This window comes from Psittacula echo (assembly GCF_963264785.1).
Source record: "Psittacula echo genome assembly, chromosome: 5".
NCBI lineage: Eukaryota > Metazoa > Chordata > Aves > Psittaciformes > Psittacidae > Psittacula > Psittacula echo.
Genome location: NC_137739.1, coordinates 18,631,641 through 18,702,275, shown reverse-complemented (window position 1 = coordinate 18,702,275; position 70,635 = coordinate 18,631,641). Strand labels below are relative to the sequence as shown.

The following is a 70,635-nucleotide window of genomic DNA, read 5'->3' as shown; positions in this document are numbered from 1 at the left end:
CTGGGTTGGGGTTGTCTCTGCTCCTGGCTATTTCGGAGTGAGGATCAGGCACATCACCTCCAGGGCAACGCAGGGGTGAAGTGTGGCCGTATTGCAACTGCAGTTGCTGAAGTTTCCAGCCACTGTAGAAAACACAAACCCATGAGTCAGAGGGCTGGAAAACCAGAAGGTGAAGAAACAGATGGGTGTTTATGGAAAGTTTTTGCAATCTGACAGATTTTAAACCCATCCACCAGTCTGCGGGCTTTCCGACAGAGTTGTGGTAGAAAGGTGCAGGCACAGCTTGTCCCAGTGTGCCCGTGGGGACTTAGTAATAGCTTAGCAGGTGTTGGACCAACCTCCCATCCTGCAGATTCCATGGCAAGCAGCTACTACCTCAGACCAGGTCCTCTTTGAGTTATGGTGGGAGCTCGCTCGCTTCAGTCTGGATCCTTTTTGAGCAGCCATGAATCCCAGCAGCAGACAAATTCCTGGAGAAGTGGCTGAGCTGCTCCTCATGGCAAGTGGTACCACCCCACCATGCTCAAGTCTTTGCTTCCCTCCTGCCCGGAGTGCTGGTGTGAGCTCCAGTTATGGAGCCATTAATGGGATGGATGCTGCGATTCATGGAGACGTTTCCCCACATCTGCAAATGTTCAGCACAGGGTGAAATGTGCTGTGGTTCTCTCAGACCCAGAGAGCTCTCGTTCCTGTTGGAGCAGGAAGCAGCCACTGCCATCTTTCATGCTCCAGGCACAGGGTTGGCCTCCAGCCCTCCACAGTGGTGGCAGGGGTGGTGATGAGGAGGGGGTCTTTTCTCTCAGCAGACTCCCACTTCTAAGCCCATCTTCCTAACTTGGGCTGGCTTTGAAGGAGAGCTCCCAAGTATGCATTTCATTAAGATTTAATAAAGCAGCTGCCTACTCCTGAAGCACAACATGATTAGTAGACCCTTTATTGAGGATTAATAGCTATGTAATCAGCACGTATCTAGTTCCTACAGGCATCTATTACACAGCTTCTAAACCTCAGTGAATATGTTTCTAATTGGCCTTTAAGAACATGCTGTTGCATTATTAAACCCTAATTAAATGCATATTGGGTGAAGTCCATTCACAAGTGGTTATTGCAAGCTACTTGTCATTACCTGATACGTGCAACCTAATGGGCGTTCAGCTCACTTGTTCTGTTAATTATTAGATTTTGGAGCCTTTGGGCTTTGTTTTTGTAATTTGGATCACATACGTTGTTTTCTTCCCTATTCAAAGTCTTCCAAAGAAAAAAGCAAAGAGGGCTGGGAGAGGCTCTTCCCAGTCTACATGTCTTTTTAGGGATGCTCCTGCTTGCAGTGAGCTCCAGCTGTGGCATCTAGGCCCTGGTGGGAAGCATGGATTCAGGATGGGCAGGGGGTTCAGGCTGGACCATCCTGGAGGGCCTGAGGCCACACTGGGACCTGGGGGCAAATCCTTGACCAGGATCAGATGCAGCTTTCAATGGACCCAAGAAACCCTCGAGTCATGTTTCTAGTCATTTCCATTGAGGTGTGATGGTGGTGCTGGGGCAGCCAGGTCAACCGTGATCTGCCTTCATCCTTGACTTGGCTTGCTGTCTGCAAAACAAAGATGCTGTTGGCAGAGGCTCTGAACTCTGTCAAGCATCTCTTACACATATGTAAGCCTGTTTCTCAACACCTTGTGAGCACAAAGCATAAGACACCCAATATAATAATTAGGGCATGTAGAGAAGGTTGGAGTATGGACTCTGGCTAAGCAGCAGAATAAGAGATGCTGATGTGGTGTTCCAGCAGAAAAGAAGTGCAGACGATCAGTGAGATGCTGATGGGAGCCTGTGGTGCGGAGCAAGACAGTGCAGATGAACTCTGGGAAGCTGCACAGATTTCAGTTTGGAACCTATTTCGCTCTTTCTTTTTTCTTTTTTTTTTTTTTGTTCTGGCAGTGTCAGCACATCTCCGTTCAGTGGCTTCAGGACAGGCCATTCTCAGTGCAGGTTCAGGGGAAAAACAACACTTTAATTTGCTGTTGCATCATGTTGTCTAAGGCAACATGGAAAAGTCAAAATCAAGGGAAGTCAAAAGTGGAGCAAAAATGCTTCAGTTTGCCCAAAGTGAGTTTGGGTTGTTGGGTTTTTTTTTGGTTTGTTTTTTTTTTTGAGACAGAGGGAGTGATTTTCCATTGTTGAAAAATTTCAAAATTCCTGAGCCACTTGAAGGTGGACAGTGCTAGCGGTGAGAACCATCCTTCACACTGCTCTGCTGCCCTGCTATAGTGAGTCTGAGCACCATGGCTGGGGCCCAGGTGCCTCCACTGACTTGGCTGGGCAATGCTACAAGGTTGTGTGGGTGCATCAGCCACATGGTGTGTCCTGGGTTCAGCAGTAGCAGTCAGTTTTTCTCCTTCTTAGTAGCTGTTGCAGCACTGTGTTTTTGACTTTTGGCTTGGGAACAAAAAACTGATAACACTGATGTTTAGACTGACCAAGGATTTTGTGAGTCTCATGCTCTGCCAGGGAGGAGGAGGGGCCGGGAGGAAACGGGGACAGAACACCTGACCCAGACTGGCCAAGGAGGTGTTCCATGCCACAGCACGTCATGCCAGGGGATGGAACTGGGAGCTACCCGGAAGGGCAGGTCCCTTTTTTGGCCGGGCTGTCTTTTCCAGCGGGCGGTATCGTATTCTCTTCCCTTGTTATTTCCTTTATCATTACTACTATTAGTGGTAGCAGTAGTGATTTGTGTTATACCTTAGTTATTAAACTGTTCTTATCTCAACCCGTGGGAGCTGCATTCTTTTGATTCTCCTCCCCGTCCCTCCAGAAGCGGAGGGAAGAAAGGTGTGTGTGTGGGGGGAGGCAGTAGACTGCGTGGTTCTGATTTACAGCTTGGGCTTAAACCACGACATGGTGCCACATCTCAGTGAGCAGGTCGGGTTCCACGGTGGGTGGAAGCACGTTGTTAGGGATTCAGAGGGAAACCAGGGCATCCTGGGACCTTCTCCAGAGCATCCTAGGACAACCTCCATGTCATCCTGGGACTACCTCCAGCTGCTGAACTGGAGAGATGGCACTCTTGGTGGGGGTGCCTGAGCGACTTGCCCACACCAGGGTGTCTCTCATGTGCTGCCTGGGCTGTCACTCCCCATCTATGCTCCAATGTCGTGCTATGCTCAGCTCCCAGTCCCAGGCTGTCCTGGTTGGAGAGCGCATGCAGCCCTGGCTCTGGTATGAGTCCCTTTCCCTTGACAGCTGCCTCCTGATCCCCAGCTTCCTGCAGCTCCATCATGTGATCGTTAGGATAAATACAAAATGCTGTGATTCATGGAGAATGAGCACCTTGCCTGAACTTTCACCTCCAACTTGAACCACCCGCAAGTGAAACTTGCTAATGCTTGAAACCTTTGGTTAGCTCTCCCCTCCCCCCTTTTTCAGGTTTTTCAGCCTTCGTACTTTCTGCATCCCTGTTGGAAACAAAGGTGCCAAAAACTGTCATGAAAGACTGTTCTTGCGGTGTTTCCCAGACCTTCCCATACTAGGAAGTGCCGGAAACCATGGAGGCAAGCCTGCTCGCTGGAGAGCCTTGGCACAGGTTTTGCAAACCCTGGAGATCTGAGAAGCTTGAACATCCCCAGGCATGGACCTCTCTCCAAAGCCAACAGAAACTCGGGAACTTTGGAGCCTCTTTGGTTTTGCTCCTGTCTAGATCCTGAGTCTTTAAACTCAACCTTTGTTTTATATTTGTATGTTGTGTGAATATGCCCTTATTTTTCTAATTAGGGTTGCAAATTCCTTGTTAAAGCTGCCTGTAGGCCAGGATTTGTCTAGCTTGACTTTAGGCCAAATCACCGAGGTATCCTGGTTTGGAGCATACAGCTCCTCACCCTCCTTCAGAGCCAGCTGAGAAAGGAATCCAGACCTCAGGGATGCTCTCCTGGAAAAAGGGTTCTGCTTCTCCATGCCAAAAGGTGGAAACCAGGTGGCTGTGGGAAGGAGCCATAAAGGCTCATTAAGTGGTGTCACCAAGACGAGCCAGAAAGGACCTCCTCTTCTTCTGCCTGATTTTCATTGGGGTTGGAGATCCCCATCCTCTGCAGAGCCAGTTTGGTTTGAAATTTAAGAGCAGCAAAGCATTGTTTGATCATTTAAAATTTCCCAATGACTTTGCTGCTGAATAATTTATTTCAATGGGCTTCCCCTCTAGCTTTATCTTGAGTTTATTCTTCCTAGAAAATGCAAGGGAAAGAGGAGACAAGGAGATTTCCATTCCCCTGGAAATGGCACTTAGCTGCTTACCTGAAGGAATCGGGGAGATAGAAGAATTCATGGGAAAGCTAAAAATGAGGATTTTTCACTTTGAAATTTCTTTTAAAATAAAAAAGTAACACTTTTGGCAAACCTTTTTGTCCACTATTTCCTTTTGTCCCATTTCCAGGCAAGGAGAGAGTTCTTGGGGCAGGGATTCCTGCTGACTGGAGCACCATCGTGGCACTGTGGGGCCAAGCCCTGACTCAGGTGACCTCCAGCCTGTGATGGAGCTTGGGCATGGGCTGGTGACTCTGAGCAACCTGCTGCTGTCCTGGGATCCCCCCTGAATACCGTGGAGCTCTGATGAGGGTTGGATATGGTCTGCTGCAAGTTGGGCCTCCCAGTCTCTAGAGGAGTGGCAGGGCAGCTGCCAGGGTGCATCCTCAGCTGCACTAGCAAGGCCATAGAATCCCAGAATCCCAGACCGGTTTGAGTTGGAAGAGACCTTAAAGCTCATCCAGTTCCAACCCCCTCCAACAGGCAGGGACACCTTCCACTAGATCAGGTTGCTCCAAGCCCCATCCAACCTGGCCTTGAACACTGCCAGGGATGGGGCAGCCACAGCTTCTCTGGGCAACCTGTGCCAGTGCCTCAGCACCCTCACAGGGAAGAACTTCTGCCTAAGAGCTCATCTCAGTCTCCCCTCTGTCAGGTTAAAGCCATTCCCCCTTTTCCTGTCCCTACAGGCCCTTGTCCAAAGCCCCTCTCCAGGTTTCTTGTAGCCCCTTTAGGCACTGGAGCTGCTCTAAGGTCTCCCCTTAAGGAGCCTTCTCTTCTCCAGGCTGAACAAGCCCAGCTCTCTCAGCCTGGCTCCAGAGCAGAGCTGCTTCAGTCCTCTCAGCATCTCTGTGTCCTGCTCTGGACTTGCTCCAACAGCTCCATGTCCCTCTTGTGCTGTTGCCCCAGAGCTGGATCAGGACTGCAGGGGGGGTCTCCCCAGAGCACATCAGAGGGGGAGAATCCCCTCCCTTGACCTGCTGTTCATGCTCTGGGGATGCAGCCCAGCACACGGTGGCAAAGGTCTGCCTGAGCATCACTGTGGGCAGAGGAGTGAGGCACTAGCCTGGGCCTTCTCATCACTGATGGCTCACAGGATGCTCTCTGACAGCTTGATCCTTCCCAACTTTTCTTGCTGTCTGAGCAGACGTCCAGGCAGAGATCAACAGTGTCAGGAGATGTACAGCCACGGGCACCTGGGGCTGGGCAGTGGAGCTGCAAGGAGTGGAGTGGTGGCACAAACAAAATGTGACTTCTAGCTCACCAGCTTTCCTTCTGCAGCCTGTCCCATCCAGTGCATGTGGTCTGCAGCACCAGTGCTGCATCCCTCTGATGCCCACGTCCCCCTGGGGACCCTGCAGGTTGACTGGGTTAGGGCAGATGTTGCTGTGGGTGCCACACCTTGGAAGAAAGCTGGATCCCTACATTTTCCCTCATCCCTTGATGTTCCCCTTGGCCATGGATCAGCTGGCGGCACCCAGCAAGTCTTGCAGCAAAGATGAGTGAAAAGAATGTCTTTATGCCTGTAAAAGGAAGAAGAAGAGCATGGCAGAGACCAGCCGGCTGATACAGCTCTGCTTTCTGCTGCGGAGGCGGGAAGCCCTTTGGACAGGATTTATTTTGTATAGTCTTTCATACAAACTGAATCCCCCTCCCCTTCTGGCCCTGCCTGGCCTTAAATCATATCCTTTGTAATGACAGTCCATGCTTGTGTGGCGCCTTGCTTCTGAGCATCCCCAAGTACTCTGTAAATAATGGATGTCTCTGAGCCTGCCAGGAGGACACAGAACCATCCCCTCTGCACCGCTGCCACCCAGGGAAGGTGATAAACCCTTTCCATGGTCTCACCTGGATGTCTGACTGTGCTGGGATTAGCACAGGAGCCTCCTCTGCATTGTCCCATCCCGCCATGGACATCCCTGACCTGGCTGGATTCCTGGGGTGAGGTGCTCAGGGAGAAGCAGCACTGGTCTGTAGCTGGCAGGATGCTCCCCTGCGCATGATGTGCAGTCTAACCTCTTCCCAGGGGGACCCCAGAAAGCCCCTGTTAGGGCGCTGGCACAGCCATCCCCCGCCATGGCTGCAGGACCAGCAGGAAAGCTCTTTCTGCCCAGATCCCACTTTTCTCTTGGCCAGGGCTGGAGTTGTCTGACACACTGGGTCTTGGCACTGGAGCAGGGCTGGTGTTAACTGCATGGAAGTCTTGCTTGTTAATAAGTCTAAATAACACAGTGTCTCGGATTCCCTCTTCCCTGTCCAAGCCTTTTGCTGTCATCAGGTCCTTCTTAGTCTTGTCCTGAGGTTTGTTTGCAGCTGTAGTGTCCCAGAAGATGCAGTGGTTGGTTTTCATTGGACTCTGCTCTGGCTTGGCCTGGCAGCAGGAGCAGCCTCCCTTTCCTGATCTGCTCTGGGTCCTCCAGCTGCCTGGCTTCCTCTGCTGGACATACTGGGCTATGGGCAGGGAAGAGCTGTCGGCCATAGGGACCATCTGCAGGCTGTTGATGAAATACCTGCATTCGAGCAGAATTTTTGGCTCTGCTGGATGGTTCTGGATGCTGCCTCCAGCTGCCTACTGATTTTGTATGAAAATTGCCCCAATGAGAATAAGCCTTTTAACTTCTCTCACAGCTGGAAAGCCACAGCCCAAGGCCCAGCTGGAGGCAGTGACGCCTTCTCTCTGGGAACCACCAGTCAATAGCCTCTTGGGCGACCCTTGCAGTCTACACAATGGTGGCTGCAAAGGGTCTTCACCAGAGAAGAGAGCATCCTGCTTACCTGCAGCCTGATCCGTACCAGATGGGTAGAGGAATGGGCAAAGGAAAGACTGATCCTGGCTGTAAGTGATGCCTTCTTCCATCTCCATCTGGTCACCATTGCAGGAAGTCAATGCAGAAAGTGCCACAGGCACGTTGATTGGTTCCAGAAGCTGATGGTGTGGCCACATCCTGCAGGTCTGGTGGATGGGGTTCAGGTCTGATGGGCCACTGCAGCTGCTTCTATGCAGAGCAGACCTGGTGGCCTGCCCCAAACCTACAGGGGCTCTGCTGTGGGTCTCCAGTGCACTCTGCAAGCACCAGCCTGCCTTGGGCTGCTTCTTCCTGTGCAGAATGTCAGTTTCCTTTTTCTAAGCCATTTTGAAGAAAAATATTGAAATTTGAGGGAAGGTTTGTGGTGAAATGGGTAAAAGCAAGTGCGCTTCTCTGGTCTGGTCTGGTCTGGTCTGGTCTCGTCTCGTCTCGTCTCGTCTCATCTCATCTCATCTCATCTCATCTCATCATCTTGACTTTTATCCCATCCCACCCCATCCCATCACCCATTGCATTCCACTCATCCCATCCCACCCCGCATCCTATCCTTCCCATCCCATCCTATCCCATCTGATCCCATTTCATCCCATCCCACTCCATTCTCATGTCCTCTGGGCATCCATGCCAGCCTTCCCCAGATGGAGTTCCTCTTGCCAGTGGAGCAGGCCCATTGGTGGAGGCCAGTTTTGGAGGACTTTCTTATCCAGGATGTATGTCAGTGAAAACAGAAACCCAATGAGCAAGATAAGGAGATGATTTATAACAGAGTTTGTGAACTTTTGGAAAGAGCTTTACAGCCAGATTTTGCAGACCACACAGGGAGAGGTTTATACTCTCCAAAACCTTGGAGATTTCTTAAAAAATATTTTTATATTAAAAAAAAAAGAGTTTCCAAGAATTAAATAACACGAAAGTGTATGAAATATGATGTAGGGAATGTTCCCATTGCTCTCACATCTGAAGTTAATTTGGGAGACGCTCTGAATAGCTTTTTAAAGAGTGGATAAACATTGGCATCAAAAGTGTAAATAAAGTTACCAGACAAAGCGGCTGTTCAAAGAGAACTGTCTCTGGATACTGGCCGGGCAGCTTTAATGGCTGCGTGCAGGAACAGTTGAAGATAAAAACAGGGTCTGGTTGATTAGCATGGGGTGAGGTTCTCTGCTTGGTCCCCCTCTCGTGATGTCAAGACAAGCAGCGTTGGCAGATGGTTTCCCACCTGCTGGCGAGAGGTTCCATATCCACAGGACCCCGGCTGCCCCTTGCATCACTGCTGCCCAAAGTGTTGGTCACACACTTCCAAGCAGGAGCTACTGAATATGCAGCCTTTAATTCAATCAGCACTAGTCCCTTGGGAGGTCTGGTTTTGTCAGAGGTGATGAGCTGGTCCAGAGCACCTCTGATAAACCACCTCATGTTATCACACCTTGCCTCACATCTGCTGCTTCACTCAAGATGGTCCTCTCTGTCCCCAGAAATGTTTTGATTGACAGGCGCTTGGTTGATCACAAATATTCTGAAATATGATAAGACCTTCAGCATTACTGGGTTTAGAGTTATAGCTGGTTGGAAGACCATGGAGGGCTCAACTGACCTCTCCTCTGGAGCACATCTTTCCACCACTGTAAGGGTTCCCTGCGCCAGTCTGTCACGGTCTGTGGAGGGAAGGCAGAGACAGTGAAAGGAGACCTGACATCTCTTTTTAATCTTTCCAAGAGGAAGAACAATGAATGCTTTTGCACCAGTGTTTTGGTTTGCATCTTTTGGTATGAATTTGAAGGGGAACCTTTAGGGGTTGCCTTTGATAGAGCTGTTTGTGAGGGTTGGAGTGTATCTCAGCCTTGGCAGCCAGATGCTCATTGTGAGATGCAGCTTCTCCCTGTCCTATCTACCACAGAGGATTTTCCTGGGAGCTATTGGACAAGTAGGAATGGGAATAGATGACAATACTTGCTCTCCTGCATCCAGAAATTCTCACCTCCACAATGCTGAGGGCAATCTATGTCTAATGCTGAGGGCAGCTATTGACAAATGATGAGGGCAGCTGTTGCACTTGAATGTATGGAGCTACGTCAGTTCCTTCTTCATCTGAGACCTTGGTCATGGCCCTGAACCACTTGGCCTGTGAAGCTAGGATGGTAATAACAGTGGCAACAAAAAAAGACATGGCATAAATCCACCTCTGGGTTGTTCAAGAACAGATCACCTATTTCATGGTTAACTATACTGCAGTAATAGTATAAGAAGTATACTTCATGGATGGAAGGTGATGAACTGCTCTTGGTTCTGGCATGGCCCTGGTGACCCAAGAGTGCTGTGTCTTGACAAACCCAGCCTGGGGAGTCCAGAGGGTCCACCATGGACCTGATTTGGCTCTCACTGCAATGGCTCATGTATTGACTGAGCACTGTCATCCTGAGTGAGGTGTCAGCTCCTGAGGCTGAGGAGCAAGCATGCAGAGTATCATCATTGGCAACTGCAAGTCTCCAAGGCCCTGGGACCTTCTCCAGTGGCAGCAAGTCCTGGTGTCTCCTGACTTGTCATGGAGACCTCCTTTCTGTTCCTCCTGGTGCTCCACTGCCAGAGAAAACCTCTCTTGTGTCCAGCTCTCAAGCTTGGGCATCAGAAGAAACAAGGTGATTTGAAGCATGACCTATATTGGGTAGGAGTTACAAGGTTCTTTTTCAACTTTTCACCTGCATGGGTGTTTTTAAGATGGATAAGCCCAGGAGGACTCGTTTACTCTGCCCTTTGCCTGGCTATAGTAGAGGTTAACAATGGCCATTACTCATCTGATCTTTTCCTTTTTTTCAGTCTTGACTCCACAGTTTCTTTCCCGAGTGACAAAGAACAAACCTCGCATTGTCAGGGCTGGGAAGATGCAGGTCCCACAGCCTTGGTATTAACCACAAACATCAGTAGCTCCTCTCTTCACCCTTGGGTGAGACCCAGAAAGATGGGGACACCGCTTGACCCAGGCACCAGCTGGAAGGTCTGTGGTCACCCCAGAGACCACGGCAAGGCTTTTATTGCAAACAACTGAATAATTACACATGAACTCTTCCTTCACCCAAGACTTGTCAGCACACAGCGGCTGATTCGTGCACAAGGGCTCATGAGTGCCTTTGGGATGAAAGAGCTCGGCGCCAAGGAGGTGACCCTTGGTGGAGGATGCCCGGCATGATCATAGCAGGTTCAGGGTTAGGTTGACGGCCCTGCACATCAGGAGACAGCGGCCTTCATACCACTTGTGTAAACTATTACAGCAAAGGGCAGAGGTTAAATGCAGCACACGTGTGGCATCAGTTAACAGGATTTCAAGGTCTCTAGCACAGTTTCTGCTCAAATCTCTTGTGGCAGGTTGGTTTTCTTAACCCCTCAGATGCCATGTGGTTGGCAGCCTTGGCTCTGCCATGTTCTTAGAGGGGAACAGGGTTGTGCTGACTCTGGGGGCTCCTCAAGGACTGTGCTGGGAGGGGACTCTCCCAGTTTGGGCCTGAGGAGACAGGGATACCATGCACCCCACACCAGCAGTCTATGGCGCAAGTGGGAGAAACTGTGCTGCTCTCTGCAGGAAAAGTCCAGGGGAAATCTGAGTGGAGAAATTGTACTTCTAAATCTTCTCCAGTCTGCAGCATCATGCAGTCCCCATGTTCAGAGCTGCTCCTGGACAATATACCCATCAACACTGCATCTCCTCTTGGGTTTATCAGTGATACTGGGAATACTGGAAGAAGTGATTTAAAGGATGGTGGCATGGCTCAGGTCTTGGTGCATCCCACATCTCCTCCAATTGATCCATCAGAGAGCTGGATGCCACGACTTTGCATTGTGGCTCTGTCAAATTGTCAATCCTGAGTCCCAGATGTCCCTCCTGAGGGCCAAGTTATTGGAGTCACAGTGCTTGGGGGGTTGAGGGGGGACTTCCATTTTGCTTGGTTGAGGGATTTGGCAAGGAAAAGGAGGGCTTGAGCTACCACCACCATGGAGAAAACCTGAAAATGACCGGAAGACTCAGAAACTTCAAGATACCTTAACAGAAAATTAAATGCCCCAGACTGATTTCTTGTGCAGCTTTTTCTTCCTGCATAGACAGCTAGTTTCCCATGAAGAGGTTCTGCTGAAGGAGATCCTGCCTCTGGGGTTTCGGTTCCTGGGGTTCCCAGTCCTGTCTGAAGGCTGGAGACCAGTGTAATGGATGGGTCAGGTATGGAAGCTTGGTGAGAACATCAATTCCAACACTGCAGATGCAGACCTCATCCCAGGGGACTGCCCAGGGCTGTGACCTGGCTGTCTGGAGGAACAGGACACACACGTGCCCTTCTGCACCTGCATGCTCCTAACATCATGTTGCTATGTGCTACTGTTTCGTATGGAAATGGATAATGGGAAATTTTGATCCCCCAAATTAAAAAGAAAAAAATCAACAAAACCAAACCCCATTCCAAAGTGCTAGAAAACTGCATTTTGTCCAGCTTTTGAGGAGAGATTTCAATGTGTTTTTCAGTCCTGCACCCTGTTTAGATGAACAAAAGGCATGGCTGAAAAAAAAGAGATGCTCAGCTCCCCCAGCTCCCACTGTCAGAGCCGTGGGGAGACTTCTGGATGAAAGATGGATCTGGCCCAGACAACTCCACACAAATACCTCACTGTATGTTACCAAACCTGTAAAAATCTTGGTAATCCCCTTGATCTGAAACAAATGGGCTCTGCTGTCTGGTGCTGATTTTGTTATCAGACACTGCTTAGTTTCGTCACATGGCTTGGACTCATGCCTAAGGCTCAACATCTAGTGAATCATGTACTGGCAGGCAAAGATCTCCTCTTTGCTCCAGAGGCATGCTGTGGTGTGCAGTGCCCTGGATCCTGTGCTGACCGAGCACTGAGTGCTGTGGTTTTCCTGGGACCTCCAGGACCCCCCAGGACTGCTCCAAAGCTGTCTCCAGCCAGGATGGGAGCAGTGTAGTATAGTTGGCAGGGTGACAGCTGCCCAACTACCCCTTGGAGATAGGACCTAAGATGAGCCTTGAGCATCCGCAGGCTGATCTGAGGGACTCTTGGGCATCTTGATGTTTTTGAGGCCAAGCAGATTCCTGTCTGCCTGCAAGATGAGTGCACCAACCGAGGCCCCCGACAGCAGCAACCCCAGCCTCACTCTCCCTCCATGCCACCCGCAGCAGCCAAACACAAGATTCAAGCACCCTGGAGGCCCACCATCAACCATGCGAGCCTGAGACAGTTTTGTTTTGATTATACATTTGTTTCCTCCTTCCTGGGAGTGTCTGACACATCTTTTACCTCTCAGCACATCAGTGCTTGACTCCCCCCTGCCACCCCCTTCCCCTCCCATCAGCTCTGCTTGGATTAGCCCTGACCCCTGCTGAACCTCGCTGCCAGCAGAAGTGTCAACCTCTTTCACTTTCCAAGAGCTTACCAGCCCTAAGTCCTGCATAGGGAAGGAGTGTCCTCCAATGGAAAACCTCACAAGTCACTTTTTCTGACTCCCTGCTCTTGCTGGAGGGCAGGCGCTGGTCCCTGTGTTTGGCCATGCTCCAGCTGGCGACCTGCAGCAGCTCATCTCTGGCTTTCCACAGGTCTAAACAGGGAAAAAGGGATTTTAAAGAGAATTTGTTTAGTGGAGGAAATGCAGTGAGGGAAAAGAGAGGAACAGGTTAGCTATGGGCACAACATAGCATGGCATGGCACAGTGTGTGGGGCAAAGGAGAGGTGCCTTAGTGCAAGTGCTGTGCTCTGGGGGCCCTCCCCTGCAGTCCTGCATCCTGCTCTGGGCAACACCACAAGAGGGATGTGGAGCTGTTGGAGTGAGCTCAGAGGAGGCCACAGAGATGCTGTGAGGACTGGAGCAGCTCTGCTCTGGAGCCAGGCTGAGAGAGCTGGGCTTGTTCAGCCTGGAGAAGAGAAGGCTCCTTAAGGGGAGTCCAGTGCCTAAAGGGAAGGGAATGGCTTTAACCTGACAGAGAGGAGATTGAGATGAGCTCTTAGGCAGAAGTTCTTCCAGTGCTGAGGCGCTGGCACAGGTTGCCCAGAGAAGCTGTGGCTGCCCCGTCCCTGGCAGTGTTCAAGGCCAGGTTGGACGGGGCTTGGAGCAACCTGGTCTAGTGGAAGGTGTCCCTGCCCATGGCAGGGGGTTAGAACTGGATGAGCTTTAAGGTCCCTTCCAGCCCAAACCAGTCTGGGATTCTATGCTAAGTATGCAGGGATATGTCTAGCCTGCATGGGATGGGTGGAAGCAATCCTCCCAGCAAGATGGGAGGAAGAACAGACTGCTGCAAGCAGAAGTACAGAAGACAGGCAGAAGGTCCTCTGACTGTTTCCACAAGGTTTTGATGGAAGTTTTGCTTCTCCATGCTGAGGAGCAGCAGCAGCTTAAACATTCTGCAATAGCTCCCAAATCTGTGGAAAACCAGCTCACCATACAAAAGGGATGGCACCGTGTGAGGAAAAGGCAGGCGCAGATGCTGGTGTGGCTGCAGGTCCTCTAACGCCTACAGAGCTGGAAGGCAGCACATCCAGGCCAGATGCTGGCTGGTGGATGTGAGGCCGCAGGGGGGAGTGAGAAGGTTAACTCCAGCAACACCAGGGGAATAAGGAAAGGGAATGCTGTGTACTAAGGAGCTGCAGATGTTTGGACTTTGGCAGGGATCTGGGTGGAGCTGCTGGTACACAGTGTAGTTTGCAGAAGGATGAAGGGTGGGAAGTGCCAGGGAAAAACCTGCCCCTTCTCTAAAGCTCATGGGTGCTGTGCAGTGGAGGTGTCCTGGGTGAGTGCGTGACTGGGATTGTCTCTCCTCCTGAAGCTCAAAGGGACACAGGCTTGTGTTAGTCTCCCTGGGTCACCAGACGACTTTGTGCTTCATAGCTGTTGTCCCAGAGCTGAAGTAGTGTGCACACTCTGCCAAAATGAGGAGCAGCATCTCTGTATTGGAGAAGGCACTTTCAGAGGTCTGTGTGTTTGGTCCTGGGTTCAGGCACTCTTCAGGAGCCTTCTGCTTTCCTCCATTAACTGCAGAGATTTTAAGCAGGAGAACTCCAGCTGAAGCGCACATTTAGGGCTGTGCTGAACTCAACCTTTAATGATTTTGCCATATGCCTGGCACAGGGGTGGGCAGGGACCTGCCTGTGCTGCTGGAGCTTCCTTCTGCTGGGGGCAATGAGGAACAAGCCCTTTGCTGCCCAAAGGAGGTGTTGGAGTGATAAGGACATGGGACCTGAGCGGTCTTGGAGGCCATGAGCTTCAGCTCTGGTGTGTGAATATGGGCAGGTCCTGCTCCTTCCTGGGGTTCCAGCTCTTCAGGACAGGCTTGAGTCCCCTTGCTGCCTGGCAAATAGCTCCTAGAGGATCTCTTTGGGACAGGATTTGTGCAGGTCTTGGTGAAAGTCTGAGATCCCAGAACACTTTGCACCTGCAGCCCCAGATGGTCTCAGGAGCATCCCCTCCTCCTGAAGCCCTCGTGATGCCCCCTGGTCATGGCACCTCTTCAGCCCTGACGGCTCACTCCCGTTCCCTAGGTCTTTGTCAATGGCACGTTTGATAGCTCTGCAGCCACCCTGCTTTCTGACATGTTTTCTTTTCCCCTGTGATTCTGAGAAATTTGTTTCTTTGTTGAGGAGGGAGAGGGAAAGGTCATCCCTCGCTAGCAACTCATTAAAGTGAAACAAACAAAGGAACAGCAAACAGGCTCTGGGACCATCTTCTTCAGGCGTGTGTGACGCTGCCTTTTGTCAGTGCAGGAGCAGGACAGCCGTTGAGGTAGTGGCATTACAGGGGGGCCTTCCCACAAACCATTTGAAAACATTGCTGGAGGACCTCAGTGTGTGTTAGGGCTTTGTTTGTTTGTTTGGGGGGGGGTGTGTGTGTGTGCAATGCGCATTTTAGCCCTGCTGACAGCAAAAAACTCTGTTTTATGAAAATCTTCTCCTTCCCCCCTCCCAAGCTTCCCGGCTCTGACCAGTTCTGCTTCCTCCATGTGGGAGGCAGCTGCATTTGTCCCAACAATTGTGTTTCCCTGTTGCTATGTACCGCTGAGGCCTTGGTGACACAATGAAGATGTGAAGTTTTCCTCTTTCCCAGGCCTGGCTTCAAGGGGATGTTTTAGACTCCCTTGTGTTCAAGATGCCCGTATGCGGTATGCCAGAGTCCATCTGGCATCTGAAGGGAGAGACATTGCTTAGAGCTGATGGAGCATCAATAATTGATAGAGCATTGCTCCACCATCATTCAGAAGTGATGGGGATAAGGAAGCACTGCTCCATGCCTGTGGTACATCTAAAAATTGCTTGCTCAAGTCCATTGTCTGTCCCAACAGGAAAGTGGGGATGGTCACCCGTGTCCATGGAGGATGGCCTGTCTCCATCCACAAGGATGCCCAGCACCCATGCTGTAAAGTTCTGCTGGGCTTGTTGGCCTCCATCCCCAGACAACCACTTAAGGCCTGCCCTAAACTCTTTCCTACCAGCTGCTGGCTGGGCTGCTTTCACACAGCCGTGGTGTGCCATGTGGAGCTGACTGCAAGAGCTGCACCGCAGGCAGAGGCTGCTGCAGGCAGCTGCACCCATGGGGTGCATTGCCCATGCCCGATCTCCTCTGCCCTGTCCTTTGTGGGGACCTGCCACTCACTGCTGCACCCATCAGTCCTCGGAGGTGGGATGTACAGCCAGTGTATCCTGCCCAAGGCAAGGGGCTGGGTGGTGCAGAGATTTTCCCAGTTTGAGGTTGGACACTTCATTGCACTAGGAAGAAGGGCTGGGCATAGGGGTCTAGGGCATGTTGCCAGAGCAGGCCTGGGAGTGAGAGAAAGCAAGTGGGACACGTGAGGAGCAGGGGCATGTTTCACAGGGAAACCTTGCTGGAGCCCGTCAGGCAATGTCACTGATTCGGGGTGGTCTGGAAGTGAGGGGCAGGAGAGACCTTTGAAAGCAGGAGGGTTTGGAGAGCATTTTAGCTGCTGATGGGCAATTTGCCTCGCTGGCAGCGAGAGTGGGGTGGGAAAAGCTGAGAGCCCTGACACCACTCCATTTTGGGCACCCCTCTGGAGACACTTTCAATCAAAACCATTCCATGACTCTTTGAAACAACAAAGCAGAGAGTCGGGTATTTCTTGACCTTATTCATTTATAAAGAGCCGACAGCAGAGGCTGCACTCTCCGGAAGGCTGCATCTGCCCTGCAGCGCCCTTCCCGGCCACGGGCACACCCGTGGGGCTGCGGGAGCGGGGCCGGGGCCGCGCTGTGCTTCCCCGCAGCGCGGGGAGGTGGCAGCAGAGGCCTGGGACCGACCGAGCAAGTCCCAGCGCGGTGCCAGCAGCGGGACCCGCGGGGTAAAGTCAACTCCATCCCTACATCACATCAGAGGATGGTCCACACACCTAGTCGATCCTCCCTAGTCATCTTTCGCTAGAAGAGGTCGCTCAAAGCCCTGTCCAGTCTTTAGAATCATAGAATCATGGAATGGTTTGGTTTGAGTTGGAAGGGACCTTAAAGCTCATCCAGTTCCAACCCCCTCCCATGGGCAGGGACACCTTCCACTAGACCAGGATGCTCCAAATCCCATCCAATCTGGCCTTGAACACTGCCAGGGATGGGGCAGCCACAGCTTCTCTGGGCAACCTGTGCCAGTGCCTCAGCACCCTCACAGGGAAGAACTTCTGCCTAAGAGCTCATCTCAGTCTCCCCTCTGTCAGGTTAAAGCCATTCCTTCTCCCTTGTCCTGTCTGACCCTGAGCACTTCCAATGGTGGGGCATCCGCAGGAGCAGCCACAACAGGTTCAGCGGATCCAAACTTGCTTTTAATATCAGATGAGCCTTAGCATTTTTGTCCCCTGTTCAGTCCAGGGCTGCTCCTCTGTATGCACTGACAGTCCAGGGTGATGTGAATCCCATGAGAACAGCTTGTGAGACTTCAGGACTTGTCAGAGCTGAAGGTGAACCCTGATCCCAGCCTGGCTGGGTGCCCACAGCCCAGCCAGACCTAATCTGGGGCTATACAGTGCCTGTGTTTAATGAGGTATTGTGTACGGATATGTCTGGCTGTGTGTATGCACATGTCGTGGGCTCTGGGTGTCTCCTTCAATGTTTGCATCTGTCTGTTAGTGAGTTTGAGCATCTGGGGTTGTTACCCTAGCCTTATTAAATATCCCCCTGGGAGCATGTTTGTGTATCCATGGATCTTATTGCATGTGTCTGTGTCTGCACAAAGAGGTGTTCACAGCTCTGCATGCACACAGTATTTGCGCCAGTGCCAGTGGGTCACACTGAGCTGTTGAAGATGCTTCTTCCACTGTCAGGATGTGCTCAGTGATGTGGGACGGGTGGGTGGCCGGCCTGAATCCAAGGCCTGGATGGAACAGTGCAGATTGATGTGGGTTTCCCCACGAGTGGTGGGCACCAGTGCTGCTCGGGGGCCATTCCATCTCTCCCCGAGGGCAGGTAGAGCCTGCAGGATGGTGTCCTGCACTCCGCAGACATGGAGCAGGGCACAAGGCATCCTGGAGGGCTGGATGCAGTGTCAGATATGATCCCCTGCTTGCAGTGAGGTGCCCCTGTGAGGGACTGCTGGCAGCTGCTGTGGCCCTGGGCAGAGCAGTGTCCTAAGCCTGGCTATGGCTCCTTTATCCCAAGTGGCTCCAGGGTTCAAGATGTCCTTCCTTGCCCAATGGTTCATCATGACAGGTAAGGCTGTTTCTGTGTCTCTGTTCCCATCTTTCCTCCCTGCTGCCCTCCCTGCTCCTCTCAGCTCGTTTCTATCCTGAGGAGCATTGCTCCTGCCGGGGCACTGCCCTTCCTTACCACAGCTCCTCCCTGCACGAGGCATGGTGCTGGCAGGAAGGGAGGGCTGGCAACCACGGGCTGCAGGAGTATCATAGCCTCCTGCAAATGTGCTGTCCACCCTGTCATCATGCCCGTGAAGCAAAGCTGATGCTGGCTGGGGATGTGTCCCCCCGGCTCTCTCCCTTTGTCATGAAGAGCCAAGCGTGCATGCCGGAAAAATCACCCTGTGGCAGAAACTATCCTGGCTGGAGCACGGCACTCCCTGCTCCGCTCTGTGGTCGCAGGGTCTTTGGCTGCAGATATTTACCAAGCAATTTGCATTCAATTACAGAAGCCGGAAGGACTGGGAGGATTTTCCTTCTGGTTTTCTCTCAACAGAAGCCAACTTGTCCAAATTACAACCTAGGAAGCATCTCATTAGTGGGAAGTGAGGTCTCCAAAACCTTCGCCGGCGGTGTAGGGATGCAGGCTGGTGGCATGAAAGTGGGTGAGCAGCTTATCTGGTCACCATCTTCTCTTGCCCATGGTAATCTTCCCCAAGCATGCCCTCTGCCATGGCACCTGAGCAGAGAGGAGATAGGGTTTTGGAAGCTGCCAACTCGTCACATCACCTCCACCATCCATCACACACCATCTGAGATTTGACTCAGGAGGTATTTGATTTTGCAGGGTTGAGGCATAGGCTGGTTTTTCCATCAATTTATTTCCCACCACCTCCTCCTGCCTTTCTTTCTGGGAAGTGTGGTGTCACCCAAACCAGGGGAAGGTGAAGCTCTAGTGGCAGAATCCTGGGGATGGTGGTTACAAGCATTTAATAGCCTCGCTGAAACCAGAATCCTCCGCAGCACCACTGAGCTAGTCCATCTCAACTGTTGTCCCAAGAGGCTGGTGGCCAGGGGACATCCCTCACCTGGCCTTCTGGAGATCTGCTCCCCAACATGGCTTTCCTACAGGGATCTGTGTGCGATCCCAAAACATGCTGCAGACCCTGGTTCAGGTGGAATACAAACTCACACAGGGGTCTGGGCATTCGAAGGGGCAAGGCAGGAGCCGTCCAGCACAGGGGCAGAGGGAGAAGGGACCTGGGCACTGCCGGCTGTGACTAGAGAGGCTTCTGCCAAGGTTTGGGAACAGAAGCAATCAGGGAAGTGTAGCTGGCAGCTGTTCTTGGGCTTACATGGCTATGAGGTGACGTTTATGCCAATAACCTAATGCCCTTCCAAATATACTTTCCTGGATAGAGCTTGCAAGCAAACTGCTGAGCTGCTTCTTACAGTGACCAAGGTGCAGGCATGGCTCCAACAGCTTCTAGTGACCACTGCAAGTGGGATGCATATGTGGCAATGTGACTCTCACTGCATCAGGAGTGAGGACACTCTTGTTCTGTGGGGGAAGCTGGGGCACAGGGACCCTGCTCACCTGGCTGTCCCCTGTCCCAGCAGAGCCGGTGGGTTTTGGTGGGGAGCTGCACCATCGCTCGGGCTCCTGGCCTGCATGGGAGTTGCATGCGCTCCACTGCCCACGGCACCATCTGCTCCCTGAGCTGCCGGCCAGCATGGCTTTTCCTGGCTGCTCTCCCTGCCCAGTGCTTCCAACCCTCTTCAAGTGCGCAGTGCCCAGGCAGGAGCATCCCAGCATCTGTCATGTAGGTGGTTGCCTGGCAGCCCTGGTCCCCTCCCTGTATCGTGTCACGTCTGCCAGTATCTGGGTGACAGTGTGTGCTTGGGGAGGTGGCTCTTGTGGCTGCACCACAGGGAGCCACCTCTTTCCTTTGCTCCTCTTGTTGGCAGCTGCAAGGCTGTAGCTTTTATATCAAGGTTAAGTTTGATGAGCTTCAGCTTCCAGCTGGGTAATATTGTAATGACTTTGAATGCGCATCGCTCCTGCATCCAGTGGGCATTCCCTGGGTGAGGGTCGGGATGGAAGCTGGCTCACTTCAGCACAAGGTGAAAGAAAGGCTGGTATGGACAGCCAAGCTGCCTGCATCAGCTCAACCACCCTGTTCGCACACCTCCACCAGCCCCATAGCCAGGAGAGCTGCTGGGTGTCTCTGCTGCCCACAGAGCCAGGGGGCCCATAGGACACAGCAAATTCTGTTTCCCGTGGATTCCCCTGTTCTCAGGACACCCCAGCAGTTTGCTTCTGTGCTGTGAAGTGTCAGAGCCCCTTGTCATGACCAAGGTTGGTTTTGATGTAGAGCTCCTCCTCGCTCCCCATGACGACTGTGTCTCACCAAGGGAGGATGAAGTAGAGTTTTCACCAGAGGAAGCTGCTCCTCTCCAGCAAGAGAGGCAGGAGAGCAATAGCCTGGCCCAGCTGACATGAGAAGCAATTCTCCTGCTTCCCATGCAGGCTTCCACTGCAGACTGCCCACCCTGTCCCCAGTGAGCCTCCTGCCCTTCTGTGTGGTTCAATCAGGTCCTCCTTCTCCTGAAACAGCCCTGTCTGCCCTTCCCTGCTGCCCATGGAGGGGTCGGTTGCTGCTCCCAGAGCTCAGTGAGCCCTGTCCCGTGCTGCTGCTCCCGGTGGCATGCCATGCTCTGTGTCCTGTCCTGGCTTTGCTGCCACTGGCACCCTGGGGACACCCACTCTTTGCTCTCCTGGCCTCTAGCAGCACCCAATCCCCTCACCACTCAGCTTTGCCCCTCCAGACCTGTCTCTGTTCCCCTCACCCTGCCACCTCTGGGCTGTCATAGGTCTTTGGGGAGCCCTGCCTGCAGTCCCCTGTGAGGGGCAGCGACACCCCCCATGTGGCATGTGGCTGAGATGAGGAGCAGGAAGGGGGTCAGGAGACAGGGCAGCCCACCGCCTGGCTTGGCCCGCCAGCTCCCCTCCCCGGCCCCACCATCCCATTTATTACCCCTCCACCATTCATCGGGCCAGACAGATGCCCCCAAATAAATACCCCCAGACAATAGGGTGGGAGGGGCCAGCGAGGCACCTAATGAATAAACATGAGGGTCTTTGGACACAGCTTCCTCTCTTTGCAAAATGGAACCGATTGTGCAGCAGGCGTTTAAAATTCAGCCGTGGTAGGGCTGTCTTCCAGTGCCCTCGAACCACCGAGGTGCTTCATTTATTTCATAATTTCCCCTCCTCCTCTCTCGGCAGAGAGCTGGCTCTTTTCATGCCTTCTCCTCCCTCTTTCTCCCCTTCTTGCTCCCCTTCTCTCCCTATTCTTTTGTTTTTTATCTTCCTTCCTTTTCCTACTCCTTGTTTCTTTCTCTCCCTGGCTTTTGTGCTGAGGGCCGTGACGAATGGCTCAGAAAAGAGGGTGCTGTGAGAAACTGGAGGTGCCACTGGCAGAGTGGGTGGTGAGGACTTGGTGCTCAGGATCTGGGAGGGTCCTGCCCACCAGCACCCAGCTGGGGGCTCCCACGCGGTGCAGGCATGGGGAGGTGGTGGGTGATCAGGGCTCCTCAACTGCCTGGGTGCTTGGAAAGCCAAGGGTTGGGTCCCCCTGCCTGTGTCCTGCTTGTCCCCCTGACTGTGGGAAGCCATATCCCAGTGCTCCCAGCCTCTGGCTGTATTTGGCCATGGGAAAAGGTCTACCCTGTTGTTTCACCCATTGTGGTGACAAGCAGCCCTGGGAGGGGATATCAGAACTTCTAAAAACTGGGAGATGCACAAGGAATAAGGAGATGCCTGGCTATGCCACGCAGCCCAGTTTTTGGTGGGGGGAGTCCTTGCCTGGGGTTTAATCACATGCTGGGATGCACACCAGCAAAGCTGGTCTTTAGATCCTGTAGAAGTGGCGTGTTGGGATGTTGGACAACTGCATCCCCAGAGGGCTCCCAAGGCTGCCGTGCCCACATGTGCCACATGCACTGTGGGTGCCTGAGAACCTGGGGATAGCTCCCTCAGCAGATGCAGGGGTGTCCCCCAGGGCTCGGGGTGATGCTGTGAGATATGGGTGCACGTAAAAAGGGCTGCTGAGCACTGCCCACTACCACCTCGGCTCAGAGCCCGCTGCCCGGCTGTGCCATGGCCAGCGAGAGGATGGGGCTGGCAGGCTTCAGCAGCAGGAGGGCTCCTGCATTACAATCCAGTACAATCTGTCCCCCTTCCCACTGCCCAGCAGTAGGGGAGATGGTTACTGTTTAATCCCATTTGACAGCTCTTTCATCATCTGCCTGCCTCCCTCCAGCTTCCCCATGGTTCCTCCAAGGCTCCTTTGTGGCTGTAATCAAAGCCTGATGAGTGATGGCTGTTCAGGGGGAGGGAGGCAAGGGACAGCCGAGCAAGTGTGGCTTGCCTGCCAAGGGTTGCAAGGGAGCCTTGCCACAGCCCTGGAAATCTGCTCAGATAGGGATGGTGGGATCACAGCTGTGGTGCAGCTCCTGCAGGTATGGCTGTGGGTGGTAGCACCATGAGCTGGAATGCATGGAGCATCTCCAATGCTGGAAGCCATCCTGGGCTGGGCATCCCCAGTGCTCATACCTGCACTTGAGTGTGCTGAGAGGCTCCCCATGACCCAGCTTTAGTGAGCGCTTGAGTCCCTCCGTGTCCTGGGCTGTATCCCCAGAGCGTGAGCAGCAGGTCGAGGGAGGAGAGTGTGCTCCTCTGCTGTGCTCCAGGAAGACCTCCCCTGCAGTCCTGATGCAGCTCTGAGGCAACAGCACAAGAGGGACGTGGAGCTGTTGGAGAGAGTCCAGAGGAGGGCACGGAAATGCTGCGAGGGCTGGAGCAGCTCTGCTCTGGAGCCAGGCTGAGAGAGCTGGGCTTGTTCAGCCTGGAGAAGAGAAGGCTCCTTAAGGGGTGACCTTAGAGAAGCTTCCAGCGCCTGAAGGGGCTACAAGAAACCTGGAGAGGGGCTTTGGGCAAGGGCCTGTAGGGACAGGACGAGGGGGAATGGCTTTAACCTGATAGAGGGGAGACTGAAATGAGACATTAAGAAGAAGCTCTTCCCTGGGAAACCTGGCTGCAGCCTTTGTCCGGAGGCTGTGCATAGATGACAGGCCCTCTTTGGAGACTTTTGGATGGAGGAGAAAAGCCTATCAGTGACCCATCTGCAGGGTCACCCATGGCTTTCCCCTGCTCAGTTCTGTCAAGACTGACCCTCAGTCCCTGGTGCCTTGGCTTCCCCAGTCACAGATCTGTTGCTCCACCATTGTCACACCAGTGATGGAGCCATATGGTTCTGCAGGGACTGGAGGGAAATACCCCACTGCTTGTGTTCATGCTCTGGGCAGGGATTCAGCACCCATCGGTGCTGCTGGGGAATCCTCATCAGCACCAGCCTGGCCTTACATGTCCTAAACTCACTGCAAGCTTTTTGAGGTTTCAATAAGTGTTAATCTTTCTGCTTAATTGCAAAGCCTCCGAAGTGCTGGATCTCTCTCTGGGAGGAGCTGGTGGTGCTCTGCACTACAACATTTCCTTGCTCAGCAGCAAAGGAGCAGGGAAGCAGGGGAACATCCCTGCACCAAACACACCGCTGTGGTCCCAGGCAGCTGCCTCTGAGCCCCTGCTGCTGAGGGATGCCCCAGTTCTTCAGGGAGGGAGTGTGCACATCCCGGGGTTATCACACACATTGCACTGGTTGATGGTGTTTCCCAAGAACATATGTTCCTTCCTAAACCCAGGCTCTACTTATCTCAAAGGGCACATCCGACAATTAGCTTATCTGCTGTGAAAGTGAGGAACGGCTTTGGTTATCTGGCTGGCTTCAGCAGCCTTGGGAAGAAGAAAAAAAAGGGAAAGAGTCCCTGAAAGACAGAGGCACATCCTATAAATAAAGTGACTGCACTCTGAGCTTGCCACAGACAGGCTCCATGTGCTTAGGTGGGGAGCTGGAGGTGCTCCCTACTTTTAAGGATGCTTGGGGCTTCCTTCTGTAAAATCCTGCCTGCAGTTGCTCCTGGCTTTGCTGAACCATCCCAGGCTGGGTGGCAGTTCTTTTTTGTTTTGCAGGGCGGGTTGCAGCCTCCAGTTAAATTTGGGGGGGGGGGGGGAGGGGAATTTCAGCTGAAGAGCTTGGCTCTTTCCAAGAAAGAGGATAAGGAAAATAAAGCATTTGTCCTTATTTTGTTTTAAGATTCTGCCTTTGAAGCAATTTGGCAAGTAGGGAGGGAAGAGAGGCTGAGATTTGTCTTGTGCCCTTGGAATATGCTCAAATTTGACCAAGCTGGAACACTTTATTTGGGAAAAACATGTGGTTAGCACAAGTTTGGTGCTAAACGCTTCCATGGAAGCAGTTCCTGTCCCAGGGCACAGGTGTGCCACCTCCCATTCCCTGGGCAAATGGCTGCCAAAGCGAAGGGCCACCCATGTCCCTGCGCTGGTAACTGACAGCATTTCTCTGCCGTCCCATCGCAATCCTGCATGAAGAGCAAAGTGTGCATGTTTGGCCAGCCCTGTGCAGTGTGGTTAAGTTGTCCTCTGTGCACTGCCCTTCAACTCCAAGTTTGTCTCTCCTCCCTGCATGGCCCAGGACATGGCATCCCTCACTTGGAGCAAAAGTGAAGAATTGGTTAATTTGCTGCAGATTGTTTTTTGAGGTGCTGATAACCAAAAAAGCTGGTGGAGAGCCCAACTTCCTCTCTCCTGGAGACTCCTGGAGACTTATTGGAGGACTTTCTGGAGCTCCCTCCTCCTGGAGACTTTCTGGAGGGTGACTGGTGAGCCATATTTTACTTAAGGAAGGCATGGGGTGCCTTTGGAGGGAGCTTTATCTGGCTCCCCCTGTTTCCCTTCCTGCCTTCTGCTCTCCCCCAAATCCTTATGAAGAAACATGTATCTTGTTTGCAAGCTAAAAACTAGAAATGATTTATATGTTTATAAGCCCGTCTCTGGCTCCATTTATTTTGGCAAAGAAATTGTTTGCATCTTTGCAGAATTCCTTCATCCATACCACTCATTAGATATGAATTTCAAAACAGCCAGAGGGAGCAAGTGACTCAGGGGAATTAGCAAATGGCTTCCCAAAGCCTTTCACGTCAAGGCCAGCAGCTTAATTCCAGATCTTGATGCCAGTGGCGCAGAAGATATTGTCATCTAACGCAGGGTCAGTGAACGTGAGGCAACGAGTGCATTTGAGGACCTTGATCTTTGACTTCTAGCTGGCAGGTGTCTTTACCATGGAAACCTCAGCCAAAGGAGAAGCCTTTGTGGAAGAGAATGATTCAATCAATGAGCTTTCAATGGACATGACAACATTAGCTATAGGAACTGACCAAGAAGTGGATACCCACCAAAGCCTTTTCATCCCAGCATGGAGATCTGGGGACTTCTGTAAAAGACATTTGAGGAGAGTCAGACTTGAAGTCTGGATATGGGGAGAATCTGTGACAGCTGGTGCCTCTGCTCTGGGTTTAAAGATCACCTAAAGATCACTTGATTTTCACCTGGAAGCTATGAAGAAAATTGTGCATGGAGATACCAGCTTTTGCTTTTCTCTGGCATACAACAACCCACAAAGCAGTCAATGCCTGTGACCATGCTCTATCACCTTGTCCTGGCAGGTCAGGACTTGGGCTGGCACTGGGAATGAGGGCAACCTCTGAGGCTGCTTTGGCTGAGGAGATGCGTGCGTGAGGGGCATTGTTCTTCTGATGGAACAGTGTGGCCTCTGGACACTTTCAGTGCCCCCAGAAATGTGTGTTTGGGGGGCAAGGGGACAGGCATGCCTTTTGTGGGAGAAGGTCTGTGAGGAACGGGAGATCAGCCAGGATCCCTCGGTAGGAGGAAAGCCTTTCACCCTTGATCAGGCAGCCTGAACTGCTGGAGATGTCCCACCCTCTGAACCTCCATGAGTACTTGGTGATGGTGTTCCCAACTTCCACATCACCCATTTTCCCTGGAGGCACAGCCCAGGTCCATCAGGCAGCATGTCCTACAGTGGCAGCGTGAGAAGCCTGCGTCTGCACCGCTGGTCCATACCCATGTGTGTCTGGAAGCTCATGGTGCCACCAAGCTCCTGGTCTCTATCCCCACTCTGCCCCAACCTGTCCAGAGCCCCAGCTTCAGTGTGCAGGCTCACTCCAAGCCAACCTTGGCTCGTTGTCTCACAAGTAGAGATGAAAATAAACTCCAGTGAAGGGTCCTTTAACTTTCTCTACTTGAGTGAAAATAAATGTGATTTCCCCACCACCCAGCCTTGTAAATTCCCTGCATGTGGAATATCTTCCAGATATAGTAAAGAGACGGCTTTCGGCGATTCTTTTTAAACATCTTTAACTGCTGTATATATTTCCAGGGAAACGTAATATGCACTACAGCTAATTTATCTGCGTGTACTGTAAATATTTTCAGGAGATAGCAGAAAGGATTTCAAACACATGGCTGGAAGGATTGGCACACAGCATATGCTGGGTGGGAAGAAAACCTTTAACCCTTTGCGTGCTGTATGTCTTCCGCTTTCTTCCCTTCTGTGTGTCCCCTCCACAACATCTTCTTGCCAAGCCATGGCTGTCCTTCCAGTCTGATGTCCAGGCAGAAGGTGCTTGGTTTGAATGGGGCATCTTCCACATGACCACAAGGTTCTTGCTTAAGGGGGCACTGGGAGTACAGCTCTGCTGCAACTCCTCATTCTGGCCAGCTGCATACAGCTATGCCTGGACCTTGCACATCCTCCATCCCCTTGCACAACTACCAAGACAAACTTGGGGCATCTAAGCCCATCTTCCAGCCCCAACAGCCTCTGGGTTTCAGCAAAGGCTGGAGTCCCATTGGGAGAAACCTGTTTGCCCAGTTGCTGCTGAGCACTGGGTCTGGGCTAGGAGGCTAAGCAGGGCAGGGGCACAGCTGCTTGCCACAGGCTTTGGTCACCCTGTGTCCCTAGGGAATGGAAGTCCTGCAGAAGGAGCCTTGACCTCTACAGCCCATCCCCAGCTCTCTCAGTTGGTATAGGAGAGACCATGGGTGATGGAGAGCTGGGGGAGCAGAGGAGCAGAGGGGGGTAGCCACCTGCAGATGCAGATGTGCCCATCCAGCCCAGCCTGGCTGCAGGGGATGTGGGATCAGGGGGCTGCTGGGACACAGCCCACTGTGAGTCCACAGCCCCACTCCTAGCATAGTGACCCCCACTCATAACCCCATCATAGTGCTGTGATCCTGTGGGGATCATGACCCCATTCTAGGGAGAACTCTTGCAGGGATAGGTAAGATGGGGTCCAGAGGCCACCTTAGCCCTGTGCCCAGTACCCCCCAGGAGCTCCCATGCGGGGATGGGAGCATTTCCAGCAGAAGGTCTGGGAAGGAAGCTGTGGGGTGCTGTCCTGAAGGGAGCAGAGGTCTTTCATCATGCAGGCGATGTCTGGTGTCAGCAGGGAACTGCACAAAAAGCACATCCAGTTCAATGCCTGTTATTAAGCAAATCCAGCTCTGTGGCACGAACGGCCTGTCCTGAAACTGTGGGTCACTGCAGCTGAGCCGGTCACTCTGCAGAGGGGTCTGCTCGCTGGAGTGGGAATGTCCTGCACCCCCATTGCTGCCGTCACCGCGGCAGCGAGCTCACCCTGATCTCCTGCCTGCCTCCCAGGGCTGATTTGGCCAAGGCAGCTTTTCCCCTGGGATTCTTCCACAATAACCCCACTCCTCCACCTCGGCAGCATCCCCATCCTGAATCCACCACGGGTCAGGGTTCCTGGGGGTAACTGTACCATCATTGGGTGCTTCTGGCTTGCTGCACCTCAGAGGGGGCAGGTTTGGTGTCTCTGTTGGCACATGGGAATACAGAGGATGAGCTAAGGGTGTGTTACGAAGATGGGATTTCCCTAGCTGTTTGCACAGGCCCTTGACATTTTCAGACTCCTCTCCATCATCTGAGCGCTGGGATCCAGGCTTTTAGAGTGGACATGGCTGTGAGCCAGACCAAAACCCAGAGGGGTTGTGGTCCCTTTGGCTTGTTGCAAAGCATCACCTAAGTCCAAGACAGGGCAGTTTCTCCCATCAGCTAAGGCTGGACATCAGGCTGAGGTGTTGAGGGCAGAAAAGCTCCCCCACAGGCACAGTGAGGGCAGCTCTGGCAGAGGTGAGTCCTCCCCACCAGCAGGTACAGAGGCATTGGTTGCATTCTCCTCATGATCTGTTCCCAGCCTCTTTTCCTTGTGATCTAATGTAATGCAGAGTAAGGACACAAGGTACCTATTGGCTTGGAGCCCACCTGAAAAGCCATAAAAAAGGAGATAAAAGCCTTTAGATGCTAAGCCTGTTCGAAGAGACAATAAAAGGCAAATATCTTCCCAGCTTTATGTCTATGCCTTTTGGCTTGATTTATGGAGTTTTTGCTATAGTCCTTCATGGTTTGTGACTCTTCAAGCTGTTCGGCTGTTGTAAAAGTCCCATGGAAGAAAACTGCATCAGCTGGGGGCTCATCTGGTCTCCAAATCCATCCCTCAGCCCATGCTGGTCCTGCTGCAGAGTCTTGCATGTGGTCTGCAGTGGCCTTTGCCTGATGTCCTGCAAGGGAGAGTGGCTGAGATGAGCCCGATGCCCCTGGGCAGCACCCATGCCACCAGAGTGAAGGTTTCACAGCCATGGAGAGGAAGAGGTGAGCAAAGAGAAAGGGCCCAAATGTTTCCATTCAGGCTCTGGGTGAGCTGCAAAATGTTTGGGAGCTGGATCTGCAAAGAGGAACCAGATGGGGTGAACCGCAGCTGCTCCCTGCGAGTGGAGCTGGGATGTCTTTAGGGACATGGGGTGGAAGGTCGGCAGGGGGTGGCCCCAGGGCAAGGGGGGCTGCAGGAGTGGGGGGAAGCCATCCCCACACAGCCAGCATGTGCAGATCTGGAGCTAATCAGACTCGAGACAGGATGCATGCGTGTCTACTGGGGCAGGGCTGTGAGAGCAATTGCTCTCAATAAAACAATGCTTCCCTTCTCCGTTGCTTTCGGAAGTGAAGCTGTGAGCCTGAACGTCCTCAGCTGACTCTCCTGGTCTTTCTGCCTCCTCCAAGAGGGAGGACTTGATGGAGACTTGGGGATCAGTGCAGCTGAGCAGGAGCCCATGTACTTTCACATCACCGAGTGCCAGATGTGGCTGTGGCACTGGGCAGCTGAGATTGGAAAGTGACATCCCTGCCTTCCTGCATCCCTTCAGTCTTCCCAGACCAACTCTTATTTGCAGGAGAAGCAGCAATAGGGCTTGCATTGCAACAAGGGGGAAGGGAATGCTCTGAGCTGGTGGGAACGCAGGGATGTGGGATGGGACAGTACCTGTGCTGGATGGGCACCACCTCCAGACTGTAGCACGGCAGTGGTAGGGCACAGCAACCTGTGAGTGCCTTGCTCCACTGCCAGAAGTGGGAATTGTCCTGGCTGGACTGGGAAGGTCCTGGGTGGCCAGGAAGGGGGGAGCTGTCCTGCCTCCCTGCAGACTGGCCCTGCTGCCCTCAGTGCTGATGGGCAGGATGTGACTCCTGTGTGGTGTCAGCCTGGCCTTGCCCTGCAGCATCAGCGGAGGGCACATGTGACCCGGCGGGTCCCCCTGCCCTGTAGCTTCCCCCCACTCACCAAGCCATCCATCACCTCTCACTCTTAGCACCAGTTTGCAATAAACCCAATGAAGAGGAAGGATTTAGGGGTGCTGGGGAGGGAGCTATATGGGGGAGCAGAATTTGGCCTGTCCTTAAAGGTCTCTAAAAAAAATATATATTCTTGCCTGTAAAAAAAATTAGTAATTTTAAACCTCAGGCAAATGCTTTGCATTCCTGAGCAATGCTGCCCTCTGTTTACTGCCCTTATTGTTCTCAATGAGCTGGAACCATGGAAATGAATATTTGCTCCGATCCCATCCTTCGCCCAGAGAAAGAAAGGAAGAAAGAAAGAAAAGAGGAAAAAGAACCAAAACTGCTGAAGGAAAACAGAGTCATTCTCCTCATGACTGAGTAAAAGAATAACGTGGAACCACAGAGAAAGAGCTGCCAGGGTGCAGCAATTGATTGAAAGCAGGATTTGAATGCTGTCAGTGCTGTGGTGTGCTGGGCTCACCCTGCCGGGGGTTGCTGCTGGCATCCCCAAGCCATCTCTCTGGTATGGAGAAGAGATGTTGGCCATGGGATGGGGGATCACACATGGGGGTTCCTGGCAAAGGGCAGTAAGATGTAAAGCTCAGCCTGGGGCTTTCTCTGGTTGGGTTATGTCAGGCTGAGGCATTGCTGCAGACCACACAGGCACACGCCGAAACAGCTTTTAGTGTTTCCGCAATGTAATGGGCAGCACGTGGGGCTGGGAGCCCTCAGTATGCCATAGTGTGGCATGTGCCGGCAGCAGGGGAATGTGCACTGGCCTTTGCAGCCCTGTCCTTCTTCTGGGCAGCTGGAGGCCAGGCAGCAGAGATCCTGCCCCAGAGAGGACACCAGGCCCCACTGCTTGGTTTTCTCTCCCCAAGCCATGAACCCATTGCCTGTGGACTGGGAGGAGCAGAGGAGCCAGTCCAGCTTTGAGCTTCACAGCCCTATGCACAACAGCACATGGTGTCTGAGATGGGTATGGGGATATCAGGAAGGGGACATCCATGCTGAGACCCAGCTACCTTCAGCACCCACCCATGGTCCTGGCTTTGGGGATGGGCTGCCCAAGGGTGAGGGAGCCCAGCTGCCCCTCTCCAGGGGTAAAACAGTGGCTCCTGGCAGAGCGAAGCACCCGTCCACCCTTGTGCTCCCCAGTTAATCATCACGTTGGGTAATTGCACCATTGGCCAAGCGGGCAGCCCACGGGAATTTGCCTGCAGGTGTGGGGCAAGCCAGAGGCCCGGTGGGCCCTGGCTGGGTGCAGAAAGCTTTTAACTGGAATAGGGTTACAGCCAGGCAGCCCAGCAATGCCAGGGATGCGAGGAATCCCCTACCTGCTTCAAAAGGATGCTTTCTTTATCGGCTAATTAAAAACAGGGCAGTGGTGATGGGGACAGAGTGCACCTGCACCAGCAAACACCCGGCCAAGAAAGAGGGGAGGGAGGGAGCGAGGAGGGGGTGAAGGCACTGCAATCTTGCTGGAAGAGCAAGGCTGGGACAGACCAGCATCTCTGGGACACCGTGGCATCGCTACTGCCAGCCAGTTGTGCCAGGCAGACCTGGCCTCATGCAGAGTGCTACAGGGGAGAGGCTGGGGTCAGGTCGTCTTCACTGCCATGCAACAGGATCCCTCAGCCTGCCAGTTCCCAAGGGAGAGACCCAGGCTAGAAAGCAACTCCACATTGATTTTCTGGCAGGGTTTAATATTAATCCATAGGGATGACTCCTAGATGGCTGAGCTGTATGAACTGTCACAGCTCCCCAGCAGTGCCCTGGCCACATTATGCACTGCTCAGCTCTTGCTCTTCCTTTGCTCTTCCTCAGTATTTTAAAATAGGGATTTTGGTCAAAACAGCTCCTATGGTGAATCAGCCTCAGCAGCTGGTTCAGGCAAGATTTCCAGTAGGAAAGAGCAAATTATTTTTGGGGCTGCTGTGTGTGAGCCCTGCCTTGGTGGTTTGTGTGTCAAAGCTTTTTTCCAGTCTGGCTTCTCTAGTTTCCAGTGAAGGCAAGGCTGGGGACCCAGCATCTCCCATCCTTCCCACAGGACACATGGGGATCTCTGAACTCTCCATCTCTTCATTGACTCTAGTTGAAATTGTCCGCTGGCTTTGAAAGTTATAGAGCTGGACAGAGAGACATACCCACACATACCAGGACTGCAGAAACATCGTTTGCTTTGGAAACCAAGCCGAAAAAAGTAAGGAAGGAAACAAAAAAAAAAAGGATGAAACAGTGGAAGTGAGCTATTCATTAGCTGTAGGAGCGGTCTGGACAAAAAGCCCAGCACTGATTTAATGAGATCATTTCACACCTTTAATTAAATAGGTACAATTCTGCTCAGGCAGGAGGCGGGGACACCCCGGGGGTTTTGCAGGATGGAGGAGCCCAGGGATGAGGAGCAGGGCTGGTGGCTGTCTCCAGATCTGGGGAAAGGGATGGAGCCATCATGGAGTGCACAGAAGGAACCCTGGAGCAGTTGTTCGTGTCTAGAGAACTGTCACATCCCACCTCCACACTGATGTCAGACATGGATGGACACCCCACAGAGAGGACAGCCCCAGGTCCTGGATGAGGCCTGGCTGGGACATGTACCTACATGATGAGCCTCAGTTTCCCTAGCTGTGAAGTGCAGGCTAACACCACGGAAGAGGGCTGTGAGGAGGCAGAAATCCAGCTGGACCAGGAGTCTGGCTCTTATAACCTGCCCACCAATCCCAGTGGGCTTGGGTTCCCCAGGGGTCCCTACAGGTTCTTCTGCTCCCTACCCTGCAAGAACGTCAGCAGTGGGGATGGTGCTGCTCTGCTGCCATTCTTGTAGTGGTGATGGATGATGACCATGATGGGTACCCAGAGCGGCCTCACCCCCATGGGTCACATCCTGCACTGTGGCTCAGCCCCAACCTGTGGCCACTCCTTGCAGGGCCATGACTGGATGGGGACAGTGTGAGGATGCAGACACAGCAGCACATGCTGGGGAATGCATGGGTCTGGGGAGGCTTCTGGAGTGGCCAGAGCACCCACTTTCTCCCTGGAGCAGAGGGGCTTTGGTGCAGCCCCTGAGGCTGATGCTGCCGCAGCCAGGGGCTTCCGCTGCTTCGCTCTGGCCCTGCCCCTGGCCAGCCTGGCCCTGCCAGCATATGGGAAAGGCACAGTGCTCCGGGGGACAGCAGGTGGGAGGAGAAGGACAGGGATGAGCACAGCTAAATCTTGAGCTTCGCATGCCTTGCTCTATAGTTTTTGGCTCAGCCTCACTTCCCCTCCCCGCCTGGCAGCCGGGCTCCACATGGACCTGTGCCAGTGCAAAACAAATGCCCCTCCAGCCCCCGTGGGGGGCAGAGAGGTAGGAGGGTGAAGGAACAGAGGTTAGGGGATGTGGGGCTGAGTGGGAGAGGAAGATCCCTTAAAGCCTCCTCCACCCCTTCTGCAGCAGGTCCTCAGACAGGGTAGAAGTGCAGCCTTGGCCTCAGAGGCTAAAGACTCCTCCACCCCCTGAAGGATGTGCACACGGGGTCCCTTGTCCCTCCATCCCCCTTTTGCAAGAGCAGGAGTGGCGGGAAGTGATGCTCAGCCTTGGCAGCAGCACCGCGATGGAATCACAGGGACATATGGTCCTGGCCAAGCTGCAGACTCACGGGGAGCTGTGGCACAGCCAGGGCTGGAGCTGCAGGGTGAGGGGGAACCAGAGCAGAGCCCCAGCCTCGGCAGGCACTTGGGCTGTGCCGAGCCGGCTGCGGCCAGCCTCGGTCCCCAGGGCCAGCCACTGGTATGAGCAGTCTCATAACCCCCATCCCTCCTGCTGGAGGGGGCTGCCCAGGCTGTTTCATCTAGCCTGGGCTGGTGCCATCTCCACACACGCTCTCCATGCTCCTTGGATGGTCACGAAAGAGCTTGCAAGGACTGTCCCCATGGATCGATGGAATGGTGCCAGTAGGAGCTGCAGGCAGCTGGGCATTTGCCCACAACGCCTCTCTCCGGGTGAGAGCTGGGATGTGTTTCCAACCTGGAAGATGGAAGTTATTTTAACACCCCAATTTCTTGCTGAGGCAGAGCCCCTCCCAGTTTTCCAGCACATCTCCCCTGGCTGGGGGTCTCCTGTCCCCTACCCCTCATCCCTGCGGTGGAGGGAGAGCCAGGTCCCTGCCCCCTGCCAGCTGTCCTTTGGGACAATATACTGCTGCTGCCCTATGCCAGGAAGGACACGGTCCGCCACCTCACATGGACAAATCTGTCCCCAGACCCGACGTGCCATCTCCATCCTAAAAACACTTGCAAGGATCCTGCAAACACGGCACATGGTGGCCCCTTAGACCCCCTGGGACCCACTGGTGGCAGGCAGGGCTGGTGCTGCCCTTCCCAGGGCTGCCCCCTTCTATCACCCTGCCTCAGGTGGTGACTCTTAGATGACAGTTCCAGAGAGAGGGTGCAGAGCCCGGCAGCTGCTTGAGCAGTTTAAAGCTGGGTACAGAACATGGCTTGATTTCCTAGCATGTGAGGTGCTTTGCTCAAGCAGCTTGCATCTCCCCGTTCTGCAGCAAGTGGGATGGAGCCTGAGGTGAAAACACCAGGTTTGTTAAAACATCCCATCCTCTGAAATCTTGGCATTGGCTGCAGCTTGGCACAGCCAGCTTGTGATGCTGTGTGATGAGTTGTGTCCCTAGTCAGCATGGTGGGACATCTCTCTGCTGCAGCCATCCCTGCTCCAGAGCTCTCCGTGCTGGCTACCACGGGCTCCCCACCCACCATCCTGCTCCCTTTGCTGCCCACAACCTGGTTCAACCCAACTCAGCTGCCTGCCCGTCACAGCACAGGGAGGTTCTTGAAGCCTGAGCCGCAGCTTCATGATGTCTTCAGCTTTTCCAGAAGAGTTGTGAGAAGCTGAGCTGCCCCAGAGGAGAACCCAGGGGCGAGGGGAGTGGCAGAAAAGGGGGGGTGGGGTGTCCCTCCTTATTTCAATAAACTAAATGAAAGGGGTGGAAAACTGGTATTTCATGCAAAACTTGGTGAAAGTTAAACCACTTCCAGATGCTGTCTCAGAAGGTTTTGCTCCAACCTGATCTGTTGCAGATAAAGTCATAGGCACCTCTGCCAGATATTGTATTACGTGCTAGCAGTTTCCAAATGGTGCTGTGATCCAGGTGGCATTTTGTGGCATGCTGTCACATAAAGGGAAGAGAAAGGACTGAGAAATGTCTCCACAGCTGTAAACCCATCTTGGGACTGCATCAAGCATCCCTTGGTGCATACAAGTTGTGGTGGCCATGCAGTGGCAGCCTCATGGGGGCCCAGGCTGCGGGCAGCTGCCAACAACCTGCCGTCGCCAACACTGTGGCCATACCCCCTTGCCCCTTTCCAGCAGGACCTTCCTGGCTCCTTCCTCTGCTTCTGGTCTGACCCACACCCATCCCTGTGAGCTCTGGTCCACACTCCATCACCCCCGTGGCACTCCACGTGCAGGGTGACCAGTGGTGGTGCAGGGGTTGTCTTCTCTATAACCATGGACATGAGAGATTAGAAGCTCCCATGGCCATGGCTCTGGGTGAAGTCTAGCAAGCCTTGCAGCCCTCAGTCTCACTGACAGCTTGTGCCTGCACCAGCACCGCTGGGACAGGACTTGTCACTGTGTGTGGGATGCAAACGGTGGGTTTAGGTTTGGGGAAACTGAGGCAGGACCAGGCCAAGTCTAGCTGAGGAGGAAATGGAGCTCCTGAGACTGAGCTGCAGCTCTGGCACACCTGCCCAGAGTGCGAACGTGGCCTGCATTCCTGCCCAGAGCCCTCTTCCTTCCCCCCCCTCCGGCCCGCACCCCTGCTGCCTCCCGGCCTCTGCTTGTTTTCTTAACAGGCGGGTCCCAAGCTCATGAGCCCAACAATTTCCTGCCTGGGCGAATACATTCCTCTCCCCCATTGCAGATCCCTCTTGCAGCCTCCTCACCTTGGTGCTGGATACTGCCACTTTCTGCTGCCTGCACCAGGTTCCCCTGCTCCCCTCCTGTCCTCTCTGCCTCAGTTTCCCCATCTGGGACCCCACTACACTGCTTTTAGGAAGCGGGGATGTGGGATGCTGAGGTTTGCGTGACCCTGCCACAGTTCTGGGTTTCTAAAGGAGGTGGTGTCTTTCCCCATTTGCAGTGGTGGGGGCTGGCCTGTCACGGGGAGATGGTGATCTGGAACAGAAGCTGGGGACACCCAGTCCAGCCCCAGCCTGGGCATCAGGTTGGAAACAAGGAATGCCCCCAGGTTCATCAATGAGAGGCAATCTTGGGGTCTTCCTGCCCCCTGGGGCAGTGAGCCTATGAACAGGATGGGCACAGTGAGACGATGCCGGGCTCACCACTGGAGCAGTTTTTCCACCTCTACAAGCTGGGAAAACCAGAAGGGCAGAAGAGCAGTGGAAGAAGAACAGTGAACTGGGATGGCCAGGGACAACAAGGGTGACACTGGGTGAACAGCAGCATCACCTTGGGGTGCACTGCCAGAGCTGCTGTGGGGGCCAGGAAGGGAAGCGGTGGGCAAAGCTGGCCAGGTCCAACCTTGGAGATCACCTCATGGACAGAAGTGCTGGGACCAGCTGCAGAGGACCAGTGTGGCCAGTGTGGTGTGATAGGGCTTGGGCTCTGAGCCAGAGGGACCCCATCTGTGGGGCTGCTGCTGCTGGCAGAGTGGCCATGGGGCGGATGGCCTGCCAGACATGCCTGTCCCTTGGTGCCAGTGCTCCTGCCCACCCGTGTTCCAAAGAAAGGGAAAAACCCCGGCCCGCCTGTCAGGAAACCTCAAATCAGGGCCAATGTTTTTGAAAGGGGTTTTTTTCCCCTCCTCTTTCCTTTAACACATCTGCCAATATAATCTGACCTTTTCCAAATAAATAAAGCCCGTGCACTCCAGCTTTGATCATGCACTCCAAATTTTCTATTTACTTAATTGGCCCATCCAAGGTCTGAGCTGCCGCAGCCGCATTCCTGGGGGCTTATCAACCACCGACTCGCCTGGTTGTCATTATCACGGCCCCTCCCCGGCCTTCCACTTCCACTGGGTATCCTGCTCCACAGCCGTGGGGTGGGCATGTGGGAGTTGGGATGTCCCTGTTTTTTCATGAAAGATCCTGCTTTTGGTGCCTGTTCTTGTCCTTCCACTTCACCTGCCTCCATCTCTGGAGGGCAGCTTGGTCTGAGGGATCGGGATCTCTATCCCATCCCTGTGGATGAGTAGAGGGTCAGAGGCTTCTCCAAGTAACATGAGGAGAGAGGGATGCTCCTGCAGAAAGAGGACCAGAGCTTGATTCGCTGTTCAGAGCTGCTTTTGTCTCCATACAGATCTTATCCTAGTAACCCTCCCCTGGATTAAAGACCGTAGATGTTCCCCCCCATAGCAGGAGGGAGCACAGAGCTTTGATGCCACATGGGGATGAAGACTTTGGGTACCCAGAGATGGTCACCGTAGAGTGGTGATCCTCAGCCCTCCCCTGCCAGTGTACCAGGTCATGGCAAGGACCAAGCCTTCCTGCTACAGACCTTCAGTGAGCAATTGGGACAGATGACACCCCCTCAGCAGGTCCCTCTTCTCCTGGCCATGGGGAGGCCAGCCTAGGACATGCAGGGCTGAGACCAGCAGTGGTGGGAGGACAGTGTGTCCTTCTGAAGCACAGCCTGTGCCGGGGGAGAGGAGGCCATTGGGCACAGGGAGACGAGAAGCCCCCGAGGATGTGTTGCTCCTGTGCTCTTGGCAGATGTCTTCCAGTAATTTTTTTCAGCCCAGGAAAAGGAAAGATGTGCAGGGCGGGCTGCAGGCAGACTCAGACACGCATCTTGGTCCTGTGTGTTTCTTTAACACGCCAGCTAAGGTGGCCCTGTCCCTGCCCTGAAGAGGCAGAGGATGCTCATTCTGACTGTAGCTCCTCAGCTTCTTCAGACGATAACCAAAAGGTGTGAGTGGGCTTTGGGAGCTGCAGCTATTGGCAAGATGGGGATAGCAGCACTTAAAGGGATGCCTCTAGAGCAGGAGGGTTCATCTGGGCATGGGCACCACTGGTGTGATTCAGATCCTCTGGTGGGCAGGTCCTAACCATGACAGCCCTGTGACATGGAGCAGTGCTTGCTGAGGTGACCATGTGCAGGCAGGATCTGGTGATGGAAGGAATGCCTCAGCTGTCCTTTACTTCTCTGCCCTTCATTTCCCACTTTCACTGGGAAGGGAGGGAGGTCTCTGCTTAACCTGGTCCAGCTCAGTGAGGTGGGAAGACATTGGTGGTGCTTTCTGCATTCAGAGTAACCTTTTATGTGTGGGAGGTCCCAGAAGAGCCCTGGAAAGCTTGTCTTGGTACTTGGACATCATTGAGGCATGAGGATAGATTTCAGCTCCCAAAACCCCTATATGGTTGGCCATAAACTCTGGGCTTCTGGCACCCATTATAATGGGATGTGGGAGCTGTGTACAAGGCCATAGACAGTGCTTGCGTTTGATTGGCAGCAGCACTGATCCTTTTCCTTATTGATCCTCAGGACAGTGTCAGTGAAGGGTGGTGGATGGACCTGGCCATGGGTTTTCCTCTGAACCAGCCAAGCCTACACCCTGGGATGTACGAAGCTGAAGAGATGCAGGTTAGAGGAGGCCATAGCTTGGAGTAACAGCACTGAGAGCTGAGGGCAGAGGTGTAGAAGAGGTGGCCAGGCTGAAGTGAATGGACCTCAACCTCTGCAGGGCATCCAGCACTGGGAAGGAGCTGGCCTGGTATGGTGGGTGTCATTCAGCACTGCTCTTGTCCCAAGGTGCCAGTCCTCCTCCTGAGCAGCCTATGGGGATTTTCCCCTGATTAACCCTCAGTTCTGCTTTTTCATGTCATGGCTCATCATTTATAAACCACCGGTGGGAAGAAGGAATATTTCATTCCTGAGCATCCTCAGGTGGCACTGCTGGATGTGCTGGCTCAGTGACGGATGGGCACCACGATGCAGAAGGTGATGGGTCATGACCAGGGCACTGCAGAGTGCAGTGAGACAGAGCGCAGAGACAGACTGACTGGTCTGTCAAAGAGCTCCAGCCTGCCTGTGCCCTTCCTGTCTCACTGGCAGCTGCCTGCTCAGCTGTGCTCACCCTGGGATTGAGAAAGGTCTTTCCTTTGCCTTGCTGGGAAATCCTTGCCGCTAGAGATCTCAGATGGCTTCAGCACCCAGACTGTCCTGCTGCAGCCCTGCTCTCAGCTCTTTGAAACCCCTTGTAGATGCCTCCTTAGCTGCCTGGCTCTGCCTTCTCCACACAGGCAGCACCCCCGTGAGCTCACCCAGCAGCTCCATATCCCTTTGCTGGGTAAAGCAGTTGTTTCCAAGTGACAAGCTGACACCCATCAAGGTCCCACATAAACCACCCCATCCTCTAGGTGCCATCCCAGGGGGATGATGTGGGCAGCACAACCAAAGCAGGGCAAGAAGGAGATGAAGAGGGGCAGGAGGCAAAGAAAGGTAGTGTTGGGTGGGATTTCGACATCTGCCATGTTGACTTTTCCCAAGTAGAAGCCAGTCACTCAACATCTGGCCAAGAATATTGCGTCTTGCTTAAGAGCAACTCCAGATGTTCCTGAGACCTTTTTCTCATTATTTTATTTCTTTCTTTCATTCTTTTCTTCTCCCCCTTCCCTCCCAGCCACTCCTGACTCACTAAATCAAGGAAGACAGGCTTTTAACTCTCTGGAAGGAAATAAACGGCTCAATGGTGATATGAAACGAATTCCCTGGAACTGTGACAGCAGATGTGTGTTGGGGGAGAGAAAGGGGAGAGCAAGGTAAGGGAGCTCAAGAGAAAGAAAGGGGCACGTGTACACGGCCATCTTTTTAGCATGAAGTGCCCCAGCTGGATGCACAGCTTGATGGCCAGAGGGATGTGCAGTCTCCACTGAAAGCAGGACTTGTGACTGGACAGATAAAGGGGAATGGACCAGTTCCTGTTCCACTGGATCAGATGGTGATCTCCTTCCTCTCCAGCATTACTAGCATCCAGTCCTTACCTCCTGGAAGTGGCTCAGAGCCAAGGAGGTCAAAAGAAGGATGGGTCTGGTATGTTGATGACGCTCATCCAAAGAGGTGATTTATCATCCCTGACGGGAATGGAAGAACAAACATTCAAACAGCAAGAAACTTGGGAAAAGGGAAAGTTTGACAGAAGGAGGGGAGAGGTCAAAGGCAAGAGAGATGAATAAGAGGAAGATGAAGGAGGGTGGCAAGAAAATGAAAGGAAGGACCAAAGGTATAGACACATGTTTTCTATGTCATGTTTCTTGACTCCTGTGAAAGACTTGTTCTGTGCTGGTCAGTCCCGCAGCATCAGTACCCACTGTGTGCCATATGGACAAAGGCCTCATGTCTCTCTGATGTCCTAGAGCTGCTCCATCTGCAACCTCTTCAGGCCTGTCTCACATTATCTACGCTATCCCCTCCTGAGCCATCACCTCCAGCTCCATCCATTTGTCAGAGCTGCTTTGCCTGGGTTTGAAGGCTCCCAGCCTTTGGCAATCTCACTCCTTCCCCAGGTGAGAGGGGGTGGGAGGGTGGTGGGGTGGGTTGTAGGCCCTGTAGTAAAGCCTTGGGGCTTAAATGATCTGCTTTCTTCTCTTCCTACATCTGTAATGGTACCCTGACAAACAGCACCATGGGGGTAGCACAAGAAAAGCTCTATTTGTTTCCTTGTCCTTATAACTAATGCAGCAAAATACTGGATGACCACTGTAGTCAGCCTAGAGAAGCAACCTGATGGCACCCTGTGCATGGCTACCAACAAGCCTGGCAGAGTTTGTCTCAGAGAAACATGCCATTAAGAGGCCGTTAGGATGGCAGAACGCAGCTCTACTTCATTTAACCCACACCAGAACCCTGCCACTGGCCCCAGAGCAGCTGAGGAGCCAACCACCTCCACCAGCATTTTGAACATGGCACTTGCCACATGATCATGATGCCAATCTGCTCATGCCAGCACCTCACAGGACACATCTCATGAGGGTTATCCAAACCCCAAAACTTCAGCAGTAACTGAGGCTGACTCTTTGGCCTGGTGACGTTCAAACTCTCGAGCACAGGCCTATTTAGCCTCCCTTGTGGCAATGACGGAGAGGCTCCTGGCTTTCAAAGAGCTGATGCTCTGATAGCCAAGAGGCCTGAGAGCTGGAAGTGCACACACACACAACCTTGTTGAGGAGTTTTCACTGTGCTGTACACACTTGAAGCTCATGAGAAACCCTCAGAGACCTTCTGTCTGGCAGTAAAAGCCCTTCAGAAAATGATAGATGAAGTCTTGAGAAACCACAAGTACTGTCCAGCTAACAAATGCCTGCTAACAATTCTGCAGAGCAATTCTGCTCTTTCATGAGCAGAAATTAAGTCTGGCACTGTGGATCAGGAAAAGGTCCTGAGGGACGGCAACCTCAGGGTCTGCCCCATGTCTCAAGCATGTCCAGCACCATGCTTGATGGTCAAGGGCTAGGGCTAGTCAGAAAATTCTCAATCAAACTGGTTTTACCCTCTGAAAAAGCCAGTTTGCTGAACAGAGCCAGCTGACTGGCCCTCCTCAGCATCCAGCCCAGCTTGACCCCCATGTCCGGACACCCTCGGGAAGGCTCCGTTCTAGATCTAAGTGGGGTTGTGGGATCCTGGTCCTGGCTCAGCTGCAGGTGGCCTGAAGCTCCGTTGTGCTCCAGCTCGAGCTGTGGCTATGGGAGTTTCTAGGCTTCCTGCTGTGGAGCCAGGGTCTTGGCTCTAGGTTTCTGGCTCTAGAGACTGAGAGGCCATCCTGGCTCCTGGAAGGACCTGTGCTTCAAGATTTTCCAAACAAATCACTTGGATTATTTCTAACTGACATTTTTTTGGAGGGTTTCTGTCCTTCTGTCGGAAGGGAACAACTTGATTTATTGATTTTTCAAAAATTTCTAATCCCGAGCCCCCTAGTCACTTGGAGGAGGGTGGAGAGATGGCTAGTGAGTTTGGCCAGACCAGGTACACCAGCCCTGCCTGGAGCTGGCAGTCATGGAAGGCTTCAGCTCCTGTCTCCTCCTCTCTGCCCCAGGCTTGCAGATGGGCTCCTCGGAGTGCCCACAGCCTGCCCAGAGCCACTCCAGAGCCCTACAGCATCTTTTTGTTGACGTGTGAGCATCCCCAGCTCTCCCATCATGTGGCTGTGGAAGGATGCTCCCCACTGCCCCTCATGCTGGCTTCAGGGTGCCACAAGGAAATGAGGCACACCCAACAGGTTTTATCAGAGCATCAGAGGGCCACAGAGATGCTGCGAGGGCTGGAGCAGCTCTGCTCTGGAGCCAGGCTGAGAGAGCTGGGCTTGTTCAGCCTGGAGAAGAGAAGGCTCCTTAAGGGGAGACCTTAGAGCAGCTCCAGTGCCTAAAGGGGCTACAAGAAACCTGGAGAGGGGCTTTGGACAAGGGCCTGTAGGGAAAGGACAAGGGGGAATGGCTTTAACCTGACAGAAGGGAGACTGAGATGAGCTCTTAGGCAGAAGCTCTTCCCTGTGAGGGTGCTGAGGCGCTGGCACAGGTTGCCCAGAGAAGCTGTGGCTGCCCCATCCCTGGCAGTGTTCAAGGCCAGGTTGGATGGGGCTTGGAGCAACCTGGTCTGGTGGAAGGTGTCCCTGCCTGTGGCAGGGGGTTGGAACTGGATAAGCTTTCCAACTGGATGGTCCTTTCCAACCCAAACTCTTTAATGATTCTATGAATCTATCTTTTCTGAGCACTTGATGGTGATACCTCTTCCAGGGGTTGCTGTCTCTGCCTGGAGCATCTCCTGTCTGTGTCCCTGCCAGCAGCACCTGGAGCTTTCTCTACTCTTCCCAGCTTCATGCAGCAGCACCTGGACTCATCACCCTCTCCCGCCCCAGGGTGCAGTGGTTACAGGCAACAGGTCCTCATCCTCACCCCACAGTGCAGAGCATTGAGTGGCATAAGGCCATGGAGCAGTGGCACTGTGCTGCTTGGGGACAGGAGCTGCCTGGGCAGGATGATGAGGGAAGCGAAGCCCTGAGCCACCTGCATCCCTTGGAATACATGCTGTTTGCAGGGAAATGGGACAAATCTCTCTGGAGAGGCTGTGAAATTCAGATGGAAAAATATGCATATTTTCCAACCGTTATATTTCACAAATGGAGCTGTTCATCCACTTAAAATATAGGTGACAAGTACAAAAGGCATTTGGCATTATAAAGCAGGCCAAATCTTCAGGAGATCGAAGATATATGGTACTCAACCACATCCCAGCTTCAATCTGCTCCTATACTGTAAATTCCAATTACATCATGCTGCCTTGTTTAAATACCATGAAACCTGGCTCATGCCCTAAGTATGTTTTATATATTGCCACATCCATTTGAAATAGATGGGCAATGTGTTTTACGGCACATGTGCAAATACCTCCATATTTTTCCATCTGGGGGTTTATGGGATCTTTCAGAAAATTAATAATGAGGCTCGGAGGAAATGTTCGACTCGGAGGCAGTAGCAGAGATTTATGGTCATCCCACTGGATGCCAGGGAAAAGTCTGAAAGCGCCCGGAGCAGACGAAGGCCCCACGATTTCACCAGGCACTCCCCGGGATCTGATTTTGCATAACGAACGAGACTGGGAGTTTCCCCATAAGATCCAGCAGGTTGATGGGAAGGGATTGCTGTTGAAGGTGAGGAGCTGAGCACTGGAGTGAGGGATGGGAATGGAGGTTGGGATCAGCACCCGAGGAACAGGGGCAGGGCAAGAGGAATGGCTGAGCATTGCTGGTGATGGGGTCAGCGCTGCCTGGCCACCGCACTGACCCCCTCCAGCTACCCTGTCTCCCTCCCAGATCCAGCACTGTCTGGCTTTGCTGGAAAAGGGACAGTGTGAAGCTCTGTATGAGTGTGCTGGCCAAAGCCACCCCAGAGCTTGCCAGGCTTTGCTGGGCTTGCTGACGAATGAGCAAATCCTGTCTGCCATGATGTGGAGAGCACTCTCCTGGGGCACTGACCCAATCAGCACCAATCCCATCCCAGTCGGTCCCGAGGCTGTAGGGATCACGGTGTGGGTGGCCAGCAGCACTGGGAAGGGATGCTTAAAAGTCACCACATACCAAAAGCCTCAAGTGGCCATGAGGTCACGTTACTGACCCGTTGCACAGCCATGGAGCTGCAAGCATCAGGGAAGCTTTGCTCCTACTGTCATCTGTCTGGCAGGGCACAGGCAGGGGACAAGCAGGATACAGCACCTGGCTCTGCACTGCTGCTTCAGAGGTCAGCTGGTGCTGGGAGAGATTTGACCCTCCAGACGCCTTGGGTGTGCGGAGCTGGGTCCGCTCTGTCCCGTCTCCATCCTCTTTATCCCCACACCGTGAGCAGGACCATGGTCCTTGCTGTGACAAACCCAGGATCATCTGGTGGAGCTCCTCCAGCCCCAGCCATCTTCTGAGAGTGACACCTCTCCCTGCTCCACCCAATGATTTTCCATCACATGGGTGTGCTGAGGGGAAGCGGTGGGACAGTGGAGAGGCCCTTTCTCCAGCCTTTTTGGATAGTACACCTTGCCCAAGATGAAAACACCAGCATTTATTTGAGTGCCACAGTGGCCGGGTAAATAGAAGGCTCTTTTTCATGGATGCTGGCTGACGGCTTGGCAGTGGGGGCCTGATCCTGCTCCATGAAGAGGCACTCAACCCGTCATTGACTTAATGGAGACATGGCATCCCTCTGAAATAGCAGTCCTGCTGGGTCCTGTGCCTCTATGGGGACATGAATAACAGAGGATGAAATGGGGGAGATTGAGGTTGTGGCAGCAGCTGAGCAGCAAAAACCTGGAAGGAGGCATAATACTGATCCAGAGTCACAGGGGGACCAGCGTGGCTCTGCCAGGGCAACAGCACCCCTGGGTAGGATGCTTTTTTAGTGCCATGGCCCATGTGCCACTGGCAAACCTCCTGACACAGCATCACAGAGATACCTTAGGGCCAGTGCAGTGCAGGTGCAGGTTGTGGGGTGTGGAGGTTACAAGAGTTGCTGGAGGGTCACCCCATCCCCAGGGTGCTAGTGGGGACCACTCTTCTCTTCTGCCTCATCCTCTCCATCGCCACTGAGGTGGGAAAAACTCAGCAGGAGGGAGACGACACATTTCTCCAGATGGTGCCCCAGTGACCACAGCAGTTCCCCGTCTTCGGCCCTTCCTTAGGAAAACATGGTGCAGGCCAGCCCATTGATTAATGGTTTCCTCATGTTCCCCCTGCACAGCTGAACTGGAAAGCTGCCCCCCCACTCCCCAGGATCCCCTGAACCTCCTCTGCCTCCCCATGTCCCCGCACCCTGCATGAGCCCGGGTACCCTGTGCACACAGGGAGAATGTGTTAAACCAGTGAACTGTGCTGTCATAAAGATGAGGGATCATAGAATCATGGAATGGTTTGGGTTGGAAGGGAACTTAATGATCATCCAGTTCTAACCCCCAGAAATAGATAGATCAGGTGAAGGAATAAATGAAAAAATGAATGAACAACATGGTGGTTAACTCTGATGTAATAAATGCCCCCAGGGCTTGTAAAAATACACTTGACATTTTGAAAAATGGCACATTTCTCACCGTTTTGCAAGGACAAGAGTAGCTGGAGCAGCTCAACACCCTGAACACTTGGCTGACAGGGTCATGAGTAGAAAAAGTGCGGCCTACCCTGGTCCTACAGCCCCTCTGTCAGCAGCCTGGGTGGGTGGAAGGGTTGGGGCTGGGGGGGGCAGGAGGAGAGCTGGGAAAAGGAGAGGCTGAGGTTTGCTTTGGAAGTAAAATCTGGGAGGTTAACGAGGCTTGTGATGGTTGTAAAGCGCCGAGTAAAGCCCTGTGCTGGGCTAAGGGGTGGTGGGCAGAGTGCTGCCATACCAAAAGCCCGGCAGAGCCAGAATGGAGGATGTGGCACTGACTGGGGAGGTTTGACAGGTCACCACAGCTGAGGGATGGCAGCAGGCCACTGATGCCTGGTGCACTGTGTCCACAGGAGACAAAGTGCCATGTTGTTAACCATAAAAGCATGGAAAGGTTGGGCTCGTAGGGTCACCACCACTGCTCCATGGCAGCTGGAGCCACCACTAAGATCCATGTTGATCTGCATTGCAGGATGGAAAGGAGTTGCTCTGTATACCAGGGAGCATCAAGGGAGTAAGGAGACCACATCAGGCCATGACAAGGGGCCAAGCAAGCAGATCTTGCCTTTCTAAGTAGATCTTGCTACTCATCAGGCAGCATGTCCCAGAGTCCAGCACCGAGCTGTGCTATACTGGCCAAGCAAAATGCTCTTTGCTTGACTGTGCTGCACCTAAGGGAGGTGTTTTCCTGTGGGATTTTTATGGACTTCAGTTACCAAGAGAAAATGATGGGAAATAATACATGTATGCACCCATCTGTCTACTCATCTACCCGTCTCTCTGCTCACTAAGGTTGGGATACTGCTGTCCAAGCTTCTGTGATATCTTGTGAGTGGAGCTGGCTGGACTACATGGAAAAAGAGCATCGAGTTTCCTGTAGTATTCTCACATTTTGCTTCTTTACTTGTCCAAATTCACATTTCCATGAAAAATGTCCATTGGCCTTTTGAAATGAGAAAAATTTCAAACAGCTGCAAAATTCAGTCCCAAAGCAGGGGGAAACTTGCAAATGTGACCTCTCCTCCAAAATGATTGAATCTCAATAATTTTGCCCAGCTGAATACTAGAAAAAGGCACTCGCAGGCTGGAGCAGCCAGTCCCTGCATGGCATTCCTCAGCACAAATGAGCTCAGCCTGATGCTCATGGGCCGGGGTCTGCACTCTGGGAATGAGAGTGCACCGGAGCGTGCTGAATCTTTTCAGATCCTTTGTTGAATCCATTTATTTTTTCTTCGCCTCAGAGAGCTGGTTTGGAAAGTGTTCACCTTCATTGTGGCAAGTTTGTTTATGCCGCAATGTCTCTTGGCCTACTGCTGTTGGCCGTGGCCACCAGGACTGCATGACTGCCACCCAGGTCATACAGTCATAGAACCACAGACTGGTTTGGGTTGGAAAGGACCTTAAAGCCCATCCAGTTCCAACCTGTGCCACGAGCAGGGACACCTTCCACTCGACCAGGTTGCTCCAAGCCCCGTCCAACCTGGCCTTGAACACTGCCAGGGATGGGGCAGCCACAGCTTCTCTGGGCAACCTGTGCCAGCACCTCAGCACCCTCACAGGGAAGAACTTCTGCCTAAGAGCTCATCTCAGTCTCCCCTCTGGCAGGTTAAAGCCATTCCCCCTTGTCCTGTCACTACAGGCCCCTTTCCAAAGCCCCTCTCCAGGTTTCTTGTTGGCAACTTTAGGTATTGGAAGACTGTTATAAGGTCTCCCCTTAAGGAGCCTTCTCCAGGCTGATGAATGAAAGACGAATTCTTGCTTCAGATTTTGGAGTGACACAAGCAGGGGAAGTCAGGACAACAGCAGCAGCCTTAGTGAAGGTGCAAAGTGGCCTACTCCAGTCCTTCAGCCAGCACTTTAGGATATCCCCCAGGAAAGGGGGAGCTCCTCTCCTCAGCAGCAGCCCGTGGCATATGTGGTGGTCCTGTTCTAGTGCCCCAGAAGGACAAACATATGTACTGGAACACCAGCTGGGAGCCATCCCTGCTCATCAGCAATCCCAAGTGGCAGAGCTGAAACAAGAGGGATGAGCTGTATGGGAGGGTAAATCAAGAACTTCAACCACCAACACCAAAGTCCTCAAAATTTTAGGTTTTCTGTTTCAAGGGAGGAGAAATCAGGTGCCAAAGGAAACCCTGGATCCTCCTGCCCCAGAAGGCTGTAGGAGTACTTTTTGGATAGCACAGACACATTATACCTCTCCTGAAGGCTATAGTTGCTTGGAGAAAACACATGCCTTCTGTAGCCCTGCCCCGATGAGCATCCATGCAGTGGTGCTGCCCTGCTCTTTCGTGTGGCTGAGTGTGGGAGCCCAGAAGCACTGGACCAGCCATGGGATGGGGAGTCCACGTAAGCTGCCATGGGCTCCAAGGGGCAAAGCATCATCCTAAAGCACTGGAAAACTGTGATGTATGCTGCAATACCTCGCTGAGTCATTCAGTAAGAAAGGCAATGTTTGTAGGCAAAGGAATATCTACTGTCAGAGCACCTATTATTTCTATTCATATTTATTATGCCAAGACTGCTACAATCTCAACGTGGGGTGATACTGATGTCTGCTTGAACTGGAGGCTAGTACATGGTGAAGAAGATATAAAAGACTAGAGGTGGGTCAGTGAAAGCTCTTCTCTCTTCCTGCCATCTCTGTCTTGTGCATTTCCTCAGACAACCTTGGCCACAGCAACACCTTCAGGGGACTATGCAGCCAAGCCAGCTCTGAAGAATGCACACCATGGCAGACAGTCACTTGGTGTCAGCTCAACAGAAATGGCTGGAATTATGTCAGTTAGTACTAGCCAAGAATACAGGGACATAGACCTGGGTGGATGGATGATGATGCACGATGGCTGTGGTCAGCCTGTTCACCCTAGGTCCTGCTAGTGGGGCAGGCTACAGCCTTGGAAGACATGGGAGGGGAAAATGGGTGTCTCTAGGTCTTTCCCACTGGGTTGCTTGGACTATACACCAGGATAGGTAATGGCCAGCAGGGGTGTGAATTCTGTTCCCTTCTCCCTGGTGAACACAGCTCTTCCTGGTAGTGGCCACCAGCCAGTGCCTGTCTTTTCCCTAAGGCACTGCAGCATCACACGGGTCCTGCCACAGGCGGCAGCACTGGTCCATGTAAACCCAACGTCATCATACAATTAGGCCTGAATGATTCAAAGTTCGTTTGTTCTTCCTGGTGGAGAACCTGGGGCTGGTCCCTCTTCAGCATTAGGATGGTTTCCACTCATCCTGCCCATATACACATCAGTATGATGGAAGAAGACTTGGACCTGTTCCTACTGGGCAAGGAGAAGGAGAGAGAGAGATCTAACAGCAGCACATTTTTAGAGAGCGAGGAAGAAGCAGGGCCTGGACGCTGGAGAAGGGAGAACTGTCAACTCAGATGTCACCACCAGGCAGAAGAAGACTAAATGGAAAAGAAAAGCCTAGAAAACAAGTGCTACCAACAGCATGCCCAGAGGACATCAATCCCCTTCAAGCTCCTTCAGGCACCATGGGATCTCACTCTGCTTTGCTCCTCATTAAAGGTTTGTCATTACTGTGTTATTTTTAATACACACTTAGAGGAAAAGGCCCACACGCGCACCACACGTGCACGCATGAGGGGAAACCATTGCCAAAATATACACTATAGACAGAAGAGTCTGTTCACACTATATATATGTACAGAGTCTCTGGGTGCAGTTTGGCAGCTCACAGCCGGGCTGGGGCTGAGCGTGGGGTGGGATGGAATGTGTGGAAACCCCTCAGGGTTTCACACACTTCCCCTTCTTCTCCCGCCGCTGCAGTTTCCGAAGGCGGCGTGTCCAGGCGTCCCGCCACTGGATGACAAGGCTGTTCTTGTCGGCCATCAGTCCCGGCCGGTCAGTGGAGTTTTCATTGATCCCCATGACCAGGTACTTTTTGCTGATCTGGATCTTGGGGCACTTGCAGGACAGGTCTTTCAGGTGGATCCACAAGACGTTGTCACCACGCTTGACCCGCTCATCACGGCACTTGTAGACAGAGAGGATGTTGATGGTGAACTTGGCCCAGTTGGCCACTGTCTCCATTTCGAGGATGTTCACCTGGACCACTGAGGGAAAAGAGCAGGAGACATGGTGGTGCTTTGCCTTGCTTCCTAAGGGAAGTTCTGGTGACAGGAACTGCCCATCACCAGCAGCCTCACCTACCTCATCTATTGCACCCTTTGGGGGACTGATCTGGGGACCCCTCTCCATGCTGGGTGTTCCCCATGCCCTGGAACATCTGCATCTCACCCACTCACAGCCAGCCTTTGGCCAGCCCCCTATAGCAAAGCCCAGCATGGTCCAGTGAGGGAGGAGGCCCTTACCATAGTCCTTCTTGCAGTACTTCTTCATGTTAATCTTGTAGTTACCCTTGGCTGGCTTGCAGTAGGAGTCACAGTCTGTGGAGGAAGAACAGAGGGTTGAGCATGGAGAGGCTTGAAGGACGTGGGGTCTCATACCACCACAAGAGAAGAGGGTGGAGTGGATGGCAGCTCATAGCGGCTGGGGACTTAAATCCCAGCACAAACACTGACACCACATCAGCCAGGAAGAGAAATCAAGTGGCTTTGAGCCTATCCAGCAGACTGTGTCATCTCCTGTGCTGATGGTGTCCTGCAAGATAAGTCAGCACGGGGGTAGTAGAGGGAGCCTGGGGACTCTCCTCTGGGATGCAAGAGAGGATGGGTGGGAGAAATGTGGGTGAGCTAATGAAGGCCACCACGGAGAGCAGGCAGGGGCCACGATCAAGGAGAGTCAACCAGAAAGGCTGTGGCCCTGCAAACCTGGGCAATGTGAGAAAGAGTGGACTCAGCACCAGCCCCACCATCCACAGGGAGGAGGCCCAAAGGACAGTCTGACCCCAGACCAAGGGGGTCGTGATCCTCAGCCCTCAGGGGCCAGGGTGGTGGAAAGCATCCTCATGGGGCAGTCCCTCCATAGACCTGTGCCTTGCCAGTGGCCCAGGAGTGGGGAAGGGGACTTGGGCCATGGGAAGCTGGTGGTGAGGGACATGGCTCTGCTCTGCCACTGCTCTTCCTGCCCAAGCATCCCCTGTTCAGATGGGCTGGGGAGGTCACCGTACTGTCCACACCACAGCATCCTCTCCCTGCAGTCCCAGCTTCAGACAAGGCTCATGTCCTAAAGGAGGCTCTTTTCTGTGCAATTCTAAAGACCCCAAATTTGCATCTCAAGCAGAGGGAGGGCAGGGAATGCCTCTTTCCTTCTCCCCAAAGGCTTTGATCCCAACAATTGCCTGAAGCAGCCCTGTTCTCCTTTCTTTCTCCCTGCCATCTTCCTTTGAACATCTCAATTTGTCTCTTTCCAAATGGCATGGTGGTTTGTCTTTTTCTCTAAGCACATCATTCTTCTTTTCTCTCCCTCTTGCAGGTTCTCTCTGGCTTGGCCCCACATCCCAGAACAGAGCCAGCAGCCTCTGAAGTTGTCTTTGTTTGCAGGTTGCCACAGTGATTACTGGGGACAGAGGCGAGGGGCTGGGGGAATAACAGTGCCCTGTGCCAAGGGGAGGAGGAGAAAAGAGGGAAGAAAACAGGAGCACAGACTCTGCTGCTCTCTTTTCTGCCCGGCTCTCCTTTACCTGGGACTTTGTGCCGCCTGTCCCAAATTTGTCCTCGAGAAAAGCAGTGCAGCACCAAGCTAATTCTTGGAAGAGGGGGATGAGCCCCAGTTCCCAGCTCAGCCCCTCTGCCCCAGCTGGCAGAGCTGCCCCAGCCCCGCTGCATCCCCCAGGACTGCAGGGGCGGCTGTAGAGCTGGTGTGGGGCCTCCCTATGCTGGGGGGCTGCTGGGTGCACTGAAATGCTCAGGTGTGGCACTAAAGGTGCCCCCATCTGCTGCATCCCTGGGAGCTGCCTCAGCCTCATCCTGGAACCCACTGCATCCTCTGAGACATGCTACAAGCCTGTCCCTGACACCCTGCTCCACCCTTTCCTGCTACAAGAAAGGGACTCTAAAACTGAACTCCCACCTTGTTTTGCGGCTTGCCCAGCAGGATGGACAACCTTTTCCTCCCCATGCAGAGTGATGGAAGCTGAGAAGGGCTTTTTACAAGGGCCTGTAGGGACAGGCCAAGGGGGAATGGCTTTAACCTGACAGAGGGGAAACTGAGATGAGCTCTTAGGCAGAAGTTCTTCCCTGTGAGGGTGCTGAGGCACTGGCACAGGGTGCCCAGAGAAGCTGTGGCTGCCCCATCCCTGGCAGTGTTCAAGGCCAGGTTGGACGGGGCTTGGAGCAACCTGGTCTAGTGGAAGGTGTCCCTGCCTGTGGCAGGGGGTTGGAACTGGATGAGCTTTAAGGTCCCTCCAACCCAAACCAATCTGGGATTCTGGGATTCTATGATGCCACGCACACAGGCAATACCTCTGCTGCTGGTGGGGAGCCGGCACATGGGAAGGATGGATGGATGGATGGATGGATGGATGGATGGATGGATGGAAAGACAAAGCAGGATGATGCTGCACGCACATGGGAGAAGGTGGCCAGTGACCAGCGAGCCACCGGCCGGTGCAGGCATCCCTGGTCTGTGGGGCAGTGTGTGCAAGAGGCAGTGAGTTTGCTTTGCACATCTGGTTTACTTCTCCTCACCTTGGGGAAAAAAAAAAGAAAGAGGAATATTTTGTTTTAAGAGAGATGTAACTTAATTAGGTGTTATGGCTGCAAATCTTTTACTGCTGACTTTGAATTCCTTTAAAGCCCTGTTTTGTGTGCCACGGTTTTTGTTAATTCTGCTAACGGGGAATGGGATTTTCTAGGTGGATTTTTTTTTTTTCCCCACTTAGTGGAAAATATTTTAAGATAATAATAATAAAAATTACAAGAAGTGGACCTAGGACGTTTCAGCTTTGAGATGGTCGGCCGCTTGGGCAGAGAGATCAAAGCCAGACCTCAAAGGCTCCGGAGGGTGGGAAAGGCAGGAGAAAGCTGTGAAGAGCAATGCGGTGGATGGCAAAGTCAGCAAAAAGCCTGGACGCACCCGGGGACAGGACCCTGTAGGGAGGAGGATGGTGAGAGGGGGGAAGTCCAGCACCTGAGCACAACAGCCCCAAACAATGTCCCCCTGTTCCTGCAGCCCAGCACCTGCTGCCAGGCTTGGAGGCTGCCTGGGTTGGGAGGACTGCGGGGATTGAGAGGCTGAGTGTTCTCTTGGGGAGTGTCCTGATCATAGGGGAGCCTGGAGGTCCTGCAGCACAGAGAAGCAGCCAGAGGGGCATCAGGGTGCAGGGAGGGTGCAGGCAGGGAGCAGGCAGGGTGCAGGCAGAATGAAGGAAGCAGGCAGGGTGCACTGCTGTGGCCAGCCCTGCCTGCAGCACCAGCACACTGGAGACAGAGAAACTGAGGCAGAGTTGGGCAAGGCAGCATCACCCACCCCATCTCTGATCCCTGCTGGCCAAGGACTCCAAGAGGATCCCCTGCTCCCCTGATGCAGGCTCTGGGCAGAGGTGAGCAACTTTGCATTAAAGATACTCAAGCTAGAAGCTAGAAATCTTGACACAACAAAGCCACAGATAAAACTAGAGCAGTTTAAGGCAGACCTGCCCTGCTAAAACAAAGTAAACACCCGGGTCTCCAGCGAGTGCCATTTACTTTTATGCAGCTGAAAAGATTAGACAGCACTCAAAGACTGTTCCTATTTATAAATCACTGGAGAGGAGTCACCTTGATTAATTCGGCTCCATGTGTTGCTCCCTGTTTGCAATAAAACCATTCAAATCCCCTTTCCCTCCCCCCATTTCTTTCCTTTTCGCAAAGCCTGGTGTTCCCAACTCCCTCCCTTGCGGCAGGCAGGGCACGCAGGAGCAGAGGAGGTGGTCTGCTCTGTCCCAGCAGTGTTACCATCCCAGGCAGCTCAGCTCTTACAGTCGTCCTATCATGCAAGATGTGCAGTGCTGCCAATCTCTGCATCAATACATGTGGCCTGCACGTGTACGGGGCCAGCATCGTTCTGCAAGGAGCTGAGCTACCAGCTTCCTCCTGTACATCTCCCCTCTCCGTCCCCCATCCTCATGCTTTAATCCTGCTATAGGTCCGTACATTCCACACCCCTTGTGCCCATCCATTCCCTTTCTGCAGTCGCTGAGTACATGTATGCGTCACAGGCGCCATGCTGGAAAACATTCCCAAAATGATGGAAAGCAGGACCCAGGCACACAATAGCCTGGGGAGGGGCTGTTGGCATTTTCCACTTCCAAGGCAAGGTGGCTGCAGGAAGGAGAGCTGGGGAGAAGGATGTGCACAGTGCATTGGCTCTCCAAGGAGGGATTAGGCTCTCCCTGGGATAGATGTACTCCAAACTTCAAGAAGAAAGGGCTCCTTAAGGGGAGACCTTAGAGCAGCTTCCAATGCCTAAAGGGGCTACAGGAAACCTGGAGAGGGGCTTTGGACAAGGGCCTGTAGGGACAGGACAAGGGGGAATGGCTTTAACCTGCCAGAGGGGAGATTGAGATGAGATCTTAGGCAGAAGTTCTTCCCTGTGAGGGTGCTGAGGCGCTGGCACAGGTTGCCCAGAGAAGCTGTGGCTGCCCCATCCCTGGCAGTGTTCAAGGCCAGGTTGGACGGGGCTTGGAGCAACCTGGTCTAGTGGAAGGTGTCCCTGCCTGTGGCAGGGGGGTTGGAACTGGATGAGCTTTAAGGTCCCTTGCAACCCAAACCAGTCTGGGATTTCGTGATTCTACGAAATGAGGCATGGGGAAGCTCCTCAGTACATATGGGTGTGGGGAGCTGGAGGTGCCCGTGCTCTCTTACCAGGACCATGTGCCATGGGATGGAGTGAAGGATGGTGCAGGATGTCTATTCCCCCACACTGGCATGTGGAAGAAGACCAAGGTCCTGGGGACAGCAGGGTGAAGGGTGACCTGAGGAGGTAAGTGGCTGCTACTTTCCCTAGCTTCAACCTCTTGTCCTGGCTTGGGATGGCTAGGAACAGCCATGCTTCAGTGCCAACAGGAGTGCAGAAGGAGAGGAGAGAAGAGAGAAAAGCAAAACTTGCAGCCTGCTGCTGAAGCTGTCCCTCCACTGGGTGACAGCAGCAGTGACACTGATCCTTCCATGGTCCTATCACCCTGCGCAGCTGGGATAAGCAGCTCATACTCAAACACTAACCTGCAGAGGGGTGGTGAGGCCCTGGGGGCTGCATCCCTGCTTTCCTCCCTGGAAGGGATGGAGAAACTCTTTCCCAAAGGCCCTGTCAAGCTTTGTTGGTCCCTTTCCAGAAAACACAGGATTTCAAATCTCAGTCATCACTTTCACCATTTTTTTTTCCATTAATCTTTTTGCCCATGGGTTTGGCAGGGCTCAGCCCTTCTCGCTTGTATGCTGGGTAGATGGGAGATGGGATGGGAGGTCTCTGGGCAGGGCTGGGGCCATGGGCTCCAGCTGGGACATGAAGCACTTACCTGCAGGCGCCTCTGTGCTGGTGACCAGAGAGGTGGGGTTGATGGCAGGGATCTCTGGAAGAGAAAAGGAAAGATGTCTTAAGGAAAGCGGTCCCCAGCTCTGGTGGTGACACTTTGGCAAAAGCCTCCTGCAAGCAGGGTGCAGAGGGGATATTTTGGGTCTTCTCCAGCAGCTCTCTAAGAAAGGAAATGAGACGAGTTTGACCACAACAGCACAGGCCATTAAATAGGCCCAGAGATGCCCAAACCAAGCTCAGTGAACTGGGACAGGCTGAGATACTGCATGCCCCATGAGCCCTAAGGCACTGCTGCGAAGGACATGTGCTCCAGGGAATCATAGAATAGTTAGGGTTGGAAAGGACCTTGAGATCACCTAGTTCCAACCCCCCTGCCATGGACAGGGACACCCCACACTAAACCGTGCCACCCCAAGGCCTCATCCAACCTGGCCTTGAACACTGCCAAGGATGGAGCATTCACAACCTCCCTGGGCAACCCATTCCAGTGCCTCACCACCCTCACAGTAAAGAATTTCTTCCTTATATCCAATCTAAACTTCCCCTGTTTAAGTTTTAACCTGTTACCCTTTGTCCTGTCACTACAGTCCCTGATGAAGAGACCCTCCCCAGCATCCTTGTAGGCCCCCTTCAGACACTGGAAGGCTGCTATGAGGTCTCCACGCAGCCTTCTCTTCTCCAGGCTGAACAGCCCCAACTTTCTCAGCCTGTCTCCATACGGGAGGTGCTCCAGTCCCCTGATCATCCTCGTGGCCCTCCTCTGGACTTGTTCCAACAGTTCCATGTCCTTTTTATGTTGAGGACACCAGAACTGCACACAATACTCCAAGTGAGGTCTCACGAGAGCAGAGCAGAGAGGCAGGATCACCTCCTTTGACCTGCTGGTCAAGCTCCTTATGATGCAGCCCAGGATACGGTTGGCTTTCTGGGCTGCAAGCTCACACTGAAGCCGGCTCATGTTCATTTTCTCATCGACCAACACCAAGTCCTTCTCCGCAGGGCTGCTCTGAATCTCTTCTCTGCCCAACCTGTAGCTGTGCCTGGGATTGCTCCGAACCAGGTGTAGGACCTTGCACTTGGCATGGTTAAACTTCATCAGGTTGGCATCAGCCCACCTCACAAGTGTGTCGAGGTCCCTCTGGATGGTATCCCTTCCCTCCGGCGTATCAACCGAACTACACAGCTTGGAATGCTCCTTGTATGCTCAGCTCATCTGAATTCAGTTTTGGCACTGGATGGATGCTTGGCTGATCTGAGCATACTCCATCCAGGCTGAACAGAACAGGGGTAAGTGTGGGCAAAGACACTTTATCAGGACTCCCTGTGACAAAACTTGGGGGAAATTCTGTCCTAACCCTAAATCTGGGGAAGAAGAGAGGGAGAGGAGCCAGCCCCGCCAGCCCACCCCCACTGCCACCACTCCAGCGGTGCTCAGGGCAGGAAGTTGTTCCTCTGCCATTTGTGACAAAGTCACAATCACTGCAACAATAACATGCTTTTATGCTGACCACAGGATCTGGCCTTGCTCCAGCCTTGACCATGCTCAGGGCTCAGCAGGTGAGGGGTGCACCTTGCTGCAGCTGAAGATGTCACCCAGTACAGCTGTTTCAGCCATCTGGAAGCACTAACCCAAAGGGTCTTTTCAGAGCCTTCTGCGCTGGGGGATGTGATACACAGGTGCCACCAGAAGGTGACCCAACCATCCTAACTTGACCACCTTCTGGAGAACATCCATAAGGATGGACATGCTCTCATCTCAGCCTCCCACCCACCACAAACTGCACACACATGGGTTGGGGACAAAGAGGCAGCCAGTGGAGCCAGCTCAAGAACAGCAGCCATGGGTGCTGGTGGGGGCACTCACTGATGCAGGGGGCCACTGGTGAGCGGCTCTGCTGATAGCCCTTAGCACAGCGATTGCAGGTGAGACCGGTCACGCCATCCTTGCACGGGCACTGCCCCGTCGTCTGGTTGCAGGTCTTGCCGGCTGCGCCAACAGGGTGGCAGTCACAAGCTGGGTGAGAGGGAGAGAGAAGAAGTTTCATCAAAGGTGATGCACAACACAGACCTCAAACTGGACCAAATGTGTCCCCCCTGGAGAGGTGAGGAGGAGGTGGGCCAGCGCACTAGTGGAAAGGAGCTGCCAGGGCTGGCACAACCAAGACCTGTGGGTCCAGACTGTGGCCTCATGTATGCTGTGAGCAGCATGTGCAGGAGGGCAAGCAGGAGAAAGGCTTGGCCAGAGTACAGCTCCACTGATTGGGATGCTCAGGATGAGCCCCTGGAAACCCCAGAAGTCATACAGGCACCTGCAGACACCAGCTCGCAATTAAGGTCCAGACACCAGCAGAACAGTTTCCTCCTGCCCACTGCTCCGGGGACAGTTCGTTGTGCACACGGGCAAGAGGAGGGATTTCCACAGGTAGCCCTTCCCTGTGTAACCTTTTCCTGTATAACCAAAAGGCCCACATGGGGCTGTGCAAACCCCGGTTCACGGCCAGCATGGAACTGGGGCCACTGCAGGGACAAAAAGTAGACAGATACGTGCTCAGGTCTGCTCTTCCCCCACCTCAACCCCAGGGCAATGCTCCTGCTGCAGCAGTAAAAAGCATTCTCTTCACTCGCTCCCCCACCTCTGAGCTTTTCAGTCCATGGAGCTGAACCAACACTGAGATTTCACACAAAGTTTGGCCTTGCCTTGATTTTAGGATCATCTGAAGTGGGTCTTCTCGAAACTTCCCAAGCTCATGAGCCTCAATGTTCATCCTGGCTCTTGGAGACCATGACCAAAGGAAGTCCCCATTGCCTTTCTAACGCAGCCGCCCCAGGGACAAGCCACACCTGAGGTGGGTGAAAGTTGGTTCTTCACCCTCAGAACAGATCCAGAGTTATTCTCCATCAGTGGGTGATAGACCTACTGAGGGCTGTCTATATGGAGGGATGCAGGAAGGAGATGTTCACTCAGGAGCATCTTCCTGCCTGGGGCTGGGCTGGCTATGAGCTGGAAGAGGTTATCTTGGCCCCCATCAGTGTAAGAAAGAGTTGAACGTGATTCCAAAGCAAAAAAAACCCCCAACATCCCCTCACTTTCCCTCACAGCCCCCTGATGTTATCATTTCCCTAATTTTCACCAGATGGGGCTGGTGTGAGCACCACAGCACTGCTCCTTCAGGCACCCTCCCGCACAGCCAGAAACCAGGGCAAGCAGCCTCTAATGGGGACCAGATGCATCACCCTTATCAGATCTTGGCTGGGACTGGAAGCGGACGTCTTTCTGACAGGGATATTTTGGGGGCTCAGCTGTGATAACAAATGGCAGAGCAAGGGAGCCTTGGCATGATGCAGAGCCATCGGAAACACGGGGGCTTTCTTGGGCACCAGTGCTGGATTCTTGGTGTGAAGTTTAAGGAAGGACATAAATCTCAGCACAATCAGGATCCAACTCATCTGAGCAGATCTCTCTTCATGCGGTAGAATAAAGCTTTCAATGACTCTTGATGTTTTACCTGGATCAGCCATTAAGACAGCTTTGCTCATCTTAGGTCCACAGCAGACATGTGTTTTTGGGAGATGACCTTGGTCTCTGTCAGACCAACCTCCAGCCCCTTGCCCTGCCATGGTGGGACTTCCTACAGTCCCACAGAAATCCTTTGCTCCTTCCCACTTGGATGAGAAGAGCATCCCAGGCAGCACCCAATGCTTCCCCTGACCAGTCCCACATCCCAGCATGGCCACATTCCACCACTCTGCCTCAGCATTTCCATCCCTCCTCATCCTGAGGTGACCAACAGTGGTGGCTGGCTCAGGGATGAAGGAACCAAATGCATAGCTCCAGCTCCATCCCTATCCCCATCCTCACTTCCATTCCCAGCATAGCTCCAGCTCCATGTCTGCTGTGACACATTGAGCCCTGCTGCTCACAGCCCTGCCGGGTGCCAGGATCTGGCCCATGGAGCTTGAATAGTGGATTAAGTCACTAGCTTGGAGCTTAACTCACTGAGCTGTGCTTGCCAGCAAGCACGTCTTGCACCTAATATTGAGAGTACTTTTGCATCTTAAGGCTTAGCTGATACTGCTTCTCCAGTTTTCATTGCAGAAAGCTCAGGGTTTACAGCTTTGTTTAAACTACAGGGATTAATGGACAGCCATTCTTCATTTGACTTTACAATTACCATCACTGAATTAATCCTGCAGGTTGTTCTGCCTTTTCCATCCTCCTAGCTTTTCTGTCTCGCAGTGCCCAGTGGTGACACCAGGACAGGGAGGCCCTTCCGGGAGGGAAGAGCTTGCCTTCGTGGCTGAGGGCTCCATTCCGGTGCCAGCAGGAGACATGGGCTTGTGCAATGTGCAGCTGATATTTCTGTGCCTGTTTCAAAGATATTGCATCCCAAGCAGAGATGAACCATGGACAGATGGTTCAGTAACGTGCATTGGGGTTTGTTAAATAAAACGAAACAGTTCCTGGCCTTTGGGCTGGTTCTTCACCTCCTGAATATGAACTGAGCTTCATCCCTAGCACCTGCAGTATCTCTCTTTGCTAGGATCCTCAGCTTCTGCCCTGGACCATCACCTTGGTACATGCAAACGTCTTCGTCTAAAGCCGCACCCCTCAGTTCCCAGCAGCTTAATCCACAACAGCTTTTAACATCTGTTGTCATGAGCTGTGCTTTTCCTTTTCTTTCTGTTTTCTTGCAGAAGTGTACATACCTGAGCTGTAGGTACAGGACACATCTTTGGAAAAAACAAGCCCAAACTCTCTAGTCACAGAATCCCAGACTGGTTTGGGTTGGGAGCAACGTTAAGGTTCATCCAGTTCCAACCCCCAGCCACGGGCAGGGACACCTTCCACTAGAGGCTGTTCCAAGCCCCATCCAACCTGGCCTTGAACACTGCCAGGGATGGGGCAGCCACAGCTTCTCTGGGCAACCTGTGCCAGTGCCTCAGCACCCTCACAGGGAAGAACTTCTGCCTAAGAGCTCATCTCAGTCTCCCCTCTGTCAGGTTAAAGCCATTCCCCCTGATTCTGTCCCTACAGGCCCTTGTCCAAAGCCCCTCTCCAGGTTTCTTGTAACCCCTTTAGGCGCTGGAGCTGCTCTAAGGTCTCCCCTTAAGGAGCCTTCTCCAGGCTGAACAAGCCCAGCTCTCCCACAGAGAGACCTGTTTCAGAGCAGAGGTGCTCCAAACCCCTGATCATATCCCTAGCAGCAACAAATCCCATTCATGGCACTGGGCAGGCAGGCTCCCAGGTGCTGGTCCTGCTCCAAGGAGCTCCCAATCCCAACAAGATCCACCACTCAATAAGTACAAGGAATGGTTGGAAATGCACTCTGCTTTACTGAAGAAGGGACAGACAAAGGAGCAGAAGCATCAGGGATTTTATTATTAGCTCGGTTCCTGGAGGCAGAGAGAGGAACTGGCTCTCAAGACCCAAGGACCGCCTTTACTGCCAGATCCTCCTCAACATACGCACTGTGGCAGGGAATGGCCCTTGTGCACATGCTCATCTGGCAAGGCTGAACCTTTGCAGCACTTCCAAACCTGGGGCAAACCCTGCCAGCCCTCCGGAAACAGCACCTCCCATTCCTGGCTGGAAGAGAACTGCCCTGGCTTGGCACAGGGACGGGCAGGAGAGGGACCCTGCAGCACTCCGCTCCTCTGCAGCATGGACTGGTGTTTCTCCTGCACAGCAGCACCAGCCCTCGCCCTGTCCTACCAGCTCCTGAGCATCCCCGGGTGCTCTGCACACTCCATCCTCTCCCTAGCAGCCACCTTGAATCTGAGATGCTTTCCATCACCTTAATGCTCCACAATTACAGGCCTGGGAAGATGTTGGAGCAGGACCAGGCACAGGCAGAAGGAGGCAGCCATAGGCCCTCTGTTTCCTCCACCCTCAGCCCTGAAAATGGGGGGACCTGAGCCAGAGGCTGGGTAGGAAACGCTGCACCTGCAGTATTCCTGGTCTGTATTCAACTACCCTCCTCCCTGCTCCCAGCACCCAGCCAAATCCTGCTTGCTTTATTTATCATTAGGTTTTGCTCTCTTCCCTGGCTGGAGCAGAAACAGAAACCTCAGTGCCCAGCACAAAGGCGGCACTGGGGATGCTGGGTACCACAGGGAAGGGAACACCTGCGAGGATTCCACTTTGCTTCAGATTTCATGGGATAATTTTGGTAACAAAGGTAGAAGGAGCTGGTGAACCAAAGTGAAGCAGAAACCCCTCATTCGGGGCAGGGTGGGGAGGTTGGGTACTGACTGCAGAGGATGCGAGGTGAGGTGGAGGTGGCACAGCCACCCCAGTAGCCTCATAGGCTCTGGTGCCAGTTGGGGTGAGTCAGGGCTGCCTCTGATCCCCCAGTGCTTGAGGACAATCCTCACAGAAAAGGGAATTTTGCTGCAGCTGCCCAAGTCCAGCAGTGCTGCAGCATGAGCTGGGGGCTGCTGCCATCCCTCCCTGGCCTCAGTCAGAGTCAGGACCCCTCCGGGAATGGGACAGGGCCCAGGATGCTGGGCTATAGACCTTCAGAATACATGGATTCATAGAATGGTTTGGGTTGGAAAGGAGCTTAAGATCATCTAGTTCCAAACCTCCTCCTGCCATGGGCAGGGATGCCTCCCACTAGACCATGTCACCAAAGCCCCGTCCAACCTGGTCTTGAACACTGCCAGGGATGGGGCAGCCACAGCTTCTCTGGGCAACCTGTGCCAGAGCCTCAGCACCCTCATGGTAAAGAGCTTCTCCCTTATATCTAACCTGAACTTCCCCTGTTTCAGTTTAAACCCATTCCCCCTTGTTCTATGGCTACAGTCCCTAGTGAAGAGTCCCTCTCCAGCATCCCTGTAGGCCCCCTTCAGATACTGGAAGTGTGCTATGAGGTCTCCATGCAGCTTCTTTTCTCCATGCCTTGTCCTCCCTCCTCCTCTTCCTCTCTCCCAGTGTCACTCCAAGGATGGTGGTACCTGGCATGAACCCCAAAACCAGGAAAACCTTGCTGCTGCAGGGGGGCTGCCATGTCCAGAGCCATAGCAGTGACATGGTTTGGCCATGCCCTTGGGCCTGGGAAGCTCATGGGAGCACAGGCTGCTGAGGAGGGATCTGTCGATCTGACAGCTGCTTGGGTGATTACAACTGATGAGCTAAGCAGGTGGCTGCAGGCAAGGCTGCCCCTGCCAGTGCTCAGCTGTGCTCCTGCTGCTGTGCCAGTAAAACATGGAAAGGTTCTTCCTTTATCTCCTCAACTGCTCCCATGGAATACAGCATGGGCAAGGGACAGATTTCACCTATTACATGAGCCAGAATGACCAATAAAACTAGGGCACTCCAGAGGGGAACCCAAAAAGTCAAATCCTTCAATTCATGTCTGTGGCCACGACATTAATGGTCCAAAACCAGCTTCAGCAGTTCCTGTAGACCCTACATAAACATGCTATGTTTATGTCCTCACAGCAGCAGAGATGCCCAGTGCCCATGAGATACTGCACTCCCTTCTGGGGGGTACTTGCACTCTAAGATGGAAAAAGAGGGATCAGGGATGAATTCAGAGCACATGATGTCTGGCACAGGCTGTGGACCTTTTAAGGTCAAGCTGTGGCTCAATGGCTTGAAGCGATTGCGTCTCTTGGCCAGCTCAGGAACAAGCCACCCTGCCTGCAGGCACTGCTGATCCATGGTGCTCAACATCCTCTCCAAAACAGCTCCCCAGAGCTACCCCATAGCTGAAACACACACCCGGGTCCTGCTCCACAGCCCAGCAGGATGATGGACACCTCTGCCAGCATCCCCAGCCCTCTAAGGCAGGGAAGCCACCAAGGGTCATTTTGTGAAGCAGCTTGAGCACTTCCAAGGACGTCCACGGCCCAGACACCAGGACCCTGCCAGGATGGATGGAGCTCAGGGAACATGCTCACTCCCTGCCCATTGTCCTCCCCATCCCTTGGGGAGATGCTGGACTTGAAACGATGTCCCTGCCTGGTACTCTTGGGGTGGCAGAAGTGACTCGGGTGATGGAGGCTGGAGGTGACCTGCAGCCAGGCTTTGAGCAAACGGATGTTGCAAGGATGGGAGAGAGAGAGCAACAAAGATTGTATGACCCACGCTGCCTGCAAGGAGAACTCCCCAGCTTACCTTTGCAGGCCTTGCGGTCCGTGATGGCCTTGCTGAGGTCCCGGTAGAAGCCCTCCTTGCAGTAGTGGCAGTGCCGCCCCGCGGTGTTGTGCCGGCAGTTGAGGCACACGCCGCCGCTCTTCCTGCCCGAGAGCTTGTACAACTCCATATTGAAGCGGCAGCGCCGGGCATGCAGGTTGCAGTTACAGGCTGCAAGGGAAGGGGAGAGGATGAGGGCTGGGGGTGTGACCTGGGACTCACCGGGGTGAGCTGGAGCTGCCTCAGTGCCAGTGAGCAGGACAGGCAGGGCACAGCTAGCCCCAGTGTGCCATCCAGATGTGCAGCATCAGCTGGTGCAAGTGGGTCAGGGTGGAGGAGAAAGGGCACGTGTAGAGCTGGGGCATGGCTTGGCTGGAGGCAAGTGTGGGGTGGAGGGGTGCAGACATGGGGTCTGGCAGCAACCCCAAGCACCTGCAGCCCCGTTGTCCCCCATCTCCCTTCCCACCCTCATGGGTGGGTGCACTGGCCTTGCCCCTGCTGCCTCACAGGGCACCATCCTCACCATCAACAATGGAGCCCCCAGACACCTTACATTTAAGGCTCTACCCTGTATGCACGTGCGCACACACATAGCAGCCCACACAGCAACCCATGTGTGTGTGCACACACATGTGTGCACACACAAATGTGCACAAGGACACACACAAGCTCATGTGCACACAATCATGTATATGTGAGCATGCATACACAAAACCTGTGCCCCTAAATATCCACATACGTGTGCACACACATGTCCATGTGCACCTAAACGTCCCCATACCATTACATGTGCATACATGCACATGCACACACACAGATGTGCACAGAAACAGCTACATGCCATTACACAGAATCACAGAACCACAGACTGCTTTGGGTTGGAAAGGACCTTAAAGCTCATACAGTTCTAACCCCCTGCTATGGGCACATGTGCACATACACAAATGTGTGCACACGTGCACAAATGCATGCTCACACACATGCACGAATATGCATGCACAGACGCTGGCACACGTGCACATGTGTGTGCTGCTGCGGACCCACATGCATGCTGTTCTTTCAGCAGCTCCCCCTGCCCAGCTCCAAGTGTACAAGATAAAAAGGCAAAGCAACGCCCACTCCTGCTTAACACTCGCAAAAGGATAATGGGAACAAGATTTCTTTTGGCGAAACACAGCGCCCTTCCCCCGGAGCCGGTAAATTGAGGTTGGGTGAGAGTTTTTCCAGGCGTCCTGTGAAATTCATTAATGTGTCAGATCAGATTTAACTGCTCAGGCCTGGCTTGGCGGGTGTGTGAAGTTGTCTCCCCCAGGGCCGGCAGGAGCTTCAGTCCTGCAGATCAAACACTCCCTCACCCGCCTGATTGCAAGGATGCTGGTGGAAGAAAGAAAGAGCAAACCCTGGCCCTAAAAACAAAAAGAGCTTTTTGGAGCCTTAAGTGAGTAGGGTGAAGACTGGTGCTGGCACCACACGGTCAAACCCTCAGCTCCCCCTGGAGCTCCCCCATTCTGAGATTAGTGTAAAAATCACATGGCAGGCATCAAAATAACGCTTGGTGTGTCGGTAGGTGCCTCGGGGGCTTGTGCCTTTTGAGCTCTTTTTTGTTTGTTTCCCTGGTGATGGTGAAAATAGGGACTTCTGAGGCAAATTCTGACTCTGGATGCTGGGATGCAGCTCCTGTAGGGAGAGCAGCAAATACTGCCCCTGGTCCAAGCAGTCTGGGATGCTCTGTGCCAGGGATGCTGATGCTTGGCCAGGCTTTGCCAGGGCCAGGAGAGGTGGTAAAGTACCCCAACATCCAGGCTGTCCTTGCACGCACCAGATAGCAGGACAGGGACAAGCTAGGTGGTTTGTGCCACTGAATTGAGGCAGCTGCATGGAACTGCAGCAAAGGAGCAATTTTTGGGGGTAGAGGGGTCTCACTATTCCCTTGCATCACTGAAAGGCCAGTTGGGTCACCCCAAAGGGCACCTCTGCTGTCCCACTGGGAATGCTTGGGGCCACCCCTGTTTATCCCTGGCATCCTCTGGGGAAAGAGGGCAGATGGCAACCCAGAGGGGAGCCTATGGGCAGCAGAGAAAGGTCAGGTAAATGATTCGCTGCCCTTGGTGCAGGTCCCTCTCTGTCTCCAGTTTAATTGGTGAGAGAGTAACTGGTTGGGACGTTTCACAGCATCACCAAACCTGCTGCAGGCCGGGGGCCCTTCCAGGTGGCACCTTTCCCTGGGAACATGCTGCAGATCCTCCCAGGAGCCGGCTTTTGTGAAGACACCTCCTCTTGCTGCCCAACACCATCCCCTCTGGGATGCTGCTGCCGCCCACTCTGAGTTGTTGCTCCCAGTCTGGGTTGGGGGTCAGGAAATTGCCTCCAGCTGAGCTGGAGCCAAGCTGGGATTTTGGCATGGTCCTGGCCAGCCAAGCTGAGGATCTGGCCAGGCTGGGATGGGTGGCTGTTCCCTGCTCAGGGACAGGGTCACACCAGCACGGGATCCACGGTGCAGCCATCTGGCACTAATCGGGGCAGTCAGGTCCCCCTCTTACCCAGATAAATACTTCCCTGTTCCTCAGTGCAGGCTAGGTTGCAAGCTCTGTCTGTCTCCCGTTAATCACTAATTAAAGGCTTGAATGTTCCCTGCTGTTTGGGGTATTAATAAGAATTTAATCGCACAGTTTGGGGCTAATTATGTGGTAGGTTGCTTCCTCCCTCGTACAGTATGCCCAATTAAACAATCATATGATCAATTAAACAATCACAACATCTAATAATTTGCAATAATAGACTAATTAAATGTTGACACCCTGCAATGGAGCAACGTTCTGTCCCCCTTTTGATGGTGGTTGAACCCCTTCCCAGGCTCTGGCCACCCCACAACATCTCCTCCTCCAGGCTGCTGCGGGTGAAGAGTGCAGGGTGATGGCACAAGGCGGTTTGGGGCAGGAAGCCCGGCACAGGACAGGCAGCGCTGTGCACCAGGGCACACGTGTGGCAGGCAATGGATGGAGCCCGCAGGGCAGGAGCATGGCTGCCGCCCTTGGAAGTTCCCTGGGAATAATTAGGGAAGGCAGCCGGCTCAGCGAAACCCTAGACCTGCCGCTGCTGCCAACCCGCAGTGGATTCGAGCTACGCCTCTGCTTTGGCTGGAGGAGAGCCTGGGGCAGGATGAGGCTGCACCTCCACCCTGGGATGGGAACCGAGACCCTTCCCTCCCATCCACACTGCCCCTCCTCATGCGGAATGTGTTTGGGAAAAGAGGGGCCAGGGCTCATGCCTCTGTTGCCAAGAAGCAGGAGGGGAAGCAGAAGTGGTGGAGAGCCCTCCCTGAGGGGCTGCAAGGGGCAAGGCTGAGCCACTCCAGCCCCAGCCTGGGAGAAGCAGGACTCAAGATGCTCAGACAAGTGTGAATCCCCTCCATCATGGTGGCTGCCTACCCCCCAGCACTCCTGCCTTGGCACCTGCTGTCCATGCGGTGCAGCATCCCAGCAGATTGGGGGTTCAGGGGGATGCTGCTCCCTTGCCAGCTCTCGAAAGCCACCACCAACCCCGAATCACTGCCCACTGCCCTCCCAGGGAAGGACCGTGCTGGTGCAGCTGTTTTCCATCACATATGCTAGGGAGAAGGTGAGGAGGATCCTGCCAGGGAAGGGCATGTCAACAGCACAGAGCCTGCTCCACGAGTAAAACAGCAGCTCAAGGGGGCGTTTCTGAGCTGATTTTTGCATGGGAAGTACTGAGAGAGAAGAAGAAAGCAAAGATGTACAAGAAGGGGCAGAGGACATGAGTGAAGCACATGGTATCCTCTAAATCCCATCACCGCTCCGATGATCAGTGTTTTCAGGCTCTGGCATCCCAGATCAGTCTCCACAGCCCCCCAGCCCCGAGCAGAGGGAGCAGCAGCCAGAGAGGTCCTCCCAGGAGGGCACAGCCCCTCCTTCCTCACCGAACCCCCCGCATCAGAGCCAGCCTCGTGCATTATCCCAGTGCTCCAGGAGCGCTCCCGCAGCGGCGGCCACAAAAGGAACAAGAGCTCCCGCATCCCCAGCGACTGCATCAATTACTTCCAGTGGCTGCCCTGTGCTAATCCGCTTCCCCTTCTTCTCCAGGACGGGTGTTAGAGGGTTGCCTGCAGGGGGGCGGTGACAGGCTGCCCCTGAGCAGCTCTGCATGTGCAAGCAGTGGCGGGGAGGAGGAAGAGGAACAAGAATAAAGCTGATGCATCTCATGGGGGGAGCTCGGGACTTTGGCGATCCTGCTCGCACTGGCCACTCTGCTGGGATTATCCTTCACTGAAGGGCTAAAAGCTGGGGGAACACATGGATGAGGACACGTGTCTCTCCTTCCTGCCCTTCTCTGTCCCGTTTTGGGCAGGGCACAGCAAAGCATCCTAATATTGGCAGGGCAAACGCCTAGTGGGACATTCAGCCCTTTTGGGGTATCAGAAAGCCGCCTGTGCCCATGGACCAACGGCACCACTCTCTAACCACCAAGCACAGAGCCATGCACCCTGTGGCATAGAGCAGGCACTGGGCCCTCTTGCCAAGCCAGCAGCATGGCAAATCCACTGTCACCATCCTGGCTGGTGACATCCCCAAACCTGCCTGCTTGCCAAAGCCACGCTGATCCCCCCAGTGCCACAGCACAGCAACATCCCTGTGAATCTCATGGCTATCCCATGACAGCTGTGCTGGGGTCATGCCCATTGCCCATGCTCAGACCTCAGTCATCACCTGCCTGTTTCAGGTCCACATTTCCCACCCCAGGCAGAGGCAGAAGTTCTTGTGAAGTAAAAAGTTTGTTCTCAGCTGTGTGGATGGATGTCCCAGCACCGTGACATGGTGCAGGACATAAATTTGTCCCCATGCCAGAGCAGGTAGAAACTCCTGGAGGGGGACAAACCCTCATGCAGGATGCTGGGGAGCACAGAGACAAGAGGTGACACAACCTGAAGCTGTACCAGCCCCATGGCTCCATCCAAATCCACTTTTGGGGTGTTGTAGCTCCCCAGGCCTGTCCCTTGGCTGGCACTGAGCTGCCAAGCTCCTGCATTCATCCACCCTCCTCCTTCTTACCCTTTCCTAGCCACACATGATCACCCACCATCACATGCCAGCATCACCAGTGCCCGGCTGCAGGATGGAGTCTGAAAGCCCACAGCCCTGGGCTGAGCAAAGGGAACTTCCCCAGCAGCCTCTCCTTTTAATTGGTACTAATTGCTGCATCTGTTCATGCTGGCTGGGGAGATGTCATTGTTGAAAGGCACAGAGGGGAAGGCTCGGGGAGCTAATCCAGCTTTCAGCCGCTAAGCCCTTTGGAGGCGGGTGATGGAGAAGCTCTTTTCAGGTCCCTTCAGAGAGGGCACAAAGCCTGAGAGGGGAAAGGGAGAAAGAAGGGGAGGGAATCAACAGGAAAAAACTACTTTCACACACAGCTCCGGGAAAGGTCTTTGTGCAGGGGGCTTGTTGGGGGGCAGTTTGAAGGGACTGTGCTGTGCCCCTGCCTCCTCTTCTCTCTCTCGTTTATCTTTTCAGCCCCATCTGCTGAAAGGGTGATGCAGCTGAGGGCAGTATGCTCAGGAGCACAGCCCTGTGGTGCAGGACCTTCACCCTGTGATGGCGAAGATGGACAGAGGGACAGGAGATCTGCAGATGCTCCCCTCAGTTTGGTTAAACCTCTTTTGTGCCAGCAGAGCCACCGCCACTGCCATCACCCTGCTATACCAGAGGACTTGATGGTGAGGCAGATGCGCCGTGGGGTGCCCCAAGGGTCCTCAGGTTGGGGTCCTGCTTCTTATCCCAGGGGTTTTGCATGGGTTCACTTCCATCCAGAGACCTTTCCCCAGAGGCAGCAGCCATGGGCAAGGGTGCAGAGTTGATGTCTTTTTTTTTGAGCTTTCCTCCAAAATTCATCTTTCTGAGACAAGTGGGGAATGCAAGGGCTGACACATTCCCACACGGAGTGAGGTGGTTTAAAGCATTGACTCCAGCACTTGCTTTGAGCCTGCTGCCTTTTTAGCCATTCTTAGAAGAAATCCACTGTAACATACATATATATATATATATACACATAAGCCGACAGCTGGGATCTCAACAAGACATCGATCACAAATACTAACAAGTCCCCCTGACCTCTGGCACATCCACTGAGCCTTTCAGGGGCTGATTAATGGTATGGCTTTCCCTCATCTCCATCCTCCTGCAACCTCCTGGGACCCAGGCTCCAGTCCAGGAGGAGTGAGGGGCTGTTCCTCCCTCTTCCAGACCTTTGCAGGGCTGTGGCATTCCCCAACCCCATCCCAAACCAGGACAAAAAAAAAAAACCTCCATCAAAATCTCACAAAGAGAAGTGGGAGAGCTGAACAAAGCCAGCATGATATTTTGGAACTATTTAATTTCAATGACAATATTTTTAACCTCTGCAAGGACAGACAAGCTAAAACCACCATGTAAAGTGCCATGCCAAACCCCCCATGAATGGTAAAATGTTGACTCAGGTATTTCCTCAATCTCTACCAGGTTTTGCTGCCTGCTCCCTACCCCACAGCACATCTTGTGGGGGACCACTGTGATTCCCCTTCCTGGGCCAGGGACAGCTTGTTTGATGCCCAAGGGAAAACACCTAGATGTGCATTCCACACTGAGGTTTGCTGACCTGCTGGAAGACACCGCTGATTTTTTGGAGTGTTTCAGTGCTTTAGCCCATGGCAGCTTGCTGGAGAGCTGGGAAAGGCTCAGCTCAGCAGAGACAGGGCAGATACCTGAGCCTTTCCAAGCTCTCCAGGGAGGGGGATGTGCCCCAGTACCTCTGGACAAGTGCGCTCTATCACTTTGGCTCAGCACCCATCCCTTCCTCCCCCAACAACCCATTTAAGGGTTTCAACCCTGTAAAAAATGTAAGTGAAAAATGAAATCTCACTCACCCAGACACTCGTTGGCCTCACGAGCTGTGGCTCGTTGCCAGGGCCGATCATAGTGGAAGGGCTTGCAGCGGTCACACTCGGGGCCCTCAGTGTTGTGCTTGCAGTCACACACCAGCTTCTGCTCCTTGTCCTTCACACAGCGTGCCGCATGCCCATTGCACTTGCAGCGCCCGCCGACCTGCAGCTCCCCTACCGCATAGTAATACGGAGTAGAGCTGGTGCCTCCCTCGTCCTCCCCAGCATCCCGGCTGCCCAGGTCACGGAAGAGGTGTGGGCGGCTGAAGACCACACGGATGTCTGTAGCCGTCACCCAGTCCTGGAGCACGGGGCTGCTGTCGAAGTCCTGGGCAGAGGGTCGCCCATCAAGGGTGCTGAAGGCGATGAGCCCACCGGTGAGCGGGTAGAGGTCGGTAAGGCCATCGGTGCAGAGGGCCTCCTGCTCATTCTGCTTGGTGACAGTGGCTTTGCTGGGCTTGCCATAGATCTTACGGCACTGGGAGGAGTAGTACTGGTATGGCACCCAGGTCTTGCCGTAGTCCATGGACTTGAGGATGGCGGTGGATTCTGGCCGGGGAGAGCAGAACTGGAGGCTGACATAGACCACCTCAAACTTCTTGCCGAGGGAGAGGGTGAGGGTGACATTCTGGGGTGAGTGGTGGAGGGTCTCGGAGCGCCAGCACGTCATATTGGATGCGGTGTTGAGGTCGGTCAGGTAGGCAGGTGGGTGGGCTCGGCGCGGGTCCGAGGCGTTGCAATGCCGTGTTGGGGGCTTCCCACACGTGCTGGAGGCTTGGACCTCCTTCCCAAAGGCAGCATTGACGAATTCAGGGATGCAGCGGCGAGGAGCACCACTCTCATCGTAGCAAGGGTCCGGGAGGGTCTGCTGGGCCACGAAGGGGTTCACGGTCTGGGAGAGGCCCAGCATGGCGGTGGTGAGGAGCAGGCGCAGGAGCTGCAGGACCTCCATCCTCCCGGGGGAGGGAAGTGGCTCCTCCCTGGGTGGACAGCAAAGAGAAAGAATGGCTCCTGCAGCTCTGCCATGAGCAGCACAACCACAGCACTGCTCATGCAGGAGGCTGGTAAGGAATGGGGAACACTCCCATGTCTGCCTCTCGATCTGTGCTCACCTTCCCACCCCACACTTACTGATGCAGCCTCCTGGGAGTGCAGCAGGG

At 53.6% G+C, this 70,635-nt stretch overlaps 1 protein-coding gene across 1 annotated transcript; it reads right to left on the bottom strand.

Annotated features, from left to right (window-relative positions):
• Window positions 1-48,719: 48,719 nt before the first annotated feature.
• NTN3 (netrin 3) lies at window positions 48,720-70,427 on the bottom strand (the record flags this gene model as incomplete). The annotated part of the gene is made up of 6 exons (XM_080618836.1): window positions 48,720-49,048; window positions 49,307-49,381; window positions 54,391-54,444; window positions 56,272-56,421; window positions 62,530-62,718; window positions 69,461-70,427. The coding sequence occupies 6 exons, from the start codon at window positions 70,425-70,427 to the stop codon at window positions 48,720-48,722; spliced, it is 1,764 nt and encodes a 587-aa protein (XP_080474962.1).
• Between the last annotated feature and the right edge of the window lie 208 nt (window positions 70,428-70,635).